Source organism: Passer montanus, unplaced genomic scaffold, assembly GCF_014805655.1.
Source record: "Passer montanus isolate IOZ18808 unplaced genomic scaffold, ASM1480565v1 scaffold99, whole genome shotgun sequence".
Taxonomy (NCBI): Eukaryota; Metazoa; Chordata; class Aves; order Passeriformes; family Passeridae; genus Passer; species Passer montanus.
Genome location: NW_024375367.1, coordinates 342327 through 414415, shown reverse-complemented (window position 1 = coordinate 414415; position 72089 = coordinate 342327). Strand labels below are relative to the sequence as shown.

Below are 72089 nucleotides of genomic sequence, written 5' to 3'. Positions count from 1 at the left end.
AGGACCATTTCCACTTTTGGGGTTAAAAAAAAAATTAAAAAAAGGTAAGGAAATTACTGTTTGTCCCCATTCAGCTGCATATATTTAGGTAAGGAGAAAAATGGATGTTTTCTGCTGCTTCAACATTTTTGCAGGTGTACATTTCAAAGCACAACTAAGCCTTTAACAGACAGCAGAAGAACAACTTTTCAATACTGATGCTGAAGAATATTTATAGCTGACCTGGAAAAAGAAAGCTTTAGGGAGAAAAAAAGGCACTGCCTTCTGTAGCATCTTACACCTTAAAAAGATGACAAGTACAATTTGCTAAGCTTCATTTTTTGGTTTTGAAACTGTTGTGCAGCTGTTTCAAGACAAGTTCGAGTTACCCTGGCAAATCTTAAAGGAACAGGTTTCTATGACACCAAAGGTTCTTTCTCAAATTAATTGAGAGGACAAAGAATACCACCTAATGGGAAGTATTAATGTAAAACACAGACATAGGAGCAGAAGAACTATGAAAATAATAGATGAAAGTACAACTTTTATAGAAGGTTATAAGTTCTGATTCAGCCACAGGAGAGTCTGCCTGTTGGTAACCTTATCTTGAGTAACCTCATGTGAGGAAGAGGTTTTGATAAATTTCAACCAGGGCTGGGAACTGGTGGTCTAATTAAGAAATCCTTTGAGCAAGAAAGATTTTAAGCTGAGTGAACTTTCACTCTTCCTAAAAGCCCTTCTGAAAAATTTCATTTTGAGGTCTTCCTTCCAAATGAGCCCAGCTGCTTCAGCTGTGTCTGGCATCAATTGTAATGTTTGCAATGAAAGTATTCTGAGACAGAGGACTCAAGTGAGCCAGGATCCAGAGGACATCAAATAGCCAAGCAACTTCAATATCCTGTCACAAAACTTCCAGCAATATCACAGTATTAGATGAAATACAATTCCCAAACCAGATATTGTGGTTTTGGATGAGTTTTAAAAAAATGAATTTTGTCATTATCAAATCTAGCAGGACTATTTGCCTCCAGTTGGTTTATTATTCAGAGGACAATATACTTCAAAAACAGAGAAGAAAAAAATCTTTGAAATCTATTCTTACTGATGTCACTAAGACAGCAATAGGACTGGAAATACCACTTCAATACTCTTGAACAAGAAAAGAAAAAAGGGGCAAAACTAAATTATGGGAATAATATGCAATTAGGTGATTGAATACTTACATTTGAAAATTTTTTTTTCCAGCATTTGCTAAATACATTAGCCAGAATCATTCTTCACAATTCAATATACACAGGGATTGCTCATTGATGTCAAATTATGAAGTAATTTTATGTTATTTTCTATTCTTTTATGGATGAATGAGTTATAAGAACAATTGCTCTTAAGCAAAAGTACTGATTTTGACTTCCCCACACTCTTTCTTTCCCCATCAAAGTTGTTAGAACTGTTAAAAAAATATGCAGGGTGTTTTTTGATGGCATTCACCAAAGCAGTCAAGACGTAATATTGAACTCATGATATGTTAAGGGAAATGACCAAGACCAGTAGTTCTCCCATGAAATCTTAAATTACCAGAGCACAACAGAGCCATAGACAAAAGTATTTGAAAAAAATTTAGGAAAGGTACCCCTGCAATATGAAGTTCTGTACAATTTAATATGAACATTCCAGACAAAGAAGCTGTTCTTTTTATGAAAAAACAATGCTTTCTACTATTTCATTTTAAAAGTGAGTGGGGTTAATGTTTAAAAAAATACAGTCTAGATTCTTCCTAATTATTTTTTGTATTCCAGAACAAATTGAATTTTCTCTTGGTACCCTCACATTTGTTCTTGGTGCTTTACACAGTCAAAGCTGATAGCTGAAAGAAGTCTTGTGCTGGAGTTACCTCCAGAACACACTTTTACCATCACACTTTTGACTAACATTGGAGCCAAGTGTGAATCCACACCTACTCTAATCATTTAAAATAGGAGTTAGGTGGGTTGATTATACATAAAAACTCTTCCTTATTTTTCTTTCTGTTATTACACCCCTGTCTCCTAGAAGATAGTTAAAGTGTTGAGTCTTGCAGCTTGTGTTTTGTAAGAATATTTTGTGATAGGTTAGGTATGTCTTTGGCACAGTTCTATTTGCTTATAAATGTTGCATGAAGCTGTGTTTTCCAGACATTTTTGGTGAGAAAAAGCAAGAGTAAATAGCTCCTTCACTCACAGGCCTAAGATTCTTTCAGCAGGATTCCACTAAAATACAGGGGAAAGTTTAGTTTTTTCATGTTACCCTACAAGTGTTACCCTAATCATCATCACTGTCATTGTCATCATCATCACCACCATCATAATTTTGAAAGGAAAATTTTGCCTCCCAAATGCAAAGGAACTGTTGCTGCCAGGGCTTTTGTTCAACTTCTAAATTTACTCTGGAATCCAGGTAGACACTGTTGGACATGAGGCCTCTTGAGACTTTTGGTTCACCAAAAAACCACCCCTGACATTCACCTATTGACAATTCAGTATTACTGAAATCTAAATTATTTTGAATCTAAGCATAAGCATCTCTTTCAGAACACTTAAAGCTGCAGAATTTCTTCATATACTTTCCATTAACCTTTTCTCTATTTGCTTCCTTTCTGAATTAATTCCTTCAGGCAAAACGACTTCAGGAAATATTGCTTTAAAATGTTATTAATACAACATTTTCTACTTTGAGTTAAAAGGTGAACATAGCTACCAAAACATTTCCCCAAGGTTTGATTTTCAATACATGGTTCCTTTTTTTTTCTTTATGCTTAGGATGTTGTTTTCAGTTTGAAACCAGACCACCCAGACATTCTTTCTATTTATGTCTATTTATCTCTATTTATTACTATCTCTATATTTATTTTCAAATCTTTCGCAAGGAAATTCCAGGGAGACAGGAATGGTGTCCCATGATCTTACTGGAAAAAGAGTAAGAAAAAAATACATTTTATGAACATGAGTTCCCTCTTTTACACAATACACTACTGAAAAGTTACGTGTATATTTTATAAAAGAAAGCAAAATCCTTGGGGTCCATGAATTAGAGGTATTTTACTGTTTCTTGTAAAACTTAGAAGTTTATAACTGTGTTATAACTGTAAGCAGTAAAGTATCACTTCTGAATGACCAATTCTGTTCCCAAGCTAAAAATTCCAGGTCTGTAGAGTACAGTCTAAAACAATCCAGACAGGGTACCTTCAGAATCATTGCCAGATGTGAGAAGACCGAATGGCTGCCAGCCTGGATTTTCATTGTAGTAAGAGTTGTAAGAATATCTGATTGTAGTAGATAATGGCATTTTGTGATTTGAAGTAAATTGGGTGTGATTCATGTATCTCCTCTGAAAAGTGGCTCACAAAAGGTGTCATACACTAAAGAGATACAGTATTATGCATCATGTACACAGCTGGACTGCTTACGTCTGATGTGCACTTTCCTCCTCCAGTGAATTCTAGAATATGATGGTTATATCTTAAAGTTTAATTACGATTTAAGTAACTTCAGCTGGTTTAATCTAATCTGTTCTGAAAAGACCTCAAAAAAGTGGAAGAACATTATAAAAAATAATGCTCTAAAATAACAGCATATGCCTTTATAATTGCTGAATATTTTCAAATTAATTTTCTCTCTGAAACACAAGGATTATGTGTCAGAAACAAACTGTGGTGGACTGAAGAATCAGGGAGATAAAATTCTTCACAGTATATAAATTTTAGGCGATCTCCCACAAGACTTAAATTTCTAGCTAGACATAATCTGATAACTTCTAGAAGAGAAATGTCCAGCAAAAATGGTTGCATGAAGAATTATATATGAAAAGAAATATTTGAAGTCTGTGAATCCTTGACCTTCCAGGCAGCCTCCACTTCAACTCAAAGTGACTTTGGAGCCTAATTTGCTTGTCCCAGTAATATTGTGGATTAGCAGGGATGAACTCTTGGTTTATTTATTCATTGAAAGCCTCAGTGAATTCTTGACTTCAAATGCTGCTCTGAGATACTGCCATTAAATCAATGATTAACAAACAAATGGATCAGTGTAACTGGAAAAACATTGAGCAGAAAGATGTAGTAATATAGAGAATTTACTTTTTCTTAATGGCATACACTTTTTAATAAGAAATTATTTTGCTTTATAGTTAGGCAAAAACAAAAACCTGCTCTAGAAAATAGTTAGCAACAAAGATGTTCAAAGGTATAGCACAACACAGCATGGAAGCCATTTTGCCTGGGGGAAATTAAGCTCACAATGGAATATGAGGAACAGGCCTACAAATGCATGCCTTCAGAGCTGTCATGCTGTGCCTATCATTATGTGACCATTGCCATGAGACATATCCAACTGCCTCATCTGTCCATCCTCTTCCCAAGACAGCTCACATATTACACACATTTGGAACAGTATAATTGACTTTCTCCCATTTGGTTGACCTACTTTGTTCAGTATTTGTTTTCCAAGGTGACATGTGAAAAGACTGGAAGAGATTGTTTATTGTTAAATTTTTCTTCTCCATTATTGCAATCTTTTTCATGCTAAATAAATAGCACTTTATCAGAAGAAGGCTGCTACAGATTCCCTGAAGAAGAAATTACTGGAAGCGAGGATCCAGTGTTACTGCTGCACTACAATTCCACTCCCATGTAGACAAGGGCAGACTTTAGAATCCCAGAGAAATCCCTCAACAAAGAAAGGAAGTCCAACTAAACAAGCACCTTCTCTGAATTAAGAATAACTCCAACACATCTTTCACAGTTTTTGGTTCGGCAATTTAAGTGCCCAATTAAATGAATCCTTTCAAGTGGCAAGGGCTAATCCCATTGCTTCTGGGTTGCCTGTTATAACTTCCTTCTTCTTTTCCATCTTCCTTTTTCTTCTACCATGTGCCTTTTAAAATCTTTTAAGCACTTCAGGATAGAAACTGATGCTGCTGTGAGACCCAGGGTCTACTTAGCTGACCTACTTAGTACAATCACTGTTAGCAACTAAATGTTGTTCCCATGAAAAATTCAGCACTGAAAATTATCAAAGCAGATTTACTTCTTCTTGTATAGTAAATCCACATTTTCCTATGACATGCCTGGTGCCTCACAGATAGTACACGTGCTGTTTCTAATGTATTTTAAAAGGCTTTTTTTCTGTGCAAGCCTTAGGGTGCAATTAAATAAAACCAATACCACCAAGTCTAGTGTAAGAAAGCAATGCATTAAGCACTTTGTATCCCAGAGATGTATTACATACAGATATTTCTTTTCCAAATTCCCATATATACCATAAATATAAGTGGTTTTGACAGGAGGTAAATGCTTAAGCCTGTCCTTTTTTTGACCTGAGCATCTCTTGTTGTACAGAATGTTCTTGCTGTGCAGAAATAAAGATAACTAATAATGCACAGGAGAAAAGAGGTGTTCTAGAAACTGTTCTGTATAAAACAGAGAGGAAAAAATCTCCTGCAAAAAAAAATTAAGGCTGAACTACTACCTATCCCAAAGTTATGAGCACCTCTCCTTGAACACAATTATTTTTGCTCTTTTCTTCTGCTTTTATTCTTCTTGGGCTTGGGAGATTCTCATGTCATCAACTCAGTAAGTGTCCTGTAACTGTCAACAAACTTATTTACCTCAAGATGTTTTAAAGAGTAATTAGTTCTGCAAGAGGAAAAAAAAATATCCTTTCCATGGTCTTTTCAGCATCCTGTTGATTTGACAAACAAGGTATAAAAGGTACATATATGACCTAAAAGTTGCAGAATGACAGAACATATTGAGATAGTAGTGAGAAAGGCTGGTGAAAACTAGTAGAGTTTAGACACAGAAACATTGTGCTTGCAGCTCTTCTCAACTATTTTCTAGTCTAGCATTATCATCACAAAAAAATTGGCATCTTCCTTATATTCTTTGACTGCTGGGACTATGCCACCAGAGTAAAAAAATCTAGCAATCAGTTAAAATCCAAGACTTGGATTGACATGGAACTGCTCAAGCTCTGGTGTGACCTAGAAGTTACACTGTACCTGTGCATCATTCCTCTGGCCCCATTCTCTGTCAGTTAACATCAGTCTGTTCTGCAGTGCCCATTGTAGACCTCTGGGTGCATCACTCCACTTACCTGTAAACTCCAGGTAGAACAGGAAAAAACTGGAGTGGCCAAGGTTTTCTTCCAGATAGCTATAGAAAGCACAATAAACATAATTTTCCCCTTCAGAGGGTAGGGTGAGAAAGGCATTAAAAAACCACAGGGACTGAGTGTGCTTCCTAGTGTCTTTTCCCTGGAGGAGACCTGATTTGAGGAGTTAGGATTAAGGATTTCTGAAATCCTTGTCAACTTTTCTCCTGTGTGAAAGACAGATGAAGAATAGTATTGGACAAAGCCCAAGTAAAAATCAGAGTTGAATGCACAATGCCTATACAAGTGCTCAGTTGACTCACTTTAGTAAGGAGCAAAATGGTTCCAGCTCAACAGTCTGATTCACATTTAAAACTGAAAGTCCATTACTAGCCTAATTAAGCCCCAAATAAATACTTCTCCAGCTGACTTTATTCACTTTAATGAAGGAGAGAAGAAATACTGTCAGGTGTGAAAATTGTCCTGTCCTGCTTTGTACCACTTTGGTGAAAAAAAGTAGTCTGGCCAGCTCCAGCTGAGCCAATTCCATGAGCTAATTTATGGTAATTCCTTAGGACACAAAACAAGGGCCGACCTGAGTTTTTCTGAATTTTTATAGTAAGTTAGTTTTTTGTTTTGAAAATATGAAATACACTATAAATATATAAATTCATCTTCACCCAACATTTTGAGGAAGAAAAGGAGTCCTCTATAATGCATTCAGCAACAGAGCAAGTAGTTTCACCCTTGAAATGTTTTTGCTCGAAGGTAAGGCAGACACCTTGTCTAGTACAAATCAGAGAATATGCCTTGTAGCTACTAGAAGATCAGATGAGGGCCACATGGTAAAAACAGAGTGATTATGAAAGAGATTACTTCCATGGTTTTACTAAAGAAATGTGTAACTTTACATTACAACCTTCAAAGCAGCAAAGCTGCTCCCAGCCCCTCTTCCTCAAATTCACCTGCTCTTTGTTGTGGAATAGTTCTGTGTTTTACACTTTGGATTTTCTGGTAGAGAAATAAATCTCCTGTATCGATTCCTCATATAAACCTATTTTCTTTGTGGGAAATTACTCTATTTGCAGAGGAAAAATGAGGGTGATTTTTCCTTTCTTGCTTGCTTCTTTTTCTGTTCAATAGTTCATTAACTTTCAGGAAAGATCAAAAGCTTGCTCAGTGTTCTGAAAAAAAACTGATGGGCACTGTCAAAACATCCATGAAATCACTTTTTTCCACATGGGTATAAAAAGAGCTCATAATGTAAAATTATGAAGAAATAAGAATCTGCCACTTACTCTAAGGTAAGCATCTTGCAATTGCCTGCTTTTAAAAGTGGACGGACACAAGATGCTACTTTATAGATGAAATATTACGAACTGGCAGCAGAGTGTACAAAACTTCTGACACAAAATAAATCTGTTCAGGTCAGGTAAGACTTCAGGAATTTTTGAATAACTGCGTGAATAAATTTTTAAAGGAATGAGAAATTAAAGTTACCACATTCATATTCTGGTTTTGCTACATAGTTGAATTTCTTTAACTTTCTTTTTGATTGCCATAATTCTAGAGAGCACATTACACAAACTAGCCTTTGCTTTCAGGGACACTTTGTCCATTTTTAGGTTGTCATGAAAGAAAGTCAAGAGGTGACTTAATCACACTTTATCTGGGTGTTATTCACCTCATCCAGTTTTAAATATTGCTAATGTATATGCTTAAAGAAAGCTGCTAAGGTGCTGTTCATTTGTGCTGCCCACCTGTGCCCTTCAGCTATGTGCTGTGCCAGTAGACAGCTCTCCCTTTCCAGAGGACTGGCCACTACACAGACAGCCCCATAAAAAGCAGTAAAGGCAGGGTGTGGGCAGCTAGCAAACCTCCCAGAGTCACTGAGAGGGTGCAGGTAAATACTAATTTTCATCATTTGCTTTACAGCCATGGGTAACCATGTGATCACTAAGATTCAGCTACCTGCTAACACTTAAAATAAAACTCTGTGGAGATGCTTTTAAACAGTGCATGTGTTGAAGGGAAAAATCTTTTCCTTCATTACACTAAGTTATATCAGCAGATAAACATGCTAGTTTTCAGATAAGCAAGGATTTTCTTCAGGCTTCATACACAAAAAGCAAAGTCCATGCAAAACGTAAGAGAGAAACAATTGCTATAATTTGAACTTAATTATGTCCAATTTGCATTCATATTTTAGCATAAGCATTTGACAGGTTCTGAGGTGGTAGGTGAGTGCTGAAGAGGCTGAGAAACAGGTATTGCCTTTACACATTAGGTTACCACACTGTAGCTTGCTTTACGTGTCAAACCCTGGTAGACTCAGGCACCAAGCTCAGCTCATATTACAGGTTTTGAGCTCTGAGGGTGCATTTCACCCTGGGTTTGAGTTTTGAACTGTCAGTAGTGAGTGCATGAAAGTTCCAGACCTGCAGACTAGGCTTCTCATCAACATCAAGTCACCAAACACTGCACTTGTCTCCCAGCAAAGGCTGAGTGTACACACACAGACAGTAAAAAAGAGGGGGTGCACCTTTAAGAACAGCAGTGTATTTAAAGAAATTAGATCAGTCAGAATTGTGATCCATTTTCATGTGGCATTTCAATCAGGCATGGATAATTTACTCCCCCAAAAAAATAAGTACTTTCATGTATCTTACTCTAGAGTGTTTGAAGCATACAGTTCTATCAGTGAAATGTAGTAGTTATTTATTCTGAACTGGTATAACATAAATAGATAATGACTAGTGACCCACTTAAATATATGGGTGAAAACTAGTCAAGAAAAAATATTCAGCTCTAAAAAGACAGCACACATGAAACCATACTCCTGCCCTGATAAATCACTGCTAATTTAAAGTAAAATGTTCTGTGACCCACAGAGGTGCTTGCATACATATTTGTGTTTCTTACACTATGAAAGATTTCCTTTCCATGACAATTTATATGGCAGGCAATTCAATTTTCTCTCCTGACAACAATAGCAGCTCACTCTGGAACTGCATCTGTCTGCATGGTGGTCTTTTGTTTATTCAGGAAAAAATGAATTTTACAAAGTTCACATATTACAAATTTAACCTTTGAAAATTACACGTGTCAAGATGAGAGCTACAATGGGGCACACTGTCTGTGCTTCAATATATTACCATGTTTGCTTTCAAGGAGTCAAGGGAGTCCAGATAATTCTTAGAATTTAATCACTCAAGTTTGTAATCATAAATACACAATTCTGCAGCAGAAAGCATTAAAAAGACAAACCATCTTCTGGGTAAATGTTATGAAATAGTGGAAGAAAGCCACAATGTCCCTAATTGATACCGGAATGGAAAAGCTTTTAAGAAATGTAATTACCCCTGTACTGATACAAATCTGTCTTGTCATGACAGAATTTCTAAAACATGTTTTTCAAGGCTATTTTTCTTTATAGCAAGACAGTTATCAATTTGAAACTGATTTCACAGAAAGCTGATAGCTTAGATTTAATACACTAAATTAAAAAAAAAATACTACAACATTGGGATGTTCAATGAATATTTGCCACAACTCAGGTTATTGGTAAGATTAAAAATAGATACCATATATTTCTGGCAAATGTAGAGCTATTATTACTAAGAAATAAACCACACCTGTGCTTTTATGATTGATTTATTTTCAAAGCTTTCAGATGAAGAAAAGGATTTTGACTTGTGCTGTCCAGGAAGGGGATTGTAGTATCTTTTCAAAAGCTTACATAGTCGTGGACAGAATCTCACTAATGGAATAAGGATATTTTTATGGTTTGTTTGAATTTAGGAATTCCTGGAGGAAGCAATGTTGGTTAGGGAGTCAATAGGGTATACATAAGGCAAAGCAAACGTAGCATAAAAATGAGGAAAACACTCAAGAAAATAGAATTTCAGTGAAACTAAGGTCAAGATAACTGTCTCACTGTGTTGCATAGATTGGTTAAGACGAATTCATCACACCTGACTAGAGATATATGGAATGCAGGTCTTCAGAGCTGAACTACTTAGTTTTGTGGAGAGCTAACTTAGCTATGTGGAGTAGCTGAACTACTTTTCTATGTGGGGACATTGGCACCTCTGAGAAATTTTCTCATCCTAAGGTAAAAATGTAACTAAATCTGAGGAATCGTGTCCTGAAAACACCTGCTTTTTCTCCTCTGGCAATAAGAATGCCTGGTTTGGATGCAGCATCTACACTTAGGCAAGACAAAACACACTGAAGCTGTTCAGCCTCAGAGCACTGATATACAGGAGAGATCTCCCCAGGCTAGGAGGGCAAGCTGCAGCACTTCTGATGGAGCATCTGCTATGAGGCTTTGGAAGTGCAGCGTTGAGATCCCACTTTGGTCCAGAAATAAATTATGCTCTTCAAGTATAACTGTCAGCTAAGTGAAGGTCTACAACTCCCAAAGATTTTGTCCAATTCTCTTTCTTTAAACAGTTAAAGCATAGCTGCAGGCTATTAGCACAAGTGATGAGACTATCCTCTAGACTTCCACATGTGAGTTATCAACAATCCCTCTGACAGACAGGGGAGAGAAATAAGCTTTTTAATGCCATACCTTATTTCTTTCTAATATGACCTTCTGAAACAGGCCAGATTTAGCTTAGGAAATTGTTATTGTCCTTTGACAACTCTTGGAGTTTGAGGTAGTAGCTCAGCGGTTTGTCTCTAGTCTGTAGACTTGATCAGATGAAATGCATGCCAACCCAAACTTGAGTGAAAAAAATCACTTATGTCAAAGGAAGAGAGGGTTCAGCTTATATAAGGAGGATTTATAAGGGCACAGATTCAGATATGTTGAAGACACAATTTGAACCCTTTATTCTGAGAATCTCCTTTTTCTAATACATACATATTCCTCCAGTTAAAATGTACAGAATGATGTGACTAGTTACTTCCACTGACCATTACGTGAATGTATACATAAGGCTAAAAAATAAAAGTGACTATATCAACAAGAGACAGAAATGTGCAATTACTGAAATGGAGAATTTCTATGTTGTTGATTTATAATACTGGTTGGAAAAAAATGGAAGCTGTATCACTAGTAATCCCCATAGCCAGTCCACCAAAATAAGGTTTGGCTCCATATATCAGTTTTTACAGCCTCTTGCCATTACGAACACACTGAACTTTATTAAAAACTCAGTAAATGTACTCAGCAAATGCATGACTGGGAACTACTAGAAACGATCTAATCAATATCAAAGACAGAGGAAAACCAGCTTCAGATCTTGATATCATGGCAGGCATTATGCTGTTTTAATATAATTTCCTTGTCTGAATGACCAGGGATGTGATTTCTTAAATCCAAAAATGTGCTTTAACCCAATAAAATTTTTCTAAAATCCTATTTTAATTTCAGACTTCACAAAATTCCAGCAAATATTTTCAGGGTGACACAGAATCACAGAAGAGATGAATAGACCTCACAAAGTGGCCTCCATTCCAGCCTCTTGGTGTTACAGAGGAAACTGAAAATCAAATACAGATATAGCAAATGCAGTAAAAGGAAAAGTTGCAGAATTCTATTCCAGCACCCAGCTGAAGCCTGATGAAATGGGAAAGAAAGGTGAAGATACTTTGAAATGGACCATAGAGGACAGAGACTAGCAATGTGAAGACAGAAATCTACAGCTTGTTTAAAACTATGCTGTATGTCAACAGAAGGCTATCTTATTACGAACAAACATTCTAACTTTGCCTTTTTCACATCAAGAAAGATGAATCTGATTTGGGAGGCATTTCTGCAGGTATGGTCTTAGTGACATTTAAAATCAATTACAAAGGTGCGAATAAGACTAACACTACTGAAAAGACCGAGAGAAACAAAATGGATTTACTAAAACCTCACTTTTCTAGCAATGTTTTGGTGGGTTAGCAGTAACATAATTCTCTGACATCCCTGACATTATCTATATGTACCATGTTTGAGGATGTGACATTTCAGTCCGCTGATGTTTCTTCAAAGCAGAAAAAACACATCAGTTTGTTTAATGAATACACTCAGGGGAATCTGTCAACATTTGTTTTGATTTGGGGCCATGTTCATAGCAATAATGAAGTGCAAAGTAGTCAGCTTGTTTACATTCTTATTACAGATTCTCTGAATGAGAACTGCTGTTAAGAATGAAAACTTATTCTTTTTCCACAGAGACAGAAAATCTAAAAACTTTTTTAGTCACTTAAGTATTTGTCACCTAAATTTTATTCAGCACACTTTACTTCTATTTAATTATAAATAGTCAGTTAAACTTCAATGCTGGATTTCTTATTCAGCATGCAAATGGCTAATATTTTTTTCAAATATGTTGATATCAACATAGGAATATTACAAGGTTTTCAGGGAATTACATTAACTAGACTTTTACACTTCTGTATTTAATAGCACAATTCTAGTTGAAATGACTTTGGAATAATCATCAAGTGAATGGGAATCCTTCATACGGATTGTAAAGCAGTATTTATAAAGTTACAAAACCTGTCATGCAGCAACTCAAGAACACCTTATGGATGGCTTACTTACTTAGTTACTGATAATTGCAATTTTCCAGAAAGCTAGCAAGCTGCTTTGCACAATAGCCAATCCTTTTTGGGGCTGCAGTAATTTGGAATGGTTTTAGCAATAGCAAGAGGAAAGTGACTCTTCCTTTGATGCAAGGAAGGTACAAAGTCATTGCAGTGAAAATATTCCAAGGGGGCATATGCAGTTTCTGGCATACCATTGAGAAAGAGCTTTGAAAACAGCCAGTTCATGCTCTGCTGCATCTCACACCTCTGCTGCCCCAGCTTCAGGCTGTTGTGCACAGGGAAAGTGAGGAAATAAGGGATTAAAACCACAGCACCTGATAGTTCTTACTCCACTTTTTCTAAGTAGCAAACATCTTCAGATAGCTAGTGAATGAGCTGGTGCCTCAACATAAAAAATCAAATGGAGTCTTCTGCCAGTAGAAACAAACTCAATAACTCTTCACCTGAGAATTGCAAGAGGGAACATGGCAGTCGTTGAAACAGCAGTTCTTTCAGAAGAAAAAAATTAACTGATGCTTGAATTCTGTATCACAGCTCAAGGGAGCAGTTTTAGCAGAAAATGGCAAGTATCAGTCATCACTAGCATAAAATTATAAATCCTTCTGCCACCAATGCTGCTAACTGCCCTGCAGCTGTCAATGTGATGTGCTTGGGTAAGGAGGCAAGAGTCTCCAGATCACCAGTGCCAGCAGATCAGCACTGTGCACAGAGTATCCACTGTCACTGTATGCAGAACTTGCAGGATGCCTGAGCTCATTACTGTTCTCAATTCCTTCTTTGTCCCTCTATAATCTCCTGTCTTCTACACTGTCTGGAAATTTTGTTTCCTAAAGTGACAGGGAATTTTGTTTCCTAAAATATGGGAACTTTGAATGTTTGGGGTTCATAGAAACACAGGGGAAATTCCAACAGCAAACTGGAAAAGTCCTTTCCTTCAAGGCCTCAAACACAGAGACATCTCTATGGCCTTCTGAGAAATTTAGTTGAAAAAGGATTAATTTCAGTGATAATCAGTTCTAGAGCTGATCAGTCTCAGATCAAGGACCAAGTTCAACAATTCACAATCAACATTCTCCTGGGTTAAGAATACTAAGCATTTCAGACAAAATACTAATTAGCCCTGTTACTTATCATAATGACCCTGAATTTAGAATTTGATCACCAAAGACGTGTTGTTTTTTTCTTCCTTCTTATCCCTTGTTCATATTTCTCTAATTCACATAAAATATAGATAGGATATAGATGTCCCCTGATGATGTTGCCCTTCCATTAACCATGGGAAAATAATAATTCTGAGGAATAAAATTAAAAATGCAAATTTCAGGGAATTTCACGGAACATTTCCTAGCAGATGGAAATAATATCTCTTTGCTATGGACTTGAGAACATTGTTATATATGGCTAGATTATATTTCACATTTGTTGAAAGAGACAGAGATCCACTGCAGAGTCATTGCAAAATTAAATTCCTTGTCTACAATGTCTTTAGTCTGAAAAAAAATGCCATTTTCTTTCTTGGTAGGATTTGTCTAGGCCTACAGTTTGTTACTGACTGCATAGATTGGTGCCTGTTTTTTGGAAACTTTTGCCAAAATGTTTCCTTTGCTCAAAGTTTATTACAAGCACAGAGTTTCTGAGATTTATTGTCCACTCAGTTTCTAACTGAGTTGCAAAAAAATACCATAGTAGCAACTTTTTGGTGGGAGGCCAGCCAATTTTATTTATTTTACTGTAATGTTAGGAAATTTAGAGTATGTGCTGATCTCTAGCACCAGAAGAAATCACTCATTAAGCTTAACACTGTTAGATATGCAATATCTTGACTGGTTTCTGTTTGGATGGCAACTTGGATCAGACCTATATCTTGGTTTGATTTGGAAGTTATCTAGCACAGGAACTGCACCAAAACTCACAAATTAAATGACTGTATGAAGAGTTTTTAAAAACCAAACACTCACTTTAAAAATTAAATAATTTTTAAATCTACTTTAAGGAAACACATTGATACTGATGCTTGTCTTTCGTAAAATGTAACATGAATAAATAATATTGAATCATGAATAAATAATTTATTCTAAGTTAATTTCTGCACAATTCCAAGGGACTTCATTACGTGAATCAGTTTTTAATTTCATTTCATGATACAAGTAACTGTGGCATGCTTAGGTTAGATTTTGTTTTGATAACCTATTCTACAGTAGCAGTTAACTGCATAATTCAGCAAGGGATAGAGCAGCACTTGCTATGCTGTATTTAAATTGCCATTTACATCACACTCTGGACTAGGAACATATTCCTTCTTCACTGAGTATGCACATGCATTTGACATTTTCCAAGTGTACATTAACTGAATCATATTAATTAAAATACAGACTGATTCTTACGTGCCACCTTGTGGAAAATCAATGAAATGTTCTTACCCAGCAGCTGATGCTAAGAATTCTGAACTCACAAAATTTTAGAAATAGCTATTAGAATAATATTATAAAGAATAATAGAATATTGCTACGACAAGATATATGTACTGATAATTCACTTGTATAGCATATCTCAGCTACGACAAATAACTGAATCAAAAAATAGAGCATATTTCTGTGTGAGGCTTCCTACCATCATATTTTCTCTAAATGTGGACAAAGCACATTTCAGAGCTGAAAGAGATAAAAAATGTCATTTTTAACAAATTACCATAAAACAATATGGGTTAATTTTGTTAATAAGAGGTCAAATTCAAGTAAAAAGAAAGCTTCAAATACAGTATTTAAAGTCATAATTGTGGTACCAGTGTTATAATATTTTCCTGATATCTTTTACTATATTTCTATAGCACCTCTGCTATAGAATGGCTCAAACACAATCTGCTGGTAAAATATTGAACATCCATAGTTTACACGTTAAACAATGCAAGCTCTCAGTATTAAATTTAGAAAATCCAGTTTCCACAAGAGAAATCATAATTATTTCAGCAGATGTAATATCTCACCTATAACATGTAAAATTTAAAGTGTTTCCAGTTTTACTTTCTCCACAAATTTGCAGCACCTTTTCCAAGTCAAATATATGGCCTTCAAACATGTATCTGGAAGGAAGTATTTTGTAAAAAAAATAAAAATAAAAATTGTCCTTACATTAATGCACAGAAATAGAAATAGGGATACTTAATGTATTTTCTCAAAGGGTTTATGGGATAATGATGACACATCAAGAAGTCTAGCAAAAATGCAAGGAAGATTATTATCCTCTTTTCAGAGGTTTTGGCTGGAGAGTTTAGAACTCCATATTTCAAAAACTGTTTAAAGAAGTGCTGAGTACAATATGGATGGTATTGTTTGTCACACAGTTAATCCCCATCACCTTTGGTGCCATCCCTGACAGTAGTTAAGAAGATGGTAGCTTAGGTAATTAAATGGATATCTTGTAGATCCTTTAAAAAACATTAGATAAATTTTGTAAAGCATCCCAGCAGTGACTTAGGCTGAACCTGGAAAACAGTGTGCCATCATATAGACAAGAAAGACCAGAAAGTTCTTGTTTTACACTAGAGGTACCTTCAATGAAACTAATGGAATAGCTCTGTGGTAATCAGAAGAATTTACTGGTTCAAACAGTGTATTTTTTAAGCTACTTTCTAAAATAAAATTGCATTATTTCTCTCAGCCTATAGGAATTTTTTTTCCTAATTACATATATTTAAAAGCCTTTGTGTGCGCCCTATGTACTGAGTACTAAGTAGACAAATCATGGCAAATTATGGGGAATTTTTTTTTTTTCTGCATAAAAATCACGCAAATATAGAATGAAACCTATCTGATGCTCATGCAATTTTACACTCTTCATGGTATGGTATGAGAAAAGATTCAAATTTCTCTTTGACCACTGCAGTTTCTGGGAAGGGGGAAGTTATGTAGGTTTTTAACTTGTATTTTTCATAACAGTACATTGCCAAAAATATTCCAGTCTCCCTAGGGCTCTAATGAAAGGCTATGAGTAGGTTAATGGATTATAATGAAAATCCAGCATGTTCAAATGTGAAAGAAGGGGGGGGGGTGGTTTTTCTCTTTTATTTCTTCACATCTTTTATTTTCTCTGAACCAAATGGCTCACTAATGCATTTAGAGCTCTCTCCTGTAGGAAAAAGCTGTTGCTCTAGCTGTGAAACAGCCCAACCCACTCAACAGCAGGTTTGCCCCTCTCCCACCTCCTACACCTACCACTCTTTCTTTCCCAGGGAGCCTGTTTCACCCAGCTGGCTGAGCACAGAAGAATGGAAGAGTTTGGGTCTCTTTTTTATTGGTCTTCCTGGAAAGAGCGATTTATCATAACCTACAGCCTCCCCTCCCCTGAAAACCCAGAGGAAAAAAATCTTCCTAGTTTTATTTTGCTCATATGTCTTAGCACAGATAAAGAAGAAAGCCAAACAAGACAGGAGGATTTGTGAGGAAACCTAGACGGGAACAGACAGTATTTAAAAGCCAGGAAAATACAAAGAAAGACACAGAAATCCTCCTCTGGAAGACTAACACAATAGCCCAAATGTGTACAGCCTCCCCACATCAACTGTTGGACCTATTGCAAAGGGAAAAATTTTTTTCCAAAGCTACACATTATTGTGCAAGTGGTTCTAGGTAAGTTCAGCCCCAGTGGCACTAAAGGGTCTTTCCTGAGGTGGCAGCTGAAGATATAAACTACAGAGTACATAGTTTTAAAAGGCAGCCAAAGAAATTTGGAAATACGTTTACAAGATTTTATCCTTACTTCACTTGGAGGTGGCCAGTAGGATTTGTTTGGAGGAAAGCAGAAAAATTAACATTTGACAGACTCTTTCACTGTTCATACATCCCAATGACAGAAGCTGTAACTCTAGGGTAAAATAATCTTTATGTACCTTCAGTAATATGTCCATTAAATAAAATTATTATTTTCTAGGTGATGTGGAAAGTTCAACCCTGTAATTTGAAATAGAATATATCTATTTATTTCTCATTTTCTGTGGCTTTGTGTCCATGATTTACAGTGTTTACTTTTGAAAACAGAAACTCAATTCCCACAAATGCATTAAACTTCACACTGGGAAGCTCTTTAAATAGATTGACAAACGCTGTCTTTGTCTTCCAAAATATAGCTGAAACTGATCATCACTAAAATGCTTCTTGGTGAGTCATTGCCTTCTTCGGTAACTTATTCTTCTCAGAGAACCCCCAGTGATGACACAGCCTGACCATGCCCTGGACAAGCTCCTTTATAAATGCAGGCTTTTACAGAGAGCTGTTATGTACTGGGAACTTGTGATCAGATCTGAAAAAGGGCAAAGCAGCTTCAACAGAAAAGCATGTAAAATATAATTCTAACCAGATACTGACCTCCTTCCCAAGCTCTGCCAGTTTATTTGCCCTGATGTATTTTCCCCTTGCAGAATCACAGAGCTGGAAGAACCACACTGTAGTGATAAAAAAGATACATTTCATTATGAAAGGTCTGCAAACAACAGGACATTAGAGTGGTTTCAATAAATTCCCTGACAATCCTGGAATCTGGGAGGTGGGAATTTTCAAAAGACTGTCAGCAGCATCTTTATGAGGTTCAGGAAAGAAAACCCTGGACAGATGTAATACGGTAGATGATATTTTATTCAGCTGCCCTCTCCCCTGCCACAATCATATGCAAAGAATTGAAATGTGGTTGAAAAGTTTTGAACCTGGCTGTCTGTATATAGGGTAGATATTGAACTGACCACTAAAAATAGCTTACTAAATCACACTCTACTTACACATGATTTAAATGCTGCTATTTGAAATTTCACTATTAACAGCAGCAGGAAATCTGAACTATAAATCACTTATGTAAAGACACTGTCACTTATTCCATTCAGGTCTGTAAAGAAAGGGTGGAAAATGAATTAGCAAAATAATTTTCAAGGCTTGACCACAGGAAGAATTCTATATTCTCCAACGAAATTCTGTAACTTTGCTTAGTGTGCCACGATGACCTAAATATGTATGTGTGTATATGCAGATATACATATAGATAGATATAAAGATAGGATCTTTTTGATTATGATTTGTAGTACTATAGGCAACCTAGCAGAATATTTCAATATGCTGAGCTGTTACAGAGAAGGCTGCTCAAATTCCAGCTTTCACTTGAACATAAGGGCTACTTTCCCCTCACTGATTACAATTGATCATTCCCCTCCTCTTTCTTTTCACTTGAAATACCTTTGATGTAATGATCTTCAAGAAAACAAAACAAAACCATTTTACTTATATACAATTATTACATTTATATGCAATCTTTATTGCATTACAAACAGAAATTTTATAACCATCATTCTAGGTGTTCTTATTCATAAACTGAACTACCTCACAAATTTTCATTTGCACTGGGATAAACTGTTTACTTACTGGGATAATGTCTGTATTCCCTATAAAATATATTCAGAGTGACTAAGTGCCTTCCCAGGTGTTAGCAACACACAGCAACCCTAACAGACAAGTGAGGAAATTTGTTGTCCCTTGAATATGACTTTGGATGTGTTCCCTCAGTTGTTAATAGGTTTGCCCATAGTATTTTCAGCAGCTTATTTAGAAAGACATCATTTTAACAAAACACTCTTTTTTTATTAATTCAGTCATTCACAAACTTTCCCATCGTGATCTGGCTTTTTAAATAAGTGATTTAAATCTTGTGTCAAAAAATCAGTCATTTAAGTACTCAAAATTCACTGCACCTTTGATCCAGTTTAATGTTTTCTTAAAAATTATGGCTGCTAAATATGTCTGTCTGAAACACACATACTCAAGATGCTTTTCCTCTTATCTGTATTCTTTACTGGAATTCCTGGTTTACAGGAAGCCAGACAGAATCTGAAGAACTCATTTTGCTGCCCAGGCAATTTTACTTTCTTCCTTATTAACTCTAATTCCCAAATCTTTTGTTCCTTTCTGCCTCTCAGATGTACTTCCAGTCTGCAAAACGTGCACTATGGTATTTTGATTCAGTATGTGACATTATCAATTTATCACAATGATTCTCAGAGTTTGCTATGATCTGCTAGATTTACTTGATTTTTAGAAAAGGTTGTCTACAACTCAGTGACATATATTGTGATATTCACAGAGAAAATACCCTGTTCTATTGTGTTGTTACTACCAGTGGCAAACACAGGCTCTGTGGGTCTCTGTTGTATTTCTTTATGTTGACTGGTTCAATTGCAATAAAACAAAACAATTCCAGTCCTGCCTGGAAGTTTTGACCCCATGCAAACTTTTGTAAAGAGTTCAGTTCATTAGATTAAAGGCTTTTTCTGAAATAAAAGAAATAGCTCTTGGTTTCTCTAAACAAGAGAAGATTTTAATTTTTTCAGTTGTACTTTATGTGGGATAAATCTGGTGGATCAGGTCAGAGAACTGGAACATATTAATTCTTGTAAGAGATGATGATATAAACATGAGAATACCTTGGAGATGTTAACAATGGAGAAAATAAGCTTGAATTTAAGGCTGGAAAAAAGCCCAAGAATTATGCCTAAATTTTAGGTATCTTCTTTTGACTAGACTGTAAAAGCAAAAATAACAAGACAAAAAGATAGGGCAGATAACCAGGTAAGTAAAAGCTTATGGGTTTAGTTTAGCCTTGGATCCCCAGAATCACAGAGCAACTGAAGATGTGCAGAATCCTGAAGGTCATCTGCTGCAAAGCCTGCTCAGATCAGGGTCAATTAGCTCAGCAAGCACAGGGCCTTGCCTCATGTTCTGAGCATCTCCAACAGTGAAGATTTCTCAGCTTCTCTGGATAATCAGTACTAATGTCCAACCACCCCCACAGATTTTTTTTCCTAATACCTGGTCAAAGTTGCCTCTGTTGCTACTTGTGACTATTGCCTTCTGTTCTGTAGCCGTGCTCTTCTGAGAAGTCTGGAGCACCTCCCCTACACACTACCACAGAAAGATAAAAGCTCTGCAGAGAATGATGTACCACTCAGCCAGAGTGTTCCTCTAAATTATATACACTTAAAGCATATAGGTTAAGATAAGGCAGAAGGACAAATGCGGGAATGTCTGTTCTTTGAATATATTAGTATTTATTAGTATTAGTAGTTCTCCTTTTGTCTTCACATCACAGATTCCCAGTCAAGGCCGGTTAGCTGATATCTGGTCTCTTGCTTTCCTTGTCAAACTGGACTAACAAGTTGAATTCAAAGGTATTTCAACTTTTCCTGCCATTACAAAATAAATATTTCTTAAAAGACCATACAAAACTGCTACTCTCAGGATTGCCAGTCTCTTTTTAAACAAATCTGTTTTAGCTCAGAATAATTTTCTCATTCATAATGAGCATGTATTTTGTTTGTGCCAATATAATTTCTTATGTAACTTTGCTTAGAATGACTGCAGATATAAAATAGCAAATGAACTTCAGTAAAACTAAGCCCTTCCTGCATTTGTTATGCTCCACTGACACATCTCAGTTTCTGTCCTCCATCTTCATTCAGTATTAGTATTTGGTATTCGGTATTCTTCAGCTCAGGGAAATATCACAAAAAGGATTATTGAATTTTGTTGTACTAAAATGCCATATCTTGTTCTCTGTTTTGACATTTTTCTTGATCAATGACTTGTCAATGCAAAAAAGACACAGCTATTTAACTTTCTGTGTGCAAAGATGGTCTATTACTGGATTTCTCAAAGGCCAATGTGTGGGACATGAAGGAAGTAGTCCATAATGGTGGGGAGACTTAGTGAGAGAAAATGGGACAGACAAGGCAGAGGTAGCACACAATTGTCAAAAAAGAAGAAAAACAAGGTTGAGGAAAATGTTCTTGTCTTCTAAGAGCTTCTATGGACACACAAAATGTTTTTCACTCTTATAATAGAAAACACAGTGAAAGAGGAGGCAGGTCTGGTCATACAACCATAACAAGATTTGATGTTTTCTTTCTTCTTACCTGGGTCATCCATACACAAATTTCAGAAAACTTGTGACACATGCAAAACCAGCTGCTTATTATCTACAGTATGGGCACAATAGAGTTACCTGGCAATGAGAGGAAACACATAGAAGTGATGCTTGTTACTATCTGTGGCACAAACATCCACTTGGGTTTTTTTGCAGGTAGCATTATCAAGCAAAAGTCACAGCCAGAGAACATGCTTTTCCCATCTGTGTTCAGCCTGCCCTTACTGGTGCAACAAAATGGAATTTTCATCTCTGATGCTTCCAGTTGTGTTACCATTACTGCAACCAGTTTCTCTGTGAAGACCACTTTGTCACTCTTGACAGAATCAATTAAGGCTGCTGATTTTCAGACAGAAAACATCAAAGCATTTTGCATGTATGCCTTTCAATTTTTCATTGTAAATCAGAATTTTAGGTTTGATCTTTACTGTTTTAGTTACTTTAGATGTCAACAGTAAAATAAACCATGTGTGTGTGGCTCCAAAAAAGTGTTGTCCCATTCTTTTGCAGTTACAGAAATACTGCATCTCATTCTCATCAAGGTCAGCGAGTCCTTGGAAAGCAGCCTGTGAAACAGGGCCTTTGGACAGAGAGAGACTTTTCCAACTCCATCTAAAAAATGAAAAGGTAACAGCAGAGCTCCTTCCTCATATGTTCACCACTTAGCTTACAACAAAAAGCCTGATTACACTTTTAAAATACTTGTTGTGGGGTTTTGCTTATTTTCTTAAAGAATAATTGCACTGCATCATTTCCACTCCCATAAGAAATTCTGCATGAGACTTTTCCAAAGGAGATTTATGGCATTCTGCATGACAAACCTAGGATTTTTCTTATTTAATCTAAATAAGGTAGTTCTTACATTCAAAATTTAAATGAAAAAAGAACATGCAGTTCTTAAGCAGAATTATGCCAAAAAACTTCCTATGCTAACTGATTTAAATAGTGTTTAAAAATGCACTGGTTTATCAATCCCTAGCACTAAGATAAATGGGGAAGAACTGGTTTTAGAAATGGGACTGGGAAATTAAGTAGGCTGAAACACAAATTGGTGTTTTCACTCTTCACTCTTACTTGTTTACCATTTCTAATGGAGTAGGCTGTGATTCTTCACACAGTGTTTTCTTCTTCAGCTCTCTACTGATGTTTTGATCCTTTGAGTACTGGCAAAGCTGCTAAATCAAAATCTGTGAATAAACTTCACATCATAAGTTACATACTTCTTTTAATTACTTTTAGACATGCTGAGAATATCTGCAAGGTGATTAATATAACTTGTTTTAATATAAAATCATGCTAATGGCAAATAATATCTTTCTTGGGCTTTCTATGCAGAGAATATAAATCCTTACTAATGAAAGAAAAAGTTTTTACATCAGAGTAGGATTACTATACTGAGCAAAAACTACAGCAGATATACATATATAACTATAGCATATATATATATATATATCAGAAATCATTTGCACATTAAGAAACTTACAAATCCTGAATATACCTAGAGAATGTAGTTACATCTAAATACTATATATATATATATATGTGTGTGTGTGTGTGTGTGTGTATGTATGTATAATAACGAAGAAGAAAAGTGGGGAAATTTACTCCTCACATTCCTCTAGATTATTACAGTGGGTTTAATTTTTGAATGTGGGTATATTACATCCAGTTCTCCTGAGCTAGAAATTTAACATGACTTTACTGGTTGATGTTTGAGCAATGACTTTTCTATTCTTATTTACTTATTTTCCAGTCCTTTTTAGCTAGAGGGAAGGGCCAATTTACTGAAACATCCATATTTATTTAATCGCTATGCTGCACAATACCAATATTACCCAGGGAAGAATAATACATACTAAATATGAGAGAAATTGGAAAAGCAATGTAAGTAACCATAAATAAGGTGTGATAAGTAATAATAGCAAAGCACCATAAAAATAATTTTAATGCATTTTAATCTACAAAACATGCAGGTAGGTTATGACAGACTCTCTTTTACTCCTTATTTGGAAGACAAATTATTTGATGTATCATGCATCTTGTTGACAACAAGATCCAATACTTTCTGTGTCGCATCCAATCTGAATTGTTAAGCTGCACAGCTGAGCCACCAAGCACAAATGGGGTAGAATACACAAGAATCAGACATATATATGTGGCATCCCTCAAAAAAAATTCAAAAGAAACAGGAAGTTTAAGGATGTAAAATATCTGAAGGCAAAAATATCAAATAATACAGGTGCATCTCACTTGAGAAGAGTTATCTTTAATGGAAGTCAAGGCAATCAGAGTGGGATTAATTTAGAGGTTTTGGCCACCAAAATCTAGGTGGTTAAGCTGCTTTACTCAGCACAGATGTAGATGGTATCCCTGAGACTAAAGAGTGATTCAGGTGTCCAACTGCTTGATATAGGATTTAGATGTGCAGTGGTGGAAGTTTGGAGCATTTTACCTGCCATTGGTATCCCGAGTTTCAAACTGAGGAGCAAGAAGAATGAAAGTCTCTCTGAAGTGTATAATCTTTTCCAGCCTCATGTAGTGGGCTTAGATCAATATAGTGTTTCGAATGGCATGAGCAAAATTACTTTTAGGTAACGGAATCCTGTCCTACCCAAATGCAACCACCCTGCAATGATCTAATTACATTAACAGATGAGACCATAGCAAAATCAGATGTTTCAGTGGTTTCCACACTCTTTTTTTTTTAAGTGGGAAAGAAATGTGTCTGCTAGACCATTCTGAAGAATTCTTCGAGACTCTGGAAAAGGTCTGGAGGCACTTCCATAAGACACACTGTTGCTAAGAATTTGCCTTTCCAAGCAGGATCTTCAGCACAGGTTTCAGACTGACTGATCGGACATACTCAAGATCCACAAGAAGGAATGTCCATGTGATAGGCAGGGCATGAAGCTGGTACATGCCACGCTAGTCCATGATAAAAGGCGCTTTGTCTCACTCTCCTTGCCTAGTTCCACCATCCCAGCTAACAAAATAAGACCTGTTGCTTCCTATGGAAAAGTTGATAAGAAAGGCACACCACACTTAGTTTTTATATTGAGGTACATGGTGAAAAATATCAAAATAAGACCTGTTGCTTCCTATGGAAAAGTTGATAAGAAAGGCACACCACCACTATTAGTTTTTATATTGAGGTACACGGTGAAAAACACTCTCCGGGTTGATCAGGCAAGACTTAATATGAGGTGAAACAAGCATTATTTGAACAAGCAAAGCAAATGTTAACACTGGTTCTCAATGTTAACACATTGGCTCTAAATATGTGTTGCAAAACTGAAGTTTAAGAAAAAACACAATTAAACTGTTGCCAATGGCAAAAATAACTCTCCCCAACTAAGCAATTTGCAAATAGTAAAAGTAGGATGTGTTCTTTTTCAGTTTTTATTTAACAGAGAGGATTAAGAGCCCAGTTGCTCAAGCATAGTCATTTCTACGTCTTTTCAGCTGAATTTACTATTTCATGTTAATCAAAACTAATCCTTTCTTTTCTAAGGGTTTTTAGACATGTCTTACAGTTCAGTAAATGCGACTTGTGGATTATATATTTAGGAAACATTTTCTTTCTTTTTGTGTGCTTAGCTGTATCTAGCTTGAGTATTAAAGTTATATGAACAGTCACATGAATGGGTTAAAATTAACCCATCATAAAGATCTGCTGTCAATCAAAAAAATTGATATGAATTTTTATTACAGTCACACCCCATTTTTTAAAAAGAATTAGACAAGAGTTTACAGGGAAAAAAACCCAAACAACTGCGAGTACTCCCATTTTTTGATTTTTTTTTCCAATTTAAATTATTTTTTCTCTCTAAAATTTAGAAAAGGATTCAAAGAAATTTCTACACTCAATTCAAAGGCAGTTTTAGGTTCCAAATTTTACAGTCATAAATATGTGTGAGGAAAATTTTTGATTGATTGAAGTAAATTGCAAAGGCCCCTTCAAAAAGTTCAGAAATATAAGCTGTATTCTCTTTTAAAATTTTATTGAAGATCTACATTTTTCTGTCACTGGTTTGGAATTTCTCTACATTAACAAGTACATTTTTCTCTTTCTTGATAGATATGTTTACAGGGAGGAAGAGAGAAGCAGAATCACATACGCCAAAGCACAGCACCTAAAGATGAAGGGGTTTTTTTTCACTAAACAAGACAGTGCTGAGGGAACTGGCCAGTGCCACTGCAAAGCTGCACTACAGGGTCTTAGAAAGGTTGTGACAAGCATGGGAGGTTCCTGATGACTGGTAAAATAGAAACATCAGACCCAGGAAGAGAAAGAAGAACTGAACTACAAACCAGATGTTCTAATGTCAGTGAGGGGTTTATGGAGCAAATCCTCCTGGATTCTTTATCTGGGGCATATGATGGACTCAAGGTGAATGGGAATCAATTTAATCAATACCAATTTTAAAAGGGCAATCTCTCTTTGAGCAACTTAATAGCTTTCTATGATGAGATGGTCGGCTATGCAGCTGATGGGAAAGCACTGGACGTCATTTACCATGTCTGTGCTACAGTTTTCAGGGAAACTCAGAAAGTTCAACAAGAGCAAAAGCAAGTCCTGTGTCTGGGATGGAATACTATCAGGTAACAAAACTGGTTGAGGAAGATCAGTTTTGCAGAAAAGTGAGCAATGAAGGTCAAGTGCATTACTGGGCTGCATCAGAAAGTGAGGTCAGCAAAATAAGGGAAGTGATTCTTCTGTACACAGCACCTGAGACTGCATATAGAATATTGTCTTTAGCCAGAAAAATATTCTGAGTATTGTGTTCCTCTAGACGTCACACAATTAAATGTTTAATCCAATTTTCTTCATGTTGTTCCAGGTCATAAACACTGATACTGCACCAGTACAGGCCTGGTCTGGTTGGCTTGAAAGCAGTTTTGCAGAAAATTACTCACAGAGCTGGTGGACAACAAGCTGACCATGTGCCATCAATGTGCCCACAGTGGCAAAGGACACCAGCTGCATCCTGGGCTGCATTAAGAGCATCAACACCACATCAAAGGTGAGATGAAGAGAGAAGAGAGAAGACTCTACTCTGGAAGAAGTCAAACAGAGGCATAGGTTGTCCAGACAGGCTGTGTGGTTTTTGTCCTTGGAAATACTCCAAATTTAACTGGAAAAGCATCTGGGTGACCAGCTTTAGGTAATACTGCCTTGAGAAAGAGAGGTGAAGTAAACCATCTCCAGAGGCACCTTACAGCTTCAAATACTTTGCAATTCCGAAAAGAATAATGTAGATAACAACATAAAAATCTTCAGCATGCCACAAGATTACCTCTTTCCAGCAACATTCATGTTCTGAAAACATACAAGCAGCTTGAACAGAATAATTAACTCAAGAAGTCAATAGGCTTTCTTAGAAAATCCATTTCCACCATACCGATAAAGCCTTTGATAAAGCATGCATTCATGGGCTTTGAAACAGAGTTAATACAATTCTCTTTGAAGTGAAAAAGACTAGTTTATTCTGACAAAATATCAATAGCAAGCACAACCATTTCACATGTGGTGCCAAGTCATTCAACAAACACAGTCATTCTACTTCACAAGATCATTAGTTTCCACAATCATCTTCCTGTCTAGGGAGTCAATAGAAGCTTTACCTGGAACAGATATGTTCTACCTCATGTAGCATGGATTGTGCAAGAAAACAACAGGCAAAACAGAACAAATGCACTCTTATCTGTTCTTGAGGGTTTTGGCTAATCTGAATATGTAGAATAGACCACTGACTTCACTTACTACCTACAAACACTCCTCAAAAACCTAAACTTAACTGATACTTCTCTGACATTCTCCTTTCAAAATAAATACTTCTAATTAGAAGTCAAACTAAACTAAACTAAACTTTTCCAAAACTATCTAAATAATTTCCTATAAAAATGACAACTTGGAGGAACTTTTGAGTAGACAGGATTTCCTTGAAGTAACAACAGTTTTCCACAGTCACTTTATTTAAGGTGATCAGTTTATTTGTGATATAGGTAGGAAGAATGTGGATTAAAAACTATGGTACAAATCTAAGTACTAAGTCTAACAAATGAGTTTGAATTATTTCTGAGGGTATTTGTTTTAGCACTTAATTTACTTATTATGGTTTTGGAACCCACTAAATTCTGAATGCTCAGTTCTGTGAGAATACGATTCCTGCTACAACTTGACATTAAGACCAATTATTATCTCATAATGAATGTCATATTACTATTTTAGTTTCTGAATTTCCTGCCAAAGCAACATGATTCATTGTGAATCACAAAAAACCCAAGGAAAATTGTTCATAGGACACATTTTACATTCTATGATGGATGTTAATATTAAATTTATTTATTAAACATTATAGCATCTCCATGTGGTATTAATTTTTAGAGTAGGCCTTCTTTATTTGGAAATCTGCTGTTTTTACAGTAGGTATAATGTGTTGTACTGGCAAGGAAAGAAACTAATCCTCTTTTTAGGCAACATTTACATTGGCTTCTCTGTACAGGTGATTCACTTGGAATACATTGTCTGAATCTGCATCACTGATTACTCTGTATAGGAAAACAACAAGATCCAGGAGTTTATTATCCACATAGGACAACACATTTCAATGTAACAGATAATACTATGAATTTAATGCTAGATAGTCTTGCAGCAACCATTTCTTGGCTTACGTATCAAGGAAGAACAGATGGAAGGTGAGAAATGGTGAAGAAATGGTAATTTGTTCAACAGAAACAGGACTGAGGGCGAACACCATGGGGAAGTCAGAGAGATAAGTGGAAAAATATGCTTGGACTGAAAATAAAGTAGGGATCAGCAAAGGAAAGCAGAAAACAGAGAAAATATAAGTAATGCTGGAGTTATTCAGGATAAAAATTAATTTGATATAGAAGAAGAAGAAATATATAGAATAGCATATTGGCAGAAGTGTTTTGCTAGACTACAAAAAAAAAAAGTGTCCAAATAGAAACAATACAAATGTAATCCATAATTAAGCTATGGGGGAAAACAAGTAAAATTTAGAGACTTTTTTTCCTCTAGCAGTTTTGGGTAGATTTTGCAAGTTAACAATGTATTTGATATTATCTCATACTTGCTCATTTCTTTTTCCCATTTTATGTAGTTTCAGTGATCATACTACTTCATTAACAATCCTTGTGGTTTTACCATCTTGGTTCCACTCTACTGAGCAGTAGAGAGGTGATACCTTCAAATTTTGTCCATTCTTTTCCAATCTAATTTGTATTTTTTTTTCTTCTTCCATTACTTTCCTGTACAGCTCATTTCCTTTGAATTGGTGTATTAAACCAGAGTCAATGGGCACAAACTGAAACACAGGAGGTTCTTCCTGAACAGCAGAAAACACTTTTTCACTGTGAAGGTGACCAAGCACTGGCACAGGGTGTCCAGGGAGATAAAGAATCTTCATCCTTGAAGACACTCAGAAGACAAGTACACATGGTCCTCTGCTACCTGCTCTAGGTGGTCCTGCAGTAATTCGACCAAATGACCTCCAGAAGTCCCCTCCCACCTCAATCATTCTGAGATTCTGTGACATGTTCTTCAAATGAGTTTATTCGATCTTCCTTTTGCATTTTTTCATTTAATTTCTTTCATTAGGTTCTATGCCGACATTTACTGCTCTGTACACTACTCAGCCCTTCTAACAACCATAATCCTGATTTATATTTAGGAGTGCTCCCAAAGTAATTGCTGAAGGAAACTCTGTACACTACTCAGCCCTTCTAACAACCATAATCCTGATTTAGGAATGCTCCCAAAGTAATTGCTGAAGGAAATAGGAGCAATGAAGCTATGGAAAAAGAGAATTATCTTCTAGAAATGTAATAGCCTAAACCAAGTCCATGTGGTGGAACAACTGATCCCAGTAAAAGCAAAGTCTTCAGGACAGAGGGCATGAAGGTAAGACATGTAGGTGAACATTTAAATCAACATTGAAACACTGGTTTTTTTTCTCTTTTTATGGGAGGAAGACTTAAAGACTTTAGTTCTACAGACAAAAGGCATTACATCAGCCTCAACTGAAGTTGTCCCAGAAACATGAAATGTGACTATTACTCTTGCATGAGAATGGTAAACATTACTGTACTTATCCACTGAAATCCTATTTACACTTTCTTCTTCCAGATCTTAATGTGATTTTACTTTCATGCCAAGGAATGATTCTTAACTGGTATTTTGCTGGGTTTTCTAAAAGATTGATATTATCTTTCATGCTTTGTCTCCCCATATTCTAATGAAAATAAAACATACAAAATCAAGTTGAATTCAACTGGCTATCTGAAGTCATACAAGAGGAACAGTAGAAGAGGGCCCTGAATAATGAAGCTCCAAAACAACTTAGGGGCATGAGCAAGGTGTGGACTCATGTCACCAAACCCTGTTGTTTGCACAAAGTAGATGTCAATATGAGAGCTGGCCAGTCTAGGCTCTCCCTGTTGTCAGTTTGGGAAGAAATTGGCACTTTAAGGAAACAGCTCATCTTTTCAGATGTCTGCTTTAAAATAATATAAATTGTGTACTAGAAGTACCTTCTTTTCATTTTGAAGATAAAGAGAACACAACGGAACTAGCTTATATATAGATATTTATAAAGTTGTGACCAAGATTTGTTCAGCTGAACCCTACAAATTCTGTTGCAGTGTTGGATTTGCAGTTAAAATTTATTTCAGTCAAAGGATTTAAAGGTGTTAATATATTTTCCTAAGCCTTGCTAACCAGTAGCATTTAGGAGACAGCATGAAGATATTTTAACAAGATAATATGCTGCATAAAAACCCCTGCAATGGAAAGCACAAAGGTACTGAAGTGAATTAATACATTCTTCAGAAACCCATTTGGCACAAGAAGTTGTGATCTGGTCTTCATTTGCTAGTTAAGGGTCATTTTCTGTTCTCTGTATGTTTCTTGACTATTTCTTAACAGTGTTATGCCTCAGAGCTCAAAAATCCCTTATGCCAATATAATTTTGCACTTACTAGAATTGATTTTGTTTTATGGGTAATGGTCCAGAAAAAAGAAATTTCTTACCACGTCTACCACAAAAAGCATCTTAAATGTTCAGAAAAACCTTCAGCGTTGTGCTACAGCAAGCACTGCACAAGGAGAAATATTTCCTAGGTCAGAACATTCCAGCTAAACCTCTGATCAATTAATAAGTCCACAGGAAGGCGACATGCAGAGAAATACTTGGCTTTGTACCCAAAGAAATTAGAATGCAAATCCTGATAAACAGAGCCACAATTTGAAGGCTGGTGTCCTGAACCACAGCAGGTTAGAAAGGCCTGTTCTAGATGAAGAAAATTAAAGGTCGTGTTTACTTTTTTGCCAAAAAAAAAAAAAAAGACTTTGACAATTTAAAAGTCCATCCGTTGCAAACACAACATAATTTTTCACTTCTCTTTCATTTTCACAGAGATGCAGCACCTTCTGTAAATCTCTCTTCTAATCCCTTCAAACACTAAACTAGTGATCTGTGTAACCTCAGCTGCACGACAGTGAAAACTGTCCTCTTGCAATAATACTTGTAGATTGTATAAACTCTCTTCTGGGCTTGCCATCAAAGAGAACAAAATGAAGAGGAAAAATACAAGAGGTGTCTTCATAACACATGGCTGAATACAGAGAATATATACAAGGTCACCTTGTTTAAAGAACTGTGAGGGATATCACAGTTGAAATCTTGCACTAGGCCTCTTGGAATCACAACTTCCCGGATCTGAAAATAATTTCTTCTTTAGTCTCCTTCTCTTCACCAGTCTTTACATTCAAAAAAGGAAACATAATTTGGCCTAATTTCTTGCTTCACTTCAGCAAGGATCTGTGTAGCTCTTTTTAATTAAATGTTAACTGTGGAGTCACTAGAATAACCTGATTTGTTTAAAGTTTGTAAAAAAAAAAGTATTTCTTGTTAAAAAATCTAATAGCCTAGGCATGTTATGGATAATTAAATTGCAGTAGGAGCTGAATCAGGACTCTTGCTGCACATAAAGTATGAAATTTTGGAGGAAAAATTCTCGCTAATTTTTTCACTATGCTAGTAACAATTTAAATCTGCATGTAAAGCCCAAACTACTTAAGAAATTAAACAGCACAATAAGAAAACCACCCTGGTAGTATAGCAAAAGCACCTTGGTTGGATTGGTATTTATTCTCTACAGAAAAAAAAAAGGGATACTAAAATAAAAATATTCTTAACCTGAATTTATGCTTCAGCACACTCTTAGGTTTTACTGTTGGAGTCTGCAATATGTTTGTGTGTATTGTCCAATTCTCTAAATCATATTGTAAATAAGGTGATTTTATCTCCAGTAGCAAGACAACCCCTTGTAATATATAATAGTAGTAAAATTAAATCACAGAACTGCACAGCCTGATGATGGGCACAAGAAAATCAACACACAGAGCATTTTACTAAAGAAAAGAATCCGCATAATTATATGAAGTAAATACTGGGCCATCTCAGACCAGCATGCTCAGATCACAGAATGTACTGCTTGCAGCAGACAGGTGATAAAGGTATATGTATTTTCTGAGACTGCTGACTACCTGACAAAATACAATCTCCTCACAATTCTCCAAAGCAAAGTAATAAAATATTCTATCAAGCCCAAAGATAGCTGTCCTTATTGCATAATCAAACAAAAATAATTTTTATAAAGTTAACAATTGCAGTGAAAATTTTAAATATCTAGATCTAGATATGTTTTCTTTATATCCATATCTTCCATAAAAATGTCTTTCTTTCCTCACCAGAAGAATGGGTGACCTCCCCCCAGACTTGAATAATTACAGTTTATTTAACAGGCTCAAAAGAAAAGATGGAATTTAATTTCTTAGTGCCAAATTAAAACACAGATATGACTCCTTTGGAAAATATTTTAAAACCATTTCAAAAGCATTTCCTGCATATAAAAGCAAAGTAACATAAAAGCATTGCCATCACTAAAAGCATCCATAATTGTCATCATGACAAAAGAGAGATAAATCAAAATACTTTTAAGATGACTGGGATACCCAAAAACTTATTTGCCTGGAAAATTATTCAGACGGAAAATGATTTCATACAAATTCTTGAAAATAGGACACACTATATATAAGTAATGGTGTCATGCCCCCGTCACATGAATCAAATTCCATAAGAAAAATGTCAGATACAAGAAAGAGTACACAATTTTGGTTCCTCCTTACACTTTTACCCTGATAAATGCTTATTATAATAGAATCATGGAATTGGTTATGTTGGAAAAGACTTTTAAGATCATCAAGTCCAACCATAAACCTAACTCTGGCAAGTCTACCACTAAACCATGTCCCTCACTGCCATATCTACATGTCTTTTAAATACCTCTAGGCACAGTGACTCAACCACTTCCCTGAGCAGCCTGTTCCAGTGTTTGACAACCCTTTTGGTGAGGAAATTTTTCCAAATGTCCAATCTAAACCTCCCCTGGCACATCCTGGGGCTATTTTCTATTGTCATATTGCTTGATTCCTGAATTATCATTTTGATTATTATAAAGAATCCTTAATAATTACTTTTTCAAAGCAATTGAAAAAAACCCCAGTGCTGGTACTTCGTAAGATTAATCCTTGTTTTGATATGTGGTTATCTGTACTATTTAACCACATGCAGGCATAAAATAAAATTTCTGGAGTCTAGAGACCTAGAATTATGATTTCTATATGACTAATATGACATTTGTATGTGATCATCTTATTTGGATGAATTATTTTAGTAAAATGTTTGTGACACAAGAGAACTGTAATAGGTTTTAATTATTGTTTTGTTAGAGGAAGATTATGAAGGCATGTCAAATTGTCTGATGATTAACTTTGCATGGCATTTCTAAAGTGTTATAATCTTCCTCTATCTTTGGCTTAACAACGTTTTTTAAAATGTGTGCCTATATTTTACAGAGAAATGCTGTGACACAACAAGAACAAAAGTCTCATATGGGCTGCAGGCTCATGAAAGTAGAAACTCCCTATTTAAAGAAGGTTGAAGTTTTCTTACTGGGGTGTAACAACAGGCTAGTTTAAACAGGCTGAATTTATGTTATACCACTAATTCTGTTAAAAAAAAAAGGAAAAAAGAAAATAAAGAAAAGAAAACATAGAATATATAATCATTGGGGAATAACAAACAGCAACAAAAACAACTTAAGAGATGATGCAGTGCTACTGCTTCCTTTCTGGAGGGCTGGACTTCCTACAGAAGGATCCTACCAGACTCTGCTTGAGAAAGGTAGATGACTTCTGCTGACAGGAGGATCCTGCAGCCAAGTAGGTACCTCTGTGCACTGGGATGGGTCACAGAGGCTCATATTTATGAGCTTGGAAAATCAGGCCAAGAGACACCATCACGCTGAGCCAAAGGAGAGTTAAGGGGATGTACCAGCCAAAGGAAGACTCCAGCATCCTGACTATAGGAAATGATATCAAGAGGAAACCTTATCCCCAAGACCTTTAAGACCACAAGTCCAAACATGCTAACAATTGACTGAATGATCTTACAGGCTTTTTCCAACCCAAAGAATTATATGATTCTGTGATTCCCTACTGACAAAAGGGGGAAATCTCCTTGCCTCCTCTGCTGTGTCAGCTCAGACCTTTCCCTGAGGTCATTCAATGCTTTGAGTCAGGAGGGAAACATCCATGTCTTCTGCTGATTTGAACTAACTCACTGCTGGGTCCCCCAAGTACAAGGACAGGTCCAGAAGTAGCCAGAAGGCCAGGAATAGATTGCAATGCAAAAGTGGGGGTAAAAAACAGAACCTGTCCTTTTTCAAGGGAGTTAATCAATCCCCCTGGTGAAATCCCAGCCTCACTAAGAGCTGAAGGGATCAGACTGTTCCATGTGCTTTGTATGGAAGTGGTTGTTTGGTTAAAGAAACACTGTGTGTCTTCTGCCTCTCCCTCCTGTAACACATTGCTTGGCAATTCTCATTATTTAATTCACTGCAAGCATAGAAGAAAAGTATGCTGATGCCAAGACCTAACTTTATGGTACCTGCTAAAAGGCTAAATTTGGTACTTTTCACCAAAGATTTCTGGAAGTCAAACATTCATTATTCAGTCCAAAACTGACAAGCTAAAAGCAAATTTTGCAGGTGGAAGATGTTTTACTGCATTTCTTAAAACTCCATATTTAATACTTCCATAGAGTACTTAGCATAGATGCTTATGTAATAAGCTCTTCCTCCACATGGGCACGAAAACCGGCATTCTTCCAATGGCACATGCACTCATGAACGTAGAAATGTAACGAAGGTTAGAAGATTTAAGTCACAGTGTGTGCTTCTGAAGCAAGGGAGAAATCTTTCAAAAATACAGACACTCATGCTTAATTTTATGGCCAGACTCCAAACTGGTCTTGTTGACTTGTTGTAGGAGAAGGAAACTGTGAGTTCCAGTTCCCTACTTGAATGCTCAGCACTATATTGTAGCTAACAGAGACTACAGCAAGGAGGATAGGAAGGAAACAAACTGCAAAGAATAAAAGCAGGCCAAGCACCAATAAACACAGATCTCCAGTACTTTCTACGCTGTGCTCTGTCTATTGTTCTGCTTATTTTTCTCAACTCAATTACACTAGGCCCAGCCAGATGCAGTACAGGCACGTGGGATGAACAGATTCTATTTACTGCAGTTATTTTCTCTTGCAATGCTATTAACAAATAGGTCTTGCCCAAAGAGTTGTCAGAGGTATTCTAGCTCATCTCAGTAACATCCACAGCATCCAGGGGGTTATAATGTTATTTTCTGGTTTGTAATTTTTTTTTCATTTTCTTAACCTAAAAGCTTTCAATTGAACAACTGTGTTTACATATTGCCAGATCCCAACTGTTTTAATTAATTGCTGAAATTGTCATTCCTTTTGTCATTTACACAGCTAGAAATGTCAAAGTTAGGTCTCATTGCTGTAACACAACATATTTGAGTCTGGGTAATTACAAGTTGTAGAAAAAACAATTTTTATGAGGAAATAATTTTTTCTCTGGCTTCACTCACAGGGAAAAAAAAGGCAGACTTTTGTTTTAAATGAACCAGTTTTTCTGGAGTTGAAGAGAATGTTGTTGTATATAAACCCATTAGGGAAACACAATTCTCTAAACCATCCCTGGCCTGTTTGCAGACAGGACGAGTCACATTAACTCTCCCAATTAAAAGAGAAAAATCATGCACATGCTCCTTCCTCTATTCACTGTAAATTCTCATAAAGGAAAAAAATCAACACTGCCAGCTTTTTAAACAGGTTGAGACAGCATAGGAAAATTCTGAATTTGCAGCACTGAAAAGATCTTCCTTTCATGAAATCACTTGCATGCCTGACTGTGCATCAGAAGATCCTGATCCTGTGTGTTGGGTTTGCGTGGCAAGGTTGTGGTAGAGGCAGGGACTACACGGATGTCTGAGATGCTGTCAAAAGCTTCCCCATGTCCAACAGAGCCAATGCCAGATGGCTCCAAGATGAACCTGCTGCTGGCCAAAGCTGAGCCCACCAGCAACAAAAAAAAAACAAAAAAACCCAAAACCACAGAACAGCAGAGAAAGGACTGAGAATATGTGAAAGAAGACACTCTGCAAGCACCAAGGTTAGTGGAGGAGTGGAAGGAGGTGCTCCAGGTCCCACAGTCCCAGGAAGGACCCACACTGGAGTAATTTGTGAAAGGAACCATACAGAAGGGAAGAGGTAGAGAACTCTGAGGCAAAGTTCAGTCCAGAAGGGAGAGGGGGGAAATTTTTAAGATTTCATTTTACTTCTCATTACCATACTGTAGTTTGATGAATAATTTCCCCAAGTTGAGTCTGTTTTGCCCATGGCAGCAATTGGTGACTTAACTCCCCCTGTCCTTATCCCAACCAATGAGCCTTTCTTCATGTTTTCACTCCCCTGCCCAGCTGAGAGTAACAGAGCAGCTTCCCTGTCAGCATCCAGCCAGGGTCAGCCCACCACCCCCTGGCATTACCCTGAAACTCTTGATGCCTGCTCAGGATACAGCTCCACAGCATCTCAGCTGACCTAAGGGGCAGTACAGTATCACTGCCAACCATCTCTGCTTCCTCATGTCCTTCTCTGTTGGTGGTTTCTGAGGATAACCACATTAAATCACCTAAAACGAAATTTTTGGGTGTTTTGCCAAATCAGTTCCCGGAACAGATCCTTTACCTGGCCACAAGTGTCGGTTCCTTTGCTTGACAGAGGACAAGACCACGTGGCCAGAACACAGGACTAGCCAGGCCTGGATTTAGACTGTTCTCAGCACTAACACACGTATGCTCAAACTGGATTTAACCAAGTAAATCTGGATACTAAACACAGTCCAGTTCCAACAACATGGAGATTTGCATCTGTTTATTTCCTCAAAGGGGAAGTACTTATAGTGAGAGGCCAGAAATCAATTGCTGAAAAGATGAGTCTTTTATTTCACATCTGCATTCAACACCTTGGAAAACAGGAGACAGCAATGCATTAACGAAAGCTGCAGATAAGAAAGCTACATAAGCCAAAGCCATAACATAATACATACATAAAAAACCAGCTGATTTTGAAAAGGGCAAAGATAAATATAGGATGACATTTAGCTAAATGCACTAAATGCAAGGTTAAATACTAAGAGAGGACTATTAATTAGCTCCAATTTCAAGTGTGATCTCTTAAAAGCAGGGGATGAAAAAGCCATGAGATCATTAATGGATTACAAGATGTGTACAACTCTCAAATTCAATACAGCTATGAAAAAAAGACAGTAACATAAATGCAGGAGACACTGGAAAATATGACTGCCATTGGACAAGTTGATAGTGAAATTCTTGGGGTTTTACTTTTTTTTTTTCAGTTTGGTCTATAATTTCAGTTTGATCTATACAATAAAAGGCTTTGCCATGACCAGTTTGGCAATCAGTGTGTGACACCAAGCACTTCATCTGCAGTGAATGCTGTCCTTCCTACAGACAGCAAAAAATGGGGAAATCTGACAAAATATATTCTGTAAGGAAAATACTGATACAGAGTTGAAAACTCAGTCATCATCTGCATTAGCAGATACACGACTACTAAAGGCAAAGCTACTTTGTGGTTCCATGGCACCTTATTAAAGAGAAATTGATTTGTCCGAAGTCACAAACAAAACTGGAACCTACTGTTCTTCTGCCATAAAAGTATCCATCACTATCAAACAAAACTCTCATTCTAGCTCCCTCATCACAAGGAAGATGTGAACAGTTTTAAGTATTAAGGGATAGGTATCAGTGTTTGCATCCACTTTTGCCTGCGTAACTTTAACAAGCATCTACAGACCAAAATTATTAGGGTTGGAAAGGACCTCTGGAGATCATCTGCTGCAAACCCTTGCCAAGGCAGGTTCCCCTAGAACAGACTGCACAGGAGTGTGTGCAGGTGGGTTTTGAATGTCTCCAGAATGGGAGACTCACCGATCTCCCTGGGCAGCCTGTTCCAGCATGTCTCCAGAATGGGAGACTCCCCGATCTCCCTGGGCAGCCTGTTCCAGTGGTCTGTCACGCTCAGTGCTAAGTTGTTCCTCACGTCGAGGTGGAACATCCTGTGTTTCAGTTCCTGGCCATCGCTCCTCACCCCATCACCGGGAACCACTGAAAAGTCTGGCACCACTCTCTTGGCACTCGTCTTTGGGGTATTCACATGCATTAATGGGATCCCCTCCCAGTCATTCCTCCAGATGCACAGCCCCGGCTCTCCTCTCTCCCTCTGGTGAGATGCTCCAGACCCGTCACCATCTTGGTGCTCTTGCGCTGGACCCTCTTGCACTGAGGAGTGCACAACTGGACACAGCACACCAGATGTGGCCTCCGGTTACCAAACCCCCCACTCCTACATACTCCCGGTGTGACCACAGCCCGCCGATCCCGCAATCCCGGCCCCGCTCCCTCCACGTCCCGCCTGCGCCTCCTTCCAGCGCCTGCGGAAGCGCCGGGTCCCGGTGCCGGGGTCCTACCTCGGCCGCGGAACAGCCACTGCCACTGCCTCATTAGAAAGCCTCCCCACCATTCTCCGCTGCACCTCAACCACCCCTCAGCCTCTCTCTTTCCCAGCTGCAGTATGGCACTGAGGAAGAACGCGGCCGCTCCCTGCCTCATAGCGGGTCGGCGGAGCATGTTATCTTCCCTTTGTGGCCAGGCGCGCCTCGGGCAGCTCGGAGCCGGCGAAGGCCCCCGGTCTGCGGGCGGCGCTGACGTGTCGGTGGGAGCGGCGGCGGCCCCGGCAGCACCATGTGAGTGAGGCAGGGAGGGAGGGAGGCAGGCAGCTCCCGGGGTCCCGCAGCCCCCGCAGCCAGCCCTCACCCTCTGCTCTCTCCGCAGGTCCAAGGTCACCTTTAAAGTGACGCTCACCTCGGACCCCCGGCTGCCTTACAAAGTGTGAGTGCCGGCGCTGCGTGGGGCGGCGGGGAGTGAGAACGGGGCGCATCCCGGCGGGGCGCTCCGCTTGTCTCCCTCCGTCTGGGGGGAACGGCGTTCGTCTCCCTCCGTCTGGAATGACGGGCGGTGTCCGTGGCTGGCCCTGCTCTCGGGGCTGTCCCGCTTCCCCCCGCTGCCGTTCCCCAGAGTCGCAGAATCTTCCATGTTGGAAAAGATCTCTGAGATCGTTGAGTCCAATCTTTGCCCGGTCACTGCCTTGTCAGCCAGACCATGGCACTGCGGGCTGCCTCAGGCCTCTCTTGAACATCTCCAGGGACTGTGGCTCCACCCTGGGCAGCCCTTTCAATGAAAAATTTCTCCTGACGTTCCACCTGAACCATCCCTGCCACAGCTTGAGGCCGAGTTCTCTCCTCCAGGAGAGGACATTGCTGTGGAGCTTACTCCCACACCTCCTGAGATTTGTCACATCCGCTGACACTAAAAGGTGTTCCTGTTCTCTGCTAAAAAGGCTTCTCTTGAAACATCTCACACCCCCCCGGGACCTGTCCTCCCCCTCTTCAGTGCTTGCACAGCTTTGGCCAAAGTATTTCCATTGGTGAAAGTGAAGTTTCAGTCAGTAGTTTAACAGCAGATAAAGTTGCTTTTCGGTTTGTTTTGGCAGCCACGTATTTACTTGTGTTGTGGTTTCAGGTTAAGCGTGCCTGAGAGCACACCTTTCACAGCTGTCCTCAAGTTTGCTGCAGAAGAAGTAAGTAGAGAGTGATGATGTTGGTTTTTAACGTTTTGCATGTTCTTGAAAGCTAAAGCTTTTTAAATGATAAAAATGCAGTGCTTAATTCAGCACAAGGAGCTGCTGTTTGTTACAGATGGTCACAAGCTTTACTGGTCTCAGTGGGGGCCTGGCAGAACTTGCAGAATCCTAAACTTAGTGATCCTTGCTCAATTTATGCATCAGCAGATGGCATTGAGGTGACTGGTTTTAGTAATTAACTATTTTATAACAGTGATATAAAAATTTGTGACAGTGAAGAGAATTAAAAGGTACTGCTGTTGGATACTTAATACTGAAATTTCTCATGTGGAATATCAGGAAAGATCTTCAGAATTATCAGGCAACTCTTAAACTCTTTTCACATTCGCTTCTAGTAATGTCTGACTTTGGAAGACAGAGAGTTTTTGATTGTGGAAGGTATTGAGATGAGCCATATGGCATAGATTCAAAACACTGTTCTTCAAGGGAAGATGTGGATAGCATGTTCTTTGGTTTCTGTGTGTGGATCTTTCACATGGAATCCTATATCATTAGGTGTTTAAATTGTCCACATAATGTGTTTGAAGAGGTGTATCATGTTTCAGATGAAGCACACAAAGATTAAGAGGCTTTCACTGGATGTAAACAGTAAAATCGAGTGCTCAGAAACACGATGAGTCTCTTCATCTGACTGGCAGAAAATCAGCTGAGAGTGTGTTCTTGCAATTCTCCCTCTGTCTTTTTAGGAAAATGTGGGAAGTTTTGAGTTATTGAAAATTTCTTTTGTTTGAGCATTGCAATTGCAATGAAGCAGTTAGGAAGGACAATAGACTCCACATCTTGAGTCTCCTTATGTTGTTACTGTTACACAGTTACAGTATGTTCCTTATGTGACAGAAATTACTAGAGGAGACACAGCTTGTGGGGGGAGGTGGTGGATTGGTTTTGTTGTAAATTTACTTGGAGAGAACATTATACAGAATATTGCTTGCTGTTAAAAATATTTGATTATTTAATTGGGGGTTTTTACTATGTTTTCCCCAGTTAGTTTTATTCTGTATTAATACAGCTGTGCCAACACAACCCATACATAGAGACCTAGACTGAAAGTTTAACAAGCAAGTGTGAGGTACCAGAAATGAGTGTGACTGAGTAGTTGGAGATGTAGAAAGGGAGGTGCCATTTCTGGTGGGGGTTGCCATTAAACCTGTTAACTCTGCCTACTCATGGAACCACAATGTTAGTTAGTGATAGGGTCATATGAGTAGTGAATTTAGAGAATCATTACTGATTTAAATATTCATATTTAGGAAGCCATTCTTTTAATTGGTGTGCGTATTTTGAGTATCTATGGGAGTTTGACCTCAGGCTGTTCTGGATCAGCACTGAAGCTTTTTACATCTCTTTGAGACCAGGCAGAATGAAATGCTTTGTTAGCAAAGAGCAAACAAAGATTGTTGAACTCTTTGCCAGGAATGAAGCCCCTTGTGAACTGGCATTGAAAGGAATGACAGATAAGTTTTGCGTTATGTGAATGTTTCTTCATTCCTTGAACTGCATAGCTTAACATTAACTTATGTAGTGAGTTGTGATTCAGGAACCAGTTTCACAGTACCTTAAGTTATACATATATGGAAAAGATCAAAATTTGGGCAAAATTGGTAGTTGTTCTTCAGGGGAAGTGCATTATCCTCTCTGTGATTAAAACTCTCAGGGCAGAGAAGTGTTTAAGTTCTGGCTATTTGGCCTTAGCAAGTTTCTACTGAGACATCTCTCAAAAACTTAAAATTTACCAACTCATAACCAGACTTGTGCTAGTTAGAAAAAAACTCATTTATAGCATGTGGTATCTATTGGGTTTTTTCCTTCATGTTTAGAGCTACCTGGTACATGTCTCAGGTGTACATTTGCATGATAGTTAGAAAAAAATTTCCGTTACCTTGGTGGAATTACTACTAAAGTAGTCATCCATTTTCATTAAAGTTACTTATATCTATAAATCTCAAGGCCCTATTTTCTCATTTTTTTGGTATGTGAACCAGCTAAAATCACAATTTTAATATTACCCATATATTTTCGGCTTTAACTATGTCTCTTATGCTGTTTTGTCCTACTCTTATTTCCCTTAGTTCAAAGTTCCTGCAGCAACAAGTGCCATTATAACAAATGGTAAGAATATAGTTTATATATTTTTAATAGTTTTTGTATTGAGGTTTCAGTGAAAGTTTATTGATAAAATTAATACTTTCTCATGTTTCACAAACTCTACTTACTGCAAATTTAATAATATTGCAGCATTATTTAAATTTCTTATGCATGGGGAGAAGGTACTAAACCACTAATTCAGATTTGTTCAAGTATATAGCTTGGACTTCTCTGTGCTGAAGCTTTCTTGTGGGCTTCTATGTGTTTGGCTATAGGAAGTAGCTGCATGATGACCTGATGTAATAGTTGTATCTTGCTGGTATGTTTTTTGAGCTGCAAGTTTAATGTAATAAATTGTAATATGCTTGCTTCATCTTCTTTTTTCTCATTTTTTCCTTCTTCCTAGATGGTATAGGAATAAACCCTGCACAGACAGCAGGTAAGTTACTGTGTATGAATCCCAGTATTTAAAACTTGTTATTTTTCTCCTAGTCTAATGTATAGCATGTGAGGTTTTATTACATTTTTTTGTTTCGTCCTCTTAAATGGGAGGACATAGTTGAAATGTAGTTGAAAACTACAGTCATTGTAGTGTGTAAAAGGTTAAATCCAAAAAACAGTGGGGTTTTCCTGTTCTGTGTTTATTTAGTTCTGTGAAAAAGTGGTGAGCTTCTGATCTTCAGAACTTTGCATTTAAGTTGCAGTCTAAAAGCCACACAGTATTACGTGCTGCTGCAGTAATAAGTAACAGCTATATTTCCTCCCCTGCTCTATCTAATTCAGTAGTCCTTGCTGTTCTAGCAGCACTTACCATGAGATACTTTTAAAAAAGTAAGAGTTTTAGAGCAGGAGCTCTAGGGGCTTTGGTGGAGTGTGTTTTCAGAAGAGTTGGATTGGAACTAGGTGCTCATAAAGGTCCCTTTCAAATCCAAACATTTTTTGATTCTTGCTGATAGCTCTCTTGTTCTCACAAGGGGGTTCCATGTCAGAAATCCCTGAAATCAGATGTCAAGGCTGGCTGTGAGAGAAGATTTATCTCTGTCACAGGAAAGTGTGAGGCCCTTTCCCATCACCTCCTGAAATAAATGGAAACAGAGTACAGAGGTTGAATTGTACCAATAATGGTCTGCTGTCCGGAGGCAGAGTGTGTGGACTTGTTCTTGTAAAGCTATACTTTTAAACTAATTGGGAAATAATTGCAGTACTCTAATCTTAAACCATTTGAGAAGAGAGTGGAACAGAGTATTTTGGTAGAAAGTTATGAATATTTCTTACCTGCTAAGTACTAGTAAAAATGGATTTGCTGCTTATGGAATCCAGTCATCCTGTGAAAACAGAATAATTTTACTCTTGCTTGCAAACATGATGAATGGTTGATGGAGACTTGCTGCTATTTTGGTTTTTGCATGAAATCCATGCCTCCATCTATCTGTCTCATTTATGCCCTTTGATGTCAGTCATTACTGAAGGTGCCACAACAAAAATAAAACAAGGTAGTATCAACACACCTTGCTGTGTAAACTAGAGAGTATAAAGTAAATCCTTGCAGAGCACAGAACAGTATCTGATGGTGAGAAGAGCAGTTGCTTGACATTAGTTTTGGAAATTTTTTGGAGTTGTAAAGGAAACCATTTAAGTGTGGAGACCTGTTTCTGAGGTCTGTGATTGTGTCAACAACATTTGAAAATTAAGATCAATTAAGTGTATGGCTTTCTGCTCTGCCAGAGACTTCTGTCCTGCCTTAGTACACCTGGATTATGATTTCACAGGTGTACTGCCTCAGGCAGACTTCTCAGCTGATGTTGTCCTCATCATGATCCCATGACCAAGTGTATTAAAACAGATGCTAAATCTAATAATTTACTTTACTTACTAGATCATCACCCACATGTAAAGCCACAATTTCACATGACCACTGATGAATACTTAGGCAAAATGGTAAAATTGCTTAAGGTACACTTAGGCTGTTTCTCTTCCTCAGCAGTATACTTTAATTTTGTATTATGTAGCTTAAATTAGTTGTAGCTTAATCCTTTAAAAGTAAGTGTATTTAGAACTGCTTGACTGCTGAATGAAGGGTTCCATAAAGCAGTTCATTGTACTTGAAGCTGTGCATATTGAATTCCCCTTTCCAGTTGATTTGCTTTACCTCTCCTAAGCTCTTATAAATATTGAGGAATTATTCAGTAGTATAAGACAGCATCACATGATCAAGAAACAGGTAAATTAAAGGCATCTAGATGCAAAATGTTGTCATCACTGCCTTATTCTGCAGATGTAAAATTAGGCACATGGATTATGTTTTTTTAGCATAGGTGTTCTGGCAATGCTATGTGATGTTGCCCTTAGCTGGAACAAAATGAACCAGTCCACAATAAAGCAAACCTCCAAAATCAACCCAAACAAAGCAAGCAAAATACAGCCTACACCAAACCTAGTGCTCAGACCAAAATCACTCTTCAGTTTATAGGTAAACAAACTTAATTTAGGTTTCAGCTTCTGTTCAGCCTCATTAATTGGTATCTCAAAATCTACTTTTTTCCCTTCTTCTTTCTGTTTGTTTTTTTTTTTTTTTTCATCTATCAGAGTTCCTGTAGTTTTTACAGTTACTTTAGTTTTCAAAAACTTCCAAATAAGATACACAGAAATAAAATTTTAGTAATCCCTGAGGATTTCAGAGGTTTTGTACTGTTGCACAATTTCTCTTCCTTTCTGAAAAAAAAGCACTCAAGTATGACTCTCATTTTCCTTACATGATTTCATGGAACAGGGGAAATGAAAGCTGAAAGAGCTAGGCTTAGCACTTAATCCCTGTATTGATTTCAGTTCTAAATCCTTGATAGTTCAGGGAGTAGTATGCTCTAACTTTAATAAAACCAGTGTAATATTCATGATGAAAACAGACCAAGGTGAGGTGAACTACTGTCTCTGTTAGATGCAGCTGAAGCCTGTTTTAAAATGTTCAGAATTTTATGATGGCCATAACAAAAGGATGTTTCCAATCTAGAATAGTAAGGTTAGTAGGCAGTTCTCTGTTTTGCTGGGGAGACAGGTTTGCATTCAGTGGGTTTTATAGATCCCTTCAGTACCAGGTGTTGGCAGGTCTGTAAGATCAGAATGTCTTCTGAGCATTAAAATTAATAAAACGTGTTATTTTGAATTAGTTTTCTAAGGGTCATTATGTTGAATATATACAATGATTTTGATCCTGATCCACTTGCTGGAGTTCAGAAAAGGGTAGCTTTGTTCTAATACACAGACAATTTAAATGGATGTCAAGTACCTTAATCTTATTTGTGAGAGCACTCTACATCCCTGGAATGGGATGCTTGGGAGAGAAATAGAATTACTCTGGTTTAGAAGTTAATTCAAGCTTGAATAAGGAATCAAATATAGTTCATTCTGTGCAGTAGTAGTATGAAGTAAAAAAGTAAATATTCCATATATTGTTAAGTAAATATATCACTTAGTGATGTGGTTTCATTTACTAATGTTGCATTTAATAAAAAAATAACAACCTGAATACATCAAAAAAATCAACACATCTAAATATTAGAAACATCTAATTTTTATTATGTCTTCTTGAAAAGACTATGATAATTAAGACAATACAGTAATAAATAAGAAGTTCAAATGGATTTTTATGCTAAAATGAGACTAACATATGCTTGGACATTTGGAGAACCTTCCTAAAAGAAAAGTACAATTGAGATTCTGGACTTAGAAGTCAATAAGTACTGAACCAAGGAGAGAACTAAAAATGAAGAAAAGCATGAATGACCTCAAGAAAACAAAATAATTGTGGAAAAGTAAAACTTTGTTTTCTGTTCTTGAAATTATTATGGCATGGCTTGTAAGTAAAATGAGGCATTTGAGTGTGGAACTGCAGAGTTTGAAAGGCTGCACTTTGCAAGGCCTTGCCTTTTCATTTAAAATAAAGAGCTCTTTGGTAAAAGAGAGACAAGGTAAAATTATGTGGAAGCATGAAAACTTTGTTTCTGGTATATCAGAGGAATTACTATGAAGCTGTTAAACACTGACTTAACATTGTTATCCTTTAAATGTGTTCAGTGAGGGAACATTGTATTTTCTTGGTTAGTAATACATCCTGCTTTCTTTCTTTGTTTAGGAAATGTGTTTCTAAAGCATGGTTCAGATCTACGGCTCATTCCCAGAGATCGTGTTGGGAGCTCATAACATCTCCTGAAAGCTGAGGAATAGGTGACATTGCTGTGCAGCAGAGGTCTATTTATTTTGGAACTCCAAAATGCAACTGATGAATTGGACTTTTTTAAAGCAAGCAGAAATTACTTCCCAGGATTTGATTTTTTTTCTTTGTAAATGGAGATAAGGGTTCATTTTCCTCTAAAAACGCAGTAACTCATGCACTGATTCTTTCCTGACTAGTAGAACAGGCTGATTGCATGTTATGTTGCTGTAAGAAAGACAGACTTCTCTACAGGTGTTATTGACACCACAAGAGTAAACACAGCCACCATCAATAGATACTTAAAATACTGGATATTGTTGAGCCTACATCATGAAAGGGAAAATTTTTTATGATGTTGCTACAAAGAAATTATTCCTACTATGTGCTAAAAGTTGGGGTTTTTCCTGTATTTTTTTTCCTAAAGTTATTTCCATGTGAAGGGGAACAGCTTTCACCTGGCTCAAGTATTGATCTCAAGTAGAGGGGAAATTTCAGGAGTTTATTACTCAAATAAATAAACAGCCAAATGTTCCAAAGTAATTCTAAGATTTAATTGCTGCAAGTATTTGAGATCAAGGAGAATGCAGAGATTTTTGTGCTTTAAGACTTCATTTTGACGTACTGTGAAGTTAAATTAAACTCGGTTTCAGAGAATTTGTGAGACCTAGTCTCCTCACATGAAGTGCCATCAGCTGGGAAGGATTGAAGTGTAATTGGGAATGTGTAGACTGGTCAAATATGTCATTCCTTTTTCAGTAAACTAATGCTGGTTCTTTCCAGAAATCTTGGTTTTGTTGCTGCCTGTTACATGGAAAACAGCATAGAATTCACTGAAATATTTTGTTCAGATTAGAAATTGCCTTGTGTACACTATAAGTTGTGTATTTTAAGTAGAGAAGTTGCTGCTTTTCTTAAAGTAATTGTCTATGCTGTGATTTAATGTATTTGGCAAATTTTTACCATATTGCATTTTTTTTTCTGTCTTCTACTGAGTTGAACAGAAAGAACAATGGGTATTGCAGTGCTTGGTTAAATGGGTATTCTCACAAATACAACTGTCCTGTGCAATCATTGTGCTTTAGAAAGATGTTCAGATAATGTGTCAGATAATGCAGAAGTACAAAATGCCCTTCTGAGTGGGTGTAAGATGAGGAAATAAAGAAACTCTCCAGAAATCAATATTTGCCTATAAACAGCTTCCAAATTTAAGATAAACTGTAAAATCCTGTATTTTTCTTTACTTTAATAAACAATTAAATGAAAAAGTGCAAACCTTCCTCTCCTATTCTTAGAGTTTGAGAATAATTAAAAACTGTTCCCGTTAATTTTTCAGCATGCTTTGGGATTAATTTTGAGCCCAAAGATAGTTATTATGCAGAATTCTACAGAACACTGCCCCAAAGGGCAGAGTGCCTTGTTTTTTGTTAGTCTAATGCCACAATATAATTAGTATGAATAAAATTAATTGCTTGTAATTTTTAGCTGCAAGTCTCTTGATTGAGAAAGCACCTCATATTGGAATATAACAGACAGGATTTTTTTTTTTTCCTGTCTAAAGGTGCAGTGTTTTTGAAAGGGAATCATGGTTAACTGCATTTTGAAACTAGGATGCTCTGATGTTTACATAATTGAGGGTTATGTAAAAATCATTTTGTGTGGTGGCTAACATTTCTCACACTGTTACTTAGGTGGTAACAGAACATAAAGTATTTGATATACTGCATTGCAGGTAGTTTATGTAATATGCTAAGAGTTTGTTCATTTGGAAAAATAACTGATATTTTTAGTACTCTGTTCATTACGCCTTTGTCTCAATATGGCCTCTAAAATCTGACTGTGGCTTTTCTGTTTGGTTAAGAGATTATTTCAATGCTAAAACATATTTACCAAACTTTGCAAGTTGATTTGATCTTTGCAAGTTCATTTTGTGAAGTCTTGTTTGACATGGTTGTATAGGAAACTTTAGGTTTCTAGGGCTTTGGAGCTGTTAGAAGATTGTGGAAATTCTGTGCTCCCAGATTTGGACTGGGCTGTCTGTCCATACTTTATGGTGTGCTTTGGAAATCAACTCTTAACTGGCAGTTGTGTTGTTTTCAGCTCTGATTATAACCTGAATAGTATTAAAGAAAAGATTTTTTTGGTGTTTATGATTCAGTTTGTTGCACCTTTCCTGAGGTTAATTTGAAGAGTCTTTTTTCTGTATTCTGCATTTATAAAAGGATGGCTGATTTATGCTACAAAGATAGTCTGTGAAAAAAAATTTAGCAGAAGCATAAATTGTGAAAGGTCTCACCAAAACTTTCAAGTATCTTTAACTTTTCTTTTGGTTTATACGAGTTCATAGAAGTTTTATTTTGATAAAATTTAAGATATCATGGACATCTTTTAGGGAGGAAAGCACAATGATGTGATGAAATACTGTAGAACAGGAGAAGTTGGAAAATGGCCCTGATAATAAGCTCTGTCAGAAGTATGTTTTTTTCCCTGTGTTCTTGTCACAAAATCAAATCCAACTTTATTATGTGTTTGAGTTGAAAAGGCCATTTTCCTTTCATGTTGTTACTAAGTAAGAATCATAAAAATTGTTGACAGTAGCTCTCAATAGTTGAGAATTCTTATTCTTTGTGTTTAGCTTGATCACAAAAGCCCAGCTCCCACCACTGCTCCAATGGTGTGAGGAGCAGTCGGAGTAAGAGAAGGAGCTGTGCCAGCATGGCTGCACAATGAGTGGATTCTGAAGGTGTTGGAGCACAGCAGTCCTTTGTGTGGCAGCATCCAGGTGACCTTTAAACAGAGCACTTCAACGGTGCACTTGGAAAAATTCAGTTCTGCAGTCATCCTGGCAGTGCTGTGGATACTGTTCCAGTCATTCCAGCAGGAGTGCTAAGCTCCAGCTGGATGAACGTCAGTCCATGGGCAATGCACAATGTTCAGAGTTCAATACAGTATACCCAACAGTGTGTCTCAGTAGTGAATTTCAGCTGCTGATGGAAGGTAAATAAATACTGGGGAGTATTCACAAAAGCAAGTGTGATCTTTTTGAGGCTAATCTCTGCAGGCTGCTTCTGAAGTTAACAAGTTAAAGTACTCCAGAGAGATTCAGTGTAGCTAAACAAATCTTCAGCTCTGAATGACTCTGTGAGAAGCCTTTATCTCTTCACTGGCTAGAGAAAGCAGTTGAGGCATTAACCTGCAGGGGATAATGTTAACCCTTCTGAATGCCTTCCCCAGCTGATCCTTTTCCCCTCCCTTCAATATTATGTGTTATGTACCTGTCCACTCAGTCTGGTTTGGTCTTGATTAACACATGATGCAAAGTGCCCAGGGACTTGTTCAAAATTGCAAGAACCTTTTTGCACGAAATCAAAACTACTTTCTAATGTAATATAATTACTTAAATATAATCTTTTTTCCTTTTGCAGCAGGTTCAGGTCCCTTGGTGGTAGTGTGAGGAAGGCTTGTCATTTTTTACAGAAAGCTTTGCCAGGTTAAAATTTGTTTTGTTTACAAATAAGAAAATATGTGTACTGAAGAAGAAAACAGAAGATTCTATTACTGCATCTTTTCAGAGTATGGATTTGGTCTCCTTTATCTCTGAAGTGGTTAAATGTTCCTGGCAAGCAGATTTTGAAGGGTTTTGAATGTATACAAATAAAAGGACCAGGTGCAGGTGCTCCTGTTTACTACTATGAAGACAAACCTGAGGCTGTGAGTGGGAACTGTCAGTGTCTCTCACTGCTGAGAAATACCAGATGTGGTAGCAGCTATAACAACCCTAGAGGCTTTTGATCATTTTAATGGAGAGAATTGCTCTTTGATTTTGGACAATAGATAAATTTGTTTACAGACCTTGAAAGTAGTCTTCATCTGGTGGGAGTGAGATCACTGTCCACAATCCCTTTCACTGCTCGTGATATTTGAAGAGAAGGCTGGGACAATCTGGCCACTGAATATCTGGACTTCTCCCTGTAGAATTCTGTCTCAAAGGTAAAGTGTGAACTGAGAAGTGCAGCATCTATATCTTCAGAAGACTTAGTTGTGATAAAAATCCATTGCTCTCTGATGAAAAGCTTAAAATTAAAAGGGGGTGGGGAATATTCTTTGTCTTACCTATTGAGTCATGAGGTCATTTTGTAATTTGAGGATCACATTGTGCAACTTCTCATAGAAGCAACCAGATTTTAGTAGTAGATGTTTGCTATTAAACATCTTAGAAATTCAACTAAAGAGCTGAGGACAGTTTGTAAGACAGTACATGTGAAACAAATAGATGTATGAAGCATATCTAGGGTACCCTTGCTATGGATGACCAGAAATAGCTTGGTTTTAATAATGATGTGTGCTTCTAATGCTTTAAAAGCATCAGACATTATTTTGAACTGCTTTTCAGGTCTGTTGTTTGTGAAGTAGCTTTTGATTGCTTGCTAGCTCTGCCAAAGCGCTGTTAATTTTTACTTTGGGCCAAACATCGTGCTCTGATTTTTGTAGAGTTCAGAGATGGAAATGCTGCTTATGTCTCAAGCTGGGTTTATGCAGACCTTGAATATATATCTATGTGAAGTGACTGACATAAGCAGCACTCATAACTCCCCTGAGGAAGGGACCTTAAAGATCATCTAGCTTCAATCCCTTGGCCATGGGCAGGGATGCTTTCCATTAGGCCAGGCTGCTCTCAGCCATTCTGTAAATTAAATTTTTTATGTGTAAATTGAAAACAAAAAGGCCATGCTGGATGTAGCTAATCGGCTGATGTTTATTGCAGTAGCTTTTTAAACCGTGGGAGGAGGAAGGAGTAAATAACATTGCTGTAATAAAGTGCTGTCAGGCAATTCATGTTGCTTGAAAAATTAACATCTTTAAATTCATTTTTGCATTGACATTTCCAGTTAGTAGAGACCCATTAATTTGTGACAGGGTTCTGTTCTATTGCTATGGGCTCTTGAATAGTATACGAATAATAGTGGCTAACAATAAGAGCAGCCAGACATCCTTACCAGCAGCACGAAGGGTGAAGGTTTGTACAAGCACTCAATGGCAGTAAAGCACCACCCATGCAGAGCTGCTTATTAGTACATGAGCAAGAGCACAGTACATTTTGCCAGCTGTTCTGTAGTTGACATGATCCATTATAGGTGACAGTGATAATCAAATGGTCTTGTTATTTATGTCAGGTTCATTTAATTCCCACTTCTTGGCTAAATGCTGTTCCAGATTAATATGTGTGTGTAGCACAGAGTGTCCACAGTGACCTCAGATAGTCATCATTCTTATTTCATGACTGTTTTGGACAGCTCCAACTCTGCCCAGGAGAGGTCTGTTCCACAGTGTGATTTGCAGGACAGTCAGTTCTGTGGGGCCTCACATCTGAGAACCTGTCGTTTAAAACCTGACGTTTATGCATTTCATTTTTATTTCTCATCCTGTGGCCATAAAAGTTTAAGGTGAAGAGCTTCCACTGATTTTCAGCCCTTATAGTCAGGGATTGCTGAAGTTTAAAGTGACTTATCTAAATGTCTGTAAATAACAGAAAAGCAATTTTAGCCATGTGATTTTGTAAATTAGGCTTCAATTTCTTTCACCCTACTGAAATGCCAGAGGAATTTAATAATGTCAGAAAAATTTGCTGCCATTAAAAAAATTAAGGGAGAGTAAAAAATAATAGAGGATTTAAAAATGAGAGCACATGGGTACTACAGGGCCTGATGAAACCTGACATCCCATTTCAGTTTTGCAGTTCTCAAAATTTTCGTTGTTGACCACTGCCCTGTCATTATTTCACTACCCTGACTCCAGACACTTCCAGTTATGAACTGAAGAGGTGACTTGTCTCTAAACATCTCTAAAGAAACATCCTGCTTTCAATTCTGATCATTCAGGGCTGTCATCTGTCTGATATCAATTATACTTCACTAGCAGACATCATGTCTTTTGTCATTGCAGTAGTGTAGAGTAATTTATCTTTAAATTATTAAAATAATGAAGTTTACACTGGGAAAGTCCTTACACCTAAGGAAGCATAGCAAAACTTAAGTTGTCCTCTATTCTAAGTTAAAGTTATCAGGTATTTTTAGTTCTCTAAAATGAAGTTGAAAGAAAACCTGTAACTTTACCACGTCATCCTGAAAGTGGCAGCTATCAAAGTTAAAGCATGCATTCTTCTTCACATTGTGCCTTAACTGCGAATTTTATTTTAGTTTGAACAGTGAGATCATCTGGAAAATGAAGCCTGTTAAATTGCTGCTGTGATATGCCTGCATTGATTGATGACCTCAAATTAGAATGGCAAGGAAAGGCTGTAACAGCCTCTCGTGTTCATCACAAAATTAAGATAGATAATAGTAAAGATGTTTTAACTCAGGATTTGGCTGGTTAGGCAAAATTATTTTAATAAAATCTTGCACAGTTTTTTTCTGAACATTTTACAATTGATGATGCTTAATGCAAAACAAATTCCTGCTTATTAGTGCTCAAATATTAGTTTTAGTAATGGTATGAGTGAGGCATGTCACTGCACCCCAAATCTTGTACACTGTACTGCAGTTCATGTTCCAGTGTAAAAGCTAAAGGAAGACAAATAACTATTTCCATTATTTAGTGATGGTGGACTGGAACATCAGTTCTGTCCAAAAAAGAAAAAGAAGGAACCCTGAACAGTGAAGTAGCAAATAAACAGTTATGATATCAGTGAAATGTATGATGATCTACTTGAGCTCATGCAAAATTTTTAGTATTAAAAAATGTAACAGTCCTATGGGTGGGGAAGATCTGCAACCAAAATGCAGACTGTGCTTCATTTTGGTTTGCCAGAAGAATCCTCAGCACCATTCCATTTGATTTAATGCAGAAGACTATATACAAAGTTAATTAATTTCTTTAATACAGTAATTCTTCAACTGTTTTTGTTGTTGACTTGTGTGAGTTATATGCATTCTACATATGTACAATTTCCAAAGGTATCTAAAACAGTTCTGGAAATTTGTTAGGGGACCAAAGTTGAAAAAGGCTGAATAAATGTGACCTGGTGTAACTACAGGTCTTACAGTATTTAAAGAATAAGGCAAGAATAAGTCTAACTGTATTAGAAAGTGTTTCTGCAAACGTGGTTTGCATGCAGTTTAAAATGTACTGCCAGTCTCTGGAAGTTTTGTAGACCAGTGTTCTACTACACTTAGATGTAGAAAGTTTTAAACAAGCCCCATTTTAATTTGTGAAAGTTAAGCCTGCTTCTTCTTCCTCCTTTCCCAGCATATATTTAGGACAACCAATAGGACCAATGCCTGCAGGTGCCTATTTCTACAGACCCTAGGAGAAACCTGGTTAGTAAATTCATGCTAAGTGAACTGCCAGCTCAGGTAAGATGGATGCCAGTCAGGGAGGCTTTTACAAAAATAAAGAATGCACCAGCACAGATGGGGAAGATGATGCTTCCTGTTCCCTGCAGATCATTGGTTTTATGAGCTTCTTTAACTAACCACAGTACTGCTGGTCATAAACATAGGCAGTTTAAGAATCTGAAATCAAGCTAAAAAAATCTCTGTAGATTATGCTTTAATTAAACTCCTGTCAGAGGTATTCAAGCAATAAATGAATTTAAGATCTTATAAATAACTCTGTCAATTAAATTAATTTCTTGTGTCATACTTTTAAAGATGTTAATTTTTCTTCTCCAAGGTGATTTTTTCACTTAGGTTAGACTGCCATTTTTACACTTTATCACAGAATATGCTGAGTTGGTAGGGATCCACAATGATAATCAAGTCCAATTCTCAGCCCTGCACAGGGCAACCCCAAGAGACACAGCATGTGCTTGAAATCATTGTCCTAACACCTCTTGAATCTGGTCAGGCTCGGTGCTGTGAGTAGTTCCTTGGAGAGCCTGATGTCCAGTGTTGGTTTGCTTTTTTTCCATAGATTTCTCTTCCCATCTACTTTTTAATAATTTACTTCTTCCTTTGTTTTAATCCAATTCAGATTGTCTGACATTACCTTGTTCCATCACAGCTCTTTGAATTCCATTTTTCTCATCTTTTCCTGAGACCTTTCCATAGTCCTGATTTTTGTTAAATAATGTAGGGAAATTAAAGAAGTCTCTGTGGCTAGCTTATTATGGATTGCTGAACAATCGTCCTGCCTGTTTTGCTTTCTTAATCTCCAGTCCAGCTGATAGCCTGACTATATTTTTGTTCTTCCTAGCCCCAGGACTAATTTGGTGTTTAAGGATGTGCTAGAATATTAATATAGGTCTCCTCTACACCAAGTATAGTTTCACCAATAACAAAAATAAAATCTGGCAAGCAGAACACAGGCTCCAATATTCTGGAAACACATTATGTCAGTCTGGACACCTCAAACATTACATTAGTTTTGTCTGCTTCTTCATGTGTTCTCCACATTGCTTCAGTAGAACTAAGTCTGTGTTACTCAAAAGATTGAGAGCTGGAAGGCTGCTTTGTGAGCTAGGAAGCCTAATGCTGTTGTGCCTCATTTTCCTCTGTAGATTTCTCTTTGTTTTTAACTTTTTGGTCTGTTTATTTTCTCTTTTTCATTTTTTAGTGCTTTTTTTTTCTAGAATACTTCTTAAAGTATACTTTAATTCCATTATCCTACAAATCCACCATACATTTTTCCTTGCTAGCTACAGCAGCTGATAATGAGTACAGCCAGCTCATGCAGAGCAGTGACAAAGATAATAAACAGAGCATAAGAAACTGTTTCAGCATTTTAAAATAATCCTAACTGCAGTAAGAGACTGTAAAAATTGTAGTTTACTCAGTTAAGGAACATAGGATTTTTGTGTTAATGGAGGCATGAAAAAACCCTTCTCAAGCAGTGAGGGGCTTCTCTTAGGCAGATGCACAGAACTGCCCTCTTCTGTGGAGGGAGGGAACCTCTCATGCATGTTTTTGATTGTAAGTGGGAGATGAGCTGGGTGAAATTACCTGATCTAGGGAAAAAAAAGGAGGTGAAGTTACAGCAAGAGTAGCATCCAAGAGTCTGCATATCTTGAAATAGGATGTCTCTAAATGTGTGTGAATTCCTGACATATTTGGTGCTGTGCCCCCACACCCATGCATTGCCTTTTCTCCTGCTAAAGAGCATTTCCATCAACTCATTACTGAGCAAAGGTCAGTTTATCTTGAATAAGGGTAGCAGAATCTGACAGATTGACACCATCCCACCCCACACACAGTGCAAATCTGCCTTCCCTTCAGAAATGTGGGTTTTATAATAATGTAGGGTTTGTGTTGTTGGAGAGTTCAGCTCATGCCTTTCATCCCGTGTGTGCCTTTCAGGGATGCTCAAATTGATGGATTCTTACTGTTTGATCTTGCCACTTTGCAGCACACTTATGCTATTGTTAAAGAAAATGCTTTTCAAAGCTCTGTGGTGTGCTGAATAGCAGCCTTCCTGTTATTAGTGGATTGTGGAAAGCAACCTGTATTAACTTTCAGCTTTGTGGCTTACTAGCTCAAACTGTGGGTGACTGATTTGTTGCAGAAAACTCTATAGTAATTCAGCTGTCTGCCACTAAGAAATGCTAACTTAATATTTTAATCCAATTTACAGGCAAGAGAATTGATATACAACCTTTCTTTTTAGTTATGGCTGCCTTCCATCTGCTGCACTTGGAATACCTGCCCATGTCTCATGCATGAACCAATGTGGGATATGGAGAAAGGAAGACATTAGACCTGATCCTATTCCAACTCTGTTCCTTTCATTTCTATTATTCCTAATGTAGGTCCCTGCACATCACAGAGGAAGGACTGTAAACTGCAAAACATCCTCCCCACCCCTAAGAGAAAATGTGTTTGCCCAGAAAAGAGGGTAAATGTAACATAGGGCTCACTGACACCACAGGTATGATAACACTGGAAGGGCTTTGCTTTTATTTCCTGACCTTTTTCCTTCAAGAAAGGAAAGCTGTACTGAGCTACAGACACTTTTGTTCTAGCAATGAAAGCTAGATTATCTTGGAAAAATGTTTATTGCCACTAGTGGATGCCCCAGAAAGTTTTGTCTCAGGAGATATAATTCCAGCAATGCTGGGACCATCGATGAAGGTTATATACAGGTGAGAAACCAAGCAGAACTGTGTGTGTATGAACCCAATATAAATTGCTTTTCTGGTGCAGGATGTACGTCAGTCAACAAGACAACAGGAATTTTCATTTTCTAATTCCTCAGTGAGTACTTCCTGTTGGCTCATATGTTTTTGACCTAAGATTTGAGAGTAGTCTTGGTTTTGATCACAGGGTTTTTTTCATCAGGACAAACATAAAATTGATTGAATGGGAAAAATTTTTTCTTAAGAACTCAGGTGTGTGTGAAATGGGATAAAATTACCCCAGAGAATGAAAAGCCTCAAGTGACAAAAACTGGTGTGGCTGCACTCCTGTGTATGGAAGGTACAATGTCATTGCAAGATGGAAAGTAGAACTTATTTTATTCCTCTGAAAATATTAGGATTTTTTTATACAGATATATGACTCCAGAAGGGGATAAAATCGCATTTGCTATGTTCTTAAGAGAAAGCAAGGCAAAAGAATTTAATCAAGCTTTATTGCTTTATTAAGACTGCTTTCTGTGTTCAGTTTTTTGTGGAGCAGAGGGCAGGTGAGAGTTTAAATGAATGTCTCATGATGTAACTTTCTGTGAAAGAAAATACCTTAAATGGCTACAAACTCAGTACATATCTGCTTCATCTCGTAAAAACATAAATTGTACATTTTGACACTACGTAAAATAACACTTCTAAGCAAGACTGCCATAGCAAGAAGACAAAAAGGATGAGGAAAAACTATTTAAGGATGAGGAAAAACTTTCTGATACAGTCTTATTTTGTAGAGCTGCCTGGGAAATCTGATTTCTATCTAAAAATCCGGAATAAATTCTTGTTTACAAAAATTAATACCTGAAGTTGTTAAAAGTGCAGGATTTGGTACAGACTCTTGCTAGAAGCAACATTAAACATTGAATTTTTTTAAAACAGTGGAGGGAACTCTGCACCTATGGCAATGAGGTGGCATCATTGTCTGACCAAGACCTTATCTTGTGTGTCTGCTTTGTGAGATTCGGAGGAATATGAAACACACCCTTTTTGACTAAATTATATATTTATTTTTTTTAACTATTGAAAACTCAGGGGCACTAAGTAAACTAATGAAAAAGGAGACAGGCTTTGTCCATTATTGTCTTGCTCATCTGCTGTACCTAGTGGAGCAGGTTTTTTTTTACAGACAGCTCAGTGGTGTTCTGTATTGGAGACTTCTCTGCTCCATCTCTCTGGTCTCAGGGAAGCTTTTTACTTCTTTCTAGGGCAGGCATCTTCCTCTTCCTCACTACAGTTTCCCAGCTCTTGCTTCTTCCACCCTGGAGCAGCTCCTGTGACCCAAACATTAGGTCTCCTGGGAAAGTGCAAGCTTCCCTCCTAGGCTGCAGTTTTCCAGACAGTGTTTAAAGGAACAAAATATTCATCTGGAAAGACACACTGTGAAATTGTTGTGAAACGACACAATTGTTGAGGATGTAGAAGGTACCTATTGACACCTGTACTCAGACCTGACCCTTGCAGGCAGTTGCTGTAAATGTTTGGCTTGTTAATTACATGTTTTCCTGTAACTGGGCCAGAGTAAGTATGTTTCTGTCTGAATTCCCATTCATTTTAAAGATGACTCAATAATCTGAATCTCTTGCACATGCAGTGAATGAAATAGACATATGTGAGAGAGATGATTTCTGTATTCACGACTATCTCCTGCAAGCAGAAATGGGTTACATAAGCAGTCCTAGTTCTGGTATTCCCTACTTTGACGTTGCTATGTTAATCTCAACTATATATGTACCTATATATATACAGACTAACTTCCTGTGGATGAAATGTCCTATATGAATGCAGTTTCAATTTTCCAGACAGAAAATATTTCTTTGAAAACAAACTCATGGAGATGAAATCTTAAAACCTTCTTTCAATCCTTAAAGTTTGATAAGTTTGCTTGAGGCTCAGTTTTTGCTGGCACAGTTTTGTCTGTCCTGTGTTTCTGTGCAGTCTGATGCACATCTGCTCTTGTCCATTGTTAAAGGAGTTGTTCTGTTCCTGTGACCTGCATGGAAGGATGTACCTTGTCTGTTCTTGGGGAGCTGGTATTTCTGGACTGACATTTCAAAGTCCAGTTCCTGCCCAATAAACTTTTATGCTTTACTCAGGCAATCAATCCCTTCACAAATGGAATTTCATTTCTGATTTAGGGTTGCATGCATCATACAATTTATTGGGTCCCTGAGGCACCGCCAGCCCTGACCCCAGCCCAGGACCCCCTGTCAGGCCCTGGGGCCATCAGTCCCTGCCCTGTGATGCTGCAGCAGGGCTGGTCTCCAGCTCCCCACAGCCTTGCCCAGCCATGGCTATCACTGATCTCTGGCAAAACCTGTGCAAGATTGAATCTGCTCCACAGACTGACACTTCTGTAAAATATTATTCATAAAAAATTCATACTTAAATTAGTTTACACTGATACAGAGTTCTATTGCCTTGACATAATTCTTAGTTCTGAATGCAGATTTGTAATTTAACCTATTAACAGCAAGGGATTTAAATTAATACACCTTTCTAACTTCTACTATAGCACTACAGTAATTACAAATATTAACAGTGTTTGTTTCTTTTTAAATATTAGCCTGATTAATTTCATTATGGATTTTCAGTCTGCAGGAAGTACCACAATTAATTATGAATCCACATTCAAGTAAATTTTTTATGCAGGACCTAGTTTTTTTAATTAGTGCTTAAATCATTTACAAATCTTTATTTTGAAATGATCAGCATTTGACATGTGCCCTTTTTAGCTATTTTTGGTTTTCCAATGTCTCTAATGTTTTTTAATGTGCCCAAAAGAGTAAGGGGGTAGAGGGGCAAAGAAGACTTCCATTTAATTTTAGGGTCTGTTAAGTCCTGATGACATTCCACAAGGCAGTGACTGGGTTGGAAGATGGGGAAAGAGCAGTGGATATTGTCTAACTTGATTTCAGCAAGGCTTTCTATATTGTTGTGTGTGAGATCCTAATAGAGGAGCTGGTGATGTGTGGGCTGGATGAGCCCATGGGTTGAAAACCAGCTCAATGGCCAGGTCCAGGGGTCGAGCCCAGTGGCTCTTGCTATGCCCCAGGGATCAGTACTGGGACCAGTCCTGTTTATCACCTTCATTAATGATCTGTATGACAGGATGAGCCTCAGCTGTGCTGCAGACAACACAAAATTGGGAGGAGTGGCTGATACACCAGAGGGTCGTGCTGCCATCCAGAAAGTCCTCAGCAGGCAGGAGACGTGGGTTGATAGGAACCTCATGAAATTCAGCAATGAGACGTGCAAAGGTTTTTTGGAAAGAAAAAGTACAGTTTCACCCACACTCCAGAACACCAGCAGACCTGTCCCAAACCAGCTACACTACTTTTACACGTGGCTGGCACAAGGGCTATAATGTCTAGAACACAGAGCTCATTTTGCACAACACTGTGTATTTCCTGTAGTGGCCTAATTGTATTATTAGGAGGAAAATAAATCATTCTCATGTTTTGGTTTTTCTGTTCTGCATGTCATGGACTGGAGCAGGGAAATCATCACTAGTTTGTGCCTGTGGAGGAGTCACAAAAGTGAGAGCAAAGCTTCCTGCTTTCTACAGTCTCTTTTGATGCACTGCTTCTAAGATGGAAGATGTATCTTGAGCATCATAGTTAGATGTGATTCATCACACAATTGGGTTTTATACTGCACACAGACTGCTTGGCAATAAACTAGAAAAATAACATCATACTGGTTTAATTTTCTTGGGAAAGAAAGTCTATTTAATCACAACACAGTTCAGCCACACGCCTACATTTCTTTTTGTACTGTAATATTTGTTGGAGCAGCACTCTGGCCACCTGATATATTTCTACACTCAAGAAAGGAATAGGAATGCAATTCTTGTTAGAGGGAAATGTTGGTCAGAGGTCAACACATATTCAGAAAAAGTTTCTCTGCTTTCTTTTAGTAGCTCTAAAGTTTCAAATCAACAGCTGCAATTCCCAACCATATGCATCTCAAGCAAATTCTTGCCTTCTGCTACAGTCCAAGGTCTTGGGAAATATCATGGTTTTACTTTTATGTCACTCATATAAGTTTTTATTCTTTTGGGCTAAATATGTGTCTCCACACCCTGCTTTTATCCATTCCTGCATCTGAACTGGACAATCTTCAATGTAAATATTAAAACATTTACCTAAAATTTTAGTATCTAATTAGGGTTTAGTCCCTCAAGTGACTCATGTCAGTAGTGTCCATTTTCTTTTCTCTTTTTGCTTGTTATGAATTTTGTTCCGAGAATTAATAAAGCATTTGTGAACAGGAATATCATCACACTTTCCTATGGTTACTATTTATGGTTACTATTTCTTCCCTCCTTGCAAGTGACCTCAAAATGGAAAAAATCAAATTTATGATTTTCCATGCAATATACCAAACACCAGTGCTGATCCTATGGTGCCATGGTATCTAGTGCTCTATGTTTGGAGCTTATCAATCTGCATAATGACATATATGAAAGCTGTTCAGGTAAGGACTCATTTATGCTGGAGTCAAAAATTCCATCTAGTCTTTGCTAGTCCTTGCTGCTCTTTGGACAGTGCCATTCTCAGCTGCCTCAGAAAAGAAAGAAAAATGACAGGTTTTTGGCAGAAGATGGAGAGTTTATCACAACTGTGTTGTGACACTTTTTCTTCTTGCTTTCCTTACTCTTGTTACCTGTTCTCTTCTTGCTTGCAATAATTGTTTTCAGCTGTTCTTCTCCCCTCTCTTCCTCAACTGTCCTTACTTTTGACACAGGCTTCACCCAGACTCTCTCCATCCCTTTTTTGAGATGACAGGAATATCAGGGGTTTGGACCATTTTCCAGAAGCATATCCTGCTGCTTCTTTCTTATTTATTTTTCCTCCTCTCTGGCATGGCTTCAGCCTCTATGGGGATGTCCCCACCAAAGAGCTGAAGATCCTCAGGTATCCACTCCAAGTTGCTAAAACCTGTCCTCTTTTACCAGCTCACATTTTTAAAAAAAACACTTGGAAAATGCAAACCAGCTGTTTGAAGATGTTTCTGAGAAGTGTTTGTGTATAGGATTTAAAGGCTATGAGAAATATTATGGTCTTCTTGTATTCTGCTTTTTTGAGGGGCTCTACTTATATTTGGGGGTGATTTTTGTTTTTATCTATATTTGAGGGAGAAGTGATAGGTGAATGAATGAAAGAGAGCCATTTCATGCTATTATTGAAAGAATATGATCAAAAGAATATAAATTCTGTGTTATTGAAAAAGAGCTGTAGGGAGGATTGACACACAGGCAGTGTATATTCACATATAATATTAGAAAATCACTAAAATAATAAAAATGTTACTGCTAGGCTTTACCACAGAAATTAAAAACAAGATAGATCAGCTGAATCTCCCAGAAGGAGGCTAAAAGAATAAGAAAAAATTCCTTGAAGAGAACAATTCATATTGCAGTTATTGGAGAATAGATGAAGAGGGGAGTTAGTTACTTGGTTGGCTGATCCTGTAAAATCATTCATAGCTGTTCACAGCTCCTCAGTCATCAGCTCTTCTTCCTCCTCCTTTCTGTGTTGGCGCAGATCCTGCATCCCATGCCCTCCCTAACCCACCCTGGCCATTCTGCCCCACTTGCTGTGCCAGGCAGAGGGATGGAACAACTGTGAGAGCTGCAGTTGGAGAAGTCTGAGGTTGAGGGTCTTTTACTGCATCTTCAGTGAATGTGGGGTCCCTCTGGATCATATCCTGTGAATTGAACCATAAAATAAAACCCCTAAGGTGTTGCTAGCTGAGTAGGCTCTGTGATGTGAGTGTGCTGAGGACAGGAAAAGCGATGTCCTAGAGACACCTGGGGAAACTGCTGCATCCTCTGGAATGGCCTCCTTGGAGCACTTCTGCAGTGATGTATGTTCATATGAGTCTTTCAAAAATATCTGGAAGTTGAAACATATCTGTTCCCATTAAAAAAAAGAGAAAAGGAAAAAAAAAAAGAAAATGTTCCTTAATTATGAATCAGAGGAAATCTGGAGATCGGAAATGGTAAAATACTTGCTTAAAGAATTAAAAATATGTTAAATGCAACAGAAAAAAATTAGTGGGTATTTTAAAACATAGTAGGGAAAGTGCTTTGAGATCAACAGGTAATAACTGGGTACATAACCACTATCTTATATTCAGCCATAAAACACACCTTTTGGAACAAGCTGTCAGAGCTGCTGTCATGTTACCAATAATTGTTCTTGCATTACTTACTCCTGACAGGATAGAACAGTCAGAGTTTAATTCCCTGTAATATATTTGTCATAAATCTTAAAATAAAAAGTCAGAGTCTGTTTATGATGCCACTTACTATTCAGAATGAAGACTGAGGTTCAAGCAATGACAAGTGAGAGCTGCAAAATGCTTTAGATATTGGAGGAAAACATGATTATCAACACAGGCTTCTTTAAAACAATCAGCCATAAGTAAACAAAAGTAATATATAAGTGAATGGAATAAAATTCAAGTACTAAAATAAGTAGTCAACATTGAAGGTCATTGAAGGGTCAGACCTAGGATCACATTTGCTTGTCCAGGGGAGTTGTCTTGCATAGACTTGATAAATACCAGTTTCATTCTTCTGCAAGTGTTGGATTGGTTTTTACCGGACTTTGTGTTTTCACCTAACCTGATATTAGCTATCCCAAGAGAGAGGACGTAATTTATCTATTTCAGTTTTCCATAGACATATAAACTTTTTATAAAAAATATTATTTTGACTTCTTTTCTACAGTCACTTCCAGTGACTCAGAATTACTTGGCTTTTGCGTTAATTTACATCATTTGGGTCTCCTTATTTTATACTTTTGGTTCAGCAAAAACACCACGAATATGATAAACAGACAAAGTCTGATTGCAGCTGGCCCACCAGTGATGTGTCTGAAGTGTGATAAGAGTACCACACAATCACAGGGAGCACAGAACACAGTGCAGAGGATAGAGACTTGTAGTTTAGAATGAGCAATGGGTACAGACATGCTCAGCTGGGCTCAGATGTGGCTTTTTTCAAAGCTTGTCTTAGATCAAGCAGCGGAGAAGCATTTTCATATTAAGGCTAAGATGAAGGAACGACGTGTCCCTGATTTTGTGCTAAATTAATTTCTGTTTCTTCAGGACACTCTGGGGCTTGGCGGTACTAAGGTGATTAAGTGCTTACAGAGGACTTGTATTTGTTAGAATATCAGAAATTAGATTGAAAGACTCCTGTATTGTAGACCAAAAGGCCCATAATAACTGTGATCTTGGTTACAGTCATGACACTACCATATCCCTAAATGAGAACCATAACTAAGTTCTGTAAGACTTATTGTCACCACTACTTTTCTTCAATTATTTTTTCTTTTTGTTTTCTTGACATACTGATCTCTAAGGTTCAGATTGTAGACACAGACAGCTAGATATCCCTTAACTAGAGAATTATGTTATTATATAATGCAAGAATTATGACCAAGCTAATTTCATTTTTTATAATTTTCCTCATTCTCCAAAACATTTCCACACCCACATTCTACCACCTACCTTTTGTTCTATGTGAACACATGAAGAATGGAATTTTAAAACTAATTTTCTTTATTTATATTATGCAATAAACCAGCAGTTACTAGGAAAAAGAAATCTTCATAGCTATTGATTCAAAAATGCACAGAAGTTAGTAAAGCTTTTCTCTTCATACATTCATCTTAATATATCAAATGCCGTTATCTTACATGAATTTTTCCTTGTAGCTAATAAAATATTTCTGTCAATGCTTTAGCTTGCTTCACCTTATGATTTGTTTTATCATTTTATTGATAAGCAGAGGACTGTGGGTTTTTCTGAGGAATTTGCAAGCTGATAACCTTTCCCCCGTTCAAAGATCCTGACTCTGACAGCAGGACTGGCAGTGTCTGGCTGCCAAAGCAGGTGCTTGGACCCATTCATCTGTCCTGACTCAAATCACAAGCCACTACACTGCACATTACACCCAGCCCTAAGTGTACCATGTGCTGAGTTCACTTAGATATCACGGAGAAATTTCTGGTATGAGAGCCTGAAATTTAGCTTTACAAAGCCTGGAATGAGGCTTCAGAGCTAAGTGTCTGCAGTAGTGAGTCATACCAGCGAAGGATGGTGTACCTCACCCTCCTCTTTACCAGTTACCCAGATCTGCCTTAGCTTCCTGACAAGTGTTTGGGCTTGTAGTAGCCTGGATTGTGTCAATTGACTGACTATAAGCTGCTTTAAGATGAGTTTTGCCACTTTCTGAGTTGTATTGACTATACAAATTCTCTATCTAGGAGAGAACTTTCACAGCTGGAAGGTAGATGAAATACCTGTGACACCCCAAATGATGCCAGATGCCCATGCTTTAGCAATGAAATTCTGCCCCAGATCTCCACTGATGAAGGTTTGTGCTCACACATAGACGCTGTCTCTAATCTGTGGGTGTCCACCTTTAGTTACCCCAATGCCCCCAAAAAAGGTACTAAGGAAGATGGTACACGAAAAGCCAATGTATCTGCAGCCAGTGCTCAAAGCTGTATGAACATAGATCTTATTTTTTAAAAAAATTCTGTCAATATTCAGCACATTCAAATCCAAACGACCAGCAATCAGAGATTTTTTGAGAAAATGAAGACAGACATCACTGATTTCTAAGCTGTATTTGTGTCAAAATACTGTCCAGCTAGATGCCATTTGCAAGATTATGTATCTGTAGGCAGCATCAGTATAATGAAATGCTATTATCTCTTTTATTTATAATAAAAAAGTGAAATTATTATTTGTTTTCTAAAAGCACATTTCACAAGTTCATGTTTGAGATATGTAATATATTCCACCATTTTATTTTCTGTGTACATGTGTAAGAAAACAACAGAAAAGTGTACACTCATTAATTTTAGAGTTGCCTTTTAATGGTGTTTTTCTTACATTGGATAACCTTACTAACTGAATAAATTATTTCCTGTGTGTTTCAGGTAATTGGAATAAAAATATTTTTTGAGGCATGAATGGTTCATTTACAGTGTCTCATCACTGAGGGCAGGATTTGTCTTCCCTAACTTTAGACATCTACAATGTAGAACATCTGATTTATTTTCCCTACTTCACCTTTGTCAGAGGAGAAAAGATCAACATTTATGGTGGTGCATTTTCTTTTTCCTTAATTATAGAAGGGTTTTGTAGTGACTAATTCAGACAGGGTCTTCTACATGATAAACATCTAAGATCTCTGTTGCCAGCAAAGCACATTCTCACATTCTAAGGTGAGATGCGTTTAAGGAAATCTCATCAAGTTGGAAGAAAATGTGGTCTGTCAGCAATTTGGTCAACCTACACATGATTTCCTGTTGTTGTTCCAGGACCAAGGTGCTTTTCTGTCAATCCAAAAGGTCATTTCTTTTATTGGCTGTGATAGATGGCAGGTGCTCTTGAATTACTATCAGTCTGTAGATGCAACTTGCACACTGGGAAGTTCTGCGACACTGGCTAGTGAAGGAGCTGTGGGAACATGGCAGGGAAGAGACTGAGCCTTACTATATTTATTGACATGGTGGTAAATTAAATTTTCTTTTGCCTCGAGTACAGTTTTCCATCCTGATGGCTAACTCAAATAGGTTGTTTCAAAAGCAGTGTGGTTTTTTTTGTCTACCAGTGACATATATTAAATATAAGGTAACAGCTATTATGTACTCAGGCAAGTAGTATGCATTAATAATGTGCTTGCCATTACCAGATAGCACATGCAGTCTCTCAGGCCTGCATGAGTGATCTGACTACACTAATAGCTGTTTTGTTGTGACAAAAAAACCTCATGATTTTTAAATTATTGAATATTTTTCAGTAAAGTAACTTTTACGGTTAATGTGCTCCTGATGTTGGCATCCATTATTTTCTGGCAACACAGAATGAAACCATGGAGGAGGATCCCAGTTCTCCTTTTACTTTCATATATGTCAACATGAAAGAGCTGCAACAGTGTAAAATGGGAACAACATAAGGAGGCCAGATGTGTCCAGCTCAATACAAACTTGCTTTCTGTATCTCTTACGTGTACTATACCATGAAGAAATTAGTAAATGCAACATAGTCGTTAGTTACTTGAAAAAAAAAACCCAAACAACTTTTTTTCCTTTGTGTAACAAAGAGCATTATTTTAAAGGTTACTTTCAATATTAGAAGTTTAATGGAAAAAGAGTCACCCATCTTTTAAGAAAAAAACTCAATCAATTAAGACAGTATTTACTGTTGGGTACAGGTTTCTCTCTGTATGTCATATACATAATGTGTTGCACAAGCTCATGAGCTCTGAAAAATAAGCTTCTAACTATTTCCAAATTATCATTCACAATTAGTGAAAACACTGCATCTCATCCTAGTTCCAGAGCCATAAAACTGAGGTTAACATCACCTCCTACTGCTCTGAAGTTTCAAAATGTATTGTATTAGGGCATGGAGCTATCTATACAACAATAAGAAGAAAATAAGTGTAACTACTCATCAATTTGAAAATAGTAACTATTCAATGTTGTGCAGGAAACAAAGGATGGTGACCTTTCAGTTATATGCAGTCATATACGTACAGACAAAATTGCTAAAAAGACAATTCTGGCTGTCTTCATTCTGCCACTTCCCTGCTTTTGAATAGTCAGCTTTGTGATTCTAATCTTGTTCTTTTGAAGTGGGGGTTGGGTTTTTTTTTTTTTGTTCTGCAGTTTCAGCTGCTAAGACAATAGGCTGTGCTTTATATGAACCCTCTGTTTTCCTATGATGGAGTTTTAGGTCTTCTTAGGGCACTGTTTCAGTAAGAGACAAAGAGAGAAGAAGGGGTCCTTAATTAACAGCCATGCAGACTGGTTCAGCTCTTCTTTATTGTCTAAATAAGTGGCCAGTTCTTTAGAGCAATATGGTTCTGACCCCCACAGGCCTCACCTCATGGAAGTTCAGGAACACTTCTGGTTATATTGGTTTTGTTTGTTTGATTAGTTTATATTTGCCTTCTTCTCTTAGTTCAAGCACATGTACAAAAATTGTGAGCATGGAACTTATCAAAATGTGGTTGTGCTATAATTTATAATGTATAATGTGATAATTAAAATAAAATTCAGTGCAATTCTCTCCCAGGTGAGTGCTCAAACCTTTAGGATGCAACCCAATTTAGCTTTAATTTATTTTGAAGTTCAAAAGGACCGTTTTGAATTTATTAACCAAATTATTATTCCAATTCATGTCTCCCAGTGCTTGGGTCAGGACTGTCATATAAATGATGAGGTTTATATCTTCTGTCAGTCTTAACAGAAATGAGAATCCATTGTAATTTTCTCTACAGACTTTTATTCTGCCCATTCATGCAAAGTCTTTGGAAAGCATCTGGTGGATAAGGCATTACAAAACCAAAGGTTTGCTTTGAAAGTGAGTTAGGGCTGGGTTGCTAAGATAAGACAGCTCAGAACAGACTTGCAGCCTCACAGGCACATTGAAGCAGAGCACACATGCCTCTAGCGTTCAGCTGTGATACATATTTAAGATATATAAAAGGTATTAGTTAGGCCTGAGTATTTAAATTCATCTCCAAGTGTTCTCTGCCCATCTGTTTTTTGTCTATTGTCCTCTCTTCTGTGCCAAGAATTCACAGTGCTGCAGGTGGATAAAATTTCCCTGACTTGACAGCTGTACATCAAGTTAGCTGGAGACAAACCACGAGATCTTCGAGCAGCTTTGCTGACTCTATTGACTCCTACTAATGTAGGCAAGTTGGAGAGTGGATCAGGAGTGTTTGGAGAGTGGACTGTAAATCCTGGAGCCAGGGGTTCTTGTCATAGCCTGCAGTCAAAGCACGATATCTTTGTGTTAACACAAAGAAATAATTCTTGTTGGTTGGTCTTATCCAGTCTAAGTCACTATAGTTTACAAAGGAAGGTACAGCTCTCTAAGTCCAGCAGTGCAGTAATTTAGGCTACCTACTTTAAAAAGTACTTCTCTTCACTGCTTTACAGTGATCTTTAGCAAACAGCACACATTAGAAAGATAGGTACATCTTTAAATCTTACTGGCACTGTTAGAACTGCTTGCAGCCCTGAACAAACCCATTATTTTGCATGTGATGGTAATGGTTTTGGCCCATCCTTTGTACATGTCATGTGAAATACTACACTTGCATGCTGGATTTAGAAGAGTCCAGTGTAGCTACCTGGAATCAGTGTGTATACCCACACAAATTATTAATGGAATTTTGTTCAGGAGAGCAAGTACTTTCAATCAGAAAGTATTCTGAAGTACAATTCAGGATGTACTGGTATCCTAGATACAAAAGGGGCTTAATGATGCCAATCACAGCTCATATTGAATCCTTCCATATAAAACCCACACAAATAAGAAATAAAAATCCTATATTTTTCAGGCCCATTTCTGACAGAAAATAGTGATATAATCACACTCTGATAACATGTTCCAGAAAAAACAGCCAAAGGCATAATTTTTCAAATTAGTGGCATTCAACTTTGTTCCTTGCAGGGAGCTTTAGACTTTACTCTTAGATAAGTCATTGTACTAAAATTTCAGGTCATTGAGAAACCATTGCTTTTATATCTGCTAGCTGCAATCCCACACATGAACCCCATCAGTCTTAGTTTTTTGTTAGGTACAATTAATTTTGAAAATGTACCGTGCTGAATAAATCATATGACGCATTACACACTTCACAGTTATTTGTATCCATCTTCCATTTACTCCTCTTTTTGAATAGCAACAGTTAATCCATCCTGAGGAAAGAAGAAAAGGTCAAAAGACCCCCATGAGTGACTGCAAAATAAAATTACTTTGTTAAAATATAAGTGAGCCACAAGCTTCTGGCAGTAATCTGAGATATTTGACAGTGGAGCCAGAAAGGCAGAGGTCCAGGCATTTGGGAAGAGGCCAGGGAACAGAGAAGGAGTGAAAAAAAGGATTCTTGAAGCAAGGTATTACTTATTATATGCTGAGAGAGGTTTCCCTAAAGAAGTCAGTATCCTGTATTAGAGATATGATGAACTTGCTAAACAGTCCCTGTCTAATTTTAAAACCACTATTTTAATTATTTTAAGCTTACCACCTTAAAAGCCTTTGACAAATTTGTGTCATGTCATTGACCCAAATGACATCAAATACAGATCCTCACAAAAATCGAAAGGTGCACAGTTAACATTCCAACTTACATTCAGATCAAATTTGCCTTCAACCAATAAAAATAGCTTTTAGGCATTTTACTCAAATGAACACTATATGAAAAGCTGTACTTCCATATGATTCTGGGTCAAGAAACAAATTATTTGCAATAACCCACACTGGTTTGCCAGGTCAGCAAGCTATGAAAAACATGTGACAGATCCATAATGATCCAGCTGCTCTGCCATTACATGACCAGACCCTGCAGCAAGTGGTGTTAGCAGGGGTGAGGGAAATAAAACCCTTGTATATCCCAAAGGTAATTGAACCTGGCCCTACATGCATAGTGGTAGTGATACTTTTACCTGTCCTTGACAGCTCTTCCCCTCCATATAGTCACACAAAACTGTCCCTTTTTCTAAAAAGAGCTTCAAAAAATTTGTGACTCATAGAAATTATCTATTTCACAGTCTTCTCACAAAGCTGCAATTTAAACAAGCCACAAAATTCCAGATTTATGTGTATTTTTATGCACCACTGTGCATTTCAGTGAAACTGAGATTAAATGCTGTGTCCATAGTTAAGCATATGTACAAGGTCTTTGCTATGTCAAAATCTTATTTTTTCAGAATAATCTCTTTTTAAAGAAGTATGAGGTGGAGATTTAAACAGAGATTTTAAATGGGTTTGAAGGAGTCATACATGATGCTGAGTTTTACTTTGAAATTTTGAAGGTTGTAAGATTCCTGTATATATGTCCACAGAGTTGAAAATATAAGGAAGTTTTCTTCTAAATCTATCCTGTACATAGAAGCTGCAGAGCTTTTTGGGTTTTGGATGAAGTCTCTATTCTCTGTTTTAAGTGGGGTAAAGTTGATCCTCTCTCTCTGTTTGTGCATAGAAGGATTAAAGAAGTGATATTTATTTGTGGTATCTATTTAGATGGGGACAAAGGCACTGATAGACACTACAGGAGACACCCATAAGAGAACTCTTCAAACCTCTCATAATCATATGGGGCTTACAAAGCATTCTGGAGACACAGACTGGATGAGGAGGAAAGGCATTTTGGAGAGGAAATCCCAGGCCATGGATGAGGGAGACTGCTATAATTTCTAGATTACATAAAAACAGCTTGTCAAATCTTCTGTCAGACTTCACATTCTATCTTAAAATGTCATATCCTCATAGGCAAAGGTCTCTAGCTGGCCTACAAATCAATTACAGTGTTTGATTTTCAGCTTCTGGGCAGCAATCACTGCAGCATAATTCTGTAGAATTAGGAGAATTAGCTCATACAGAGTTGCTTGTAGCCTGGCTGTTCACCATTGGGCTGGTCAGGAATGGAGCTGATTTTCCCACTCCCTTTATCCCACATTTCTCAGTGCAGAGCTTCAGACAGACCCAAGCAGCCGGTTCTTACCAGTTACACTCCTCTCCCCAGGTCCTCCTGAGCTTCCTGCCATGCTGGTCTCCCTCTGCTTGTGCTGGAGGAAAATTCCTGCAAATAGCAGAGCTTTACAGCAGGGAACCGCTGCTCTGCCAGAACATTACAGGCTCTTTACTGTCTGGGCTTTTCCCCTTCTGTGAATTTGTTTCGTTACAGTGTTTGGTATGTATTTGCACATGGTTAACTCCTATTTCTTTCCTCACAATGAGGGATATTTATTTTTTGTATTCAAACCCTCTGCTTCTGCAGAGGACAGAGAACTCTTAATACCTTACACTCCTCTCCCCAGGTCCTCCTGAGCTTCCTGCCATGCTGGTCTCCCTCTGCTTGTGCTGGAGGAAAATTCCTGCAAATAGGACAGTTTTGCAGTGGGCAACCACTGCTCTGCCAGAATATTACAGGCTCTTTACTGTCTGGGCTTTTTCACCTTCTGTGAATTAGTTTTGTTACAGTGTTTGGTATGTACTTGCATAAAGTTAACTCCTATTTTTTTCCTCACAATGAGGGATATTTATTTATTTTTTGTATTTAAACCCTCTGCTTCTGCAGAAGACAGAGAACTCTTGATACAAAAAAACCTTCCTTGGAAAGGGCTTATTCACCATAAAAATGGATGCAAATAAAAGATTTGAAGCTTAATTGATTAATGCAGAATTGATGGATAGACCTATATAGGACACTACCACTAGCTAAGCTGAATCAGGAAGAAGCAGGATTGAGGGTCAAAGACTGCCCTGGGACATTTAGCAGCTGAGGTTTAATAGGATGTGACTTAGAAGCTAAATTGACCCCCTTCCAAAGTGGCACTTTACTATAAGTCAAAATGTGCCTCATATTCCAAGGTCTCTACTCTGACATGCTCCAATATCTGTGTGCTTTTCCATTTGTTTCCTTATTTTAAAGCTCAAAGTTATTTCATTTCTTTTCTAGGGGAAGAGATGAATGGCTGAAAAAAAATAGGCAAGAACACTGAATTGAAATTACTTTCCTTTATGATAATATTTTAAAATATCAAAAAATATCTACTCCAGAAAAGGGACAACTTTCCTCATACAAATGTTGGAATCATTTAATACATTTTCAGGATCATGATGTACTTTGTTAATGTTCCTATTGAACATGAGAAATATCTGCAAAGCAAGCTATACATCAACACTGACCATAAGGTATCTAAAATGCATTTGAAAATAATAAAATTATTTAAGTTGCTGCTACTAGAATTATAGCTGCTAGTTTGGGCAGTGGTTTGGGGGGTGATTTTATT

At 37.4% G+C, this 72089-nt stretch overlaps 1 protein-coding gene across 1 annotated transcript; it reads left to right on the top strand.

The window, feature by feature from the left end:
• The first annotated feature begins 38797 nt into the window (after positions 1-38797).
• On the top strand, positions 38798-47408 carry UFM1 (ubiquitin fold modifier 1). The gene is made up of 6 exons (XM_039696643.1): positions 38798-38885; positions 38974-39030; positions 39721-39778; positions 41911-41950; positions 42333-42365; positions 46056-47408. Coding segments are annotated over exons 1-6 (258 nt in total). The 5' UTR covers positions 38798-38883; the 3' UTR covers positions 46124-47408.
• Positions 47409-72089: the final 24681 nt, after the last annotated feature.

What these genes read in the sequence shown, in the direction of transcription:
- UFM1 (XM_039696643.1), top strand. An exon ending in CCCCGGCTGCCTTACAAAGT is followed by an intron (nt 39,031 to 39,720) that starts GTGAGTGCCGGC and finishes TTGTGGTTTCAG; the next exon opens with GTTAAGCGTGCCTGAGAGCA. An exon ending in AAGTGCCATTATAACAAATG is followed by an intron (nt 41,951 to 42,332) that starts GTAAGAATATAG and finishes CCTTCTTCCTAG; the next exon opens with ATGGTATAGGAATAAACCCT.